The sequence below is a fragment of the Hyaena hyaena genome, unplaced genomic scaffold (assembly GCF_003009895.1).
Source record: "Hyaena hyaena isolate Hyena2069 unplaced genomic scaffold, ASM300989v1 scaffold_1138, whole genome shotgun sequence".
Taxonomy (NCBI): Eukaryota; Metazoa; Chordata; class Mammalia; order Carnivora; family Hyaenidae; genus Hyaena; species Hyaena hyaena.
The window spans coordinates 395,334-456,949 of NW_024081772.1; the positions used below are offsets into that span (position 1 = coordinate 395,334).

The window sequence follows — 61,616 nt, forward strand, 5'->3', positions numbered from 1 at the left end:
CTTCTTAATTTCAGAAGGAAGGTTGGAAGGAAGGAAGACAGCATCATGGTGCTGTGGGGGAAAGTGATGAGGACATAGCTGAAGACCTGAATTGGGATTCCCACCTCCACTTTTCCAACAGGAAGCTTATGGCAAGGCCCCACCACCCAGAATGAGAAGGGTCGGGGTCTTGACTTGAGACAATAACCTAATTCTACGTCTTGGCTTCTTCCATTTTATTATTTTTGTGTTTGTGGAAGATAAAAATAAAAGGAAACCCAGGCAGCCCACGTCATGTGCTAAAGACAAGATAGTCCATCAGGCAGCTGCAAAGGGAGATAATTTATGAATCATAGGTGCCAAGGTGAGGAATAAGGGAATGAAGGAAGTCTGTGAAAACCATATAATTCATAATTATATTTGTAGAAAAAAGAAACCGTAAGAGTGCTAGTAGTTGACCTTGATTTAATATAATGATTTTTGGTAACTTTTTTTTTTTTTTTTTTTTTTTAAGATTTAAACCTACTCCGAAAACCGCCAGCAGAGGGCTCTACCCTAGGTGCATTAGCTTTCCCTTAGCGTCTCCTACATTTAGCGACTAATACTCTCTCCGACTGAGGCTGAGAAAAGGAGGGCGTTATTAACTCTCCTCTACGCTGTTCCAAACGGAAATAATATAAGTCAAAGGGGAAAAAACGAATTTAACTATCTTGGATGTCTCCAGCAAGCTTTTACCTAGGCGAACGTGTGCGCGCCCTGGAAAACGAAATACAGGCATAAGGCAAGACGAAATGAAAAGTGAAATGATGAAAATGCATATTTTACTCACTTATCTCCCTCTCCAAACCAGTTTGTTTTCCTTTTACGTTTCCTTTGTTTTGCATTTATTAAGTCCTCGCGGAGATCTTTTCCTACATCATGTGACTGGAAGTTAAAGCGAAATGCAACAGAAGGTTAAGAGCAAGAAAAGCAGGCTCAAGTAAGGAAAATTGTCTCCGCGGCGATCGAGCTTTTATTTGCACATTTTTTGAGACGTTTGAACTTTTTAGATCCTGAAACAGTGGTTTCAGACATTAGTAGACATATTGAGAGGTGAACTTTAAAAATGCTTTAAGCGAGAACAGGTTTTCAAGAATGGAAAGAAATCGCTAGAAAAGAGAACGAGCGGCCGTGCAGGATTTGCTTGTACAAAATCCCGACAGAGGGCGCTGTTGCCCGTTTGATGACCTACGGAGGACTCCGAAGGAAAGATTTCCCTTGCAATTTCTAGGATTTTTTGAATAATGCCCATGTTGAAAAATTGACTCGGGTTTTAATTACCATAATGTATTTCTTTGCGTATCTCTTTATGTATGTGTATGTATTTTTAAATTTATGCGTCATTCTTAATAAAACCGGATTTATTCTTTGTTTCCGTTTTCCTAAAGAATTTGTATAAATTTTAACCAAATATTTCAAGATGTTTCTACTCTTAAAAATATCTAATATTAGCATAAGATAAAATTACATATGCAAATGTTGAAATCAGACATATATAAGGCTATAAAATAGTTATGCTAACATATATTTTTAATAGCTTTACATACAAAGTATCTTTCTTGGGGTTTTTTGCTTTGTTTTAAGCTATAGAGCTTATTTATTTTAGACTAACCAATGATACACCAAAAACGTATTTAAAAGGCTTTAGAGGAAAAATTTTAGATTTTTTTCCAAATGCTTCCTATTTGTGTTGGAATGATCTTTAGACTTAAACAGAGAATGGAGTTGTTCCCTTGAAAGGAAGAAGACGACAATTTTTGTCATTAATAAATTTGTGTCAGGAGCACCTGAATTTCCAAGTCTATAATATTTGTCTTGCAAAATATTGATCTGGGACTGAATGTAGTTCTGGAAAGGATGGGAAGGAATGGTAAAACCTGTTTCGAGTCCCGACCACACAATAAAATTAGAAAGAACGCCTTCCCATGTCCAAACCAGCTCCGGGGGCAAAGAAGAAAATCTTCGCTCGTACTCCCAGCGGGAAATCGGTATAGATTTTGTACGGTTTAAAGTGTTCCTATTGCAAGTAGAGGAAAAGAAGAAGGAAGGAAGGACAGAAGGCAGGATAACCGGATGGAAGGAAGAGAGGAGGGAGGGAGGGGAGGCAAGACATAAAAATTACAACTGGAAATGAAGGAAGGGTTTCTTTTCTGAGGTCCTTTCTGAAACACCTTTTTTATGTTCCCTTCATTTGACTTAGCGTCAAGAAATCAAACGTAGAGCCTGCAGAAGCGTTCGGTCCGCGATGCCAGGCTTCTCCCCGGTTTTTCCCGAGTCCGGCGCGGCTGTGCGGAGCCCTCTCCCGGGCGAGCGTGCGTCCCCGCGCGCGGCCGCGCTCCGCAGTCGTGAGAGTTACAGACAATTGCCCTTTGCAGATTCACTCCTATCAGGTTTAATACCTTCCACCCCAAATTGCCCCGGTCCCTCCTCATTCCCTCCTGTCATTTGTTTTCTGCCCCAGGGGCAGAGATCCTCCACTGGGTGTCCCTTCTGGCTGTGGGAATCCTTCCGTACCCTGAAAGAGGTAGAAAAACAGAGAGAGTGGGAAAAGGAGGAATGAGGGGAATATTCAGTTCGGATGAAATTCGTAAACCCTGTGCCTTTTTTTAGGACGCCCATTTTCAAGGTTTGCTTAACTTTATTATTGTTGTCGTTGACGTTTTCCTTTTGGAAAAAAAAAACAGTTTGCTTCACTAAGAAAAACAAAACACTCAAAACAAAAACAAACAAACAAAATCGATACATCCTAAAATACTTTTCACTATGTCTCTGAAGAACATTCTGCTTAAATCTTCCAAAGGTTCAGGTGGCCATGTCTTGACGGTCCATGATTAAAACCACTTAAAAGTTACAGACAACAGATGGAAATATAATGTCCTAGGTCTCTACAAAGAAGGCTCGAAATTAACATTGTGTGAACGTCTGCATGTGTTGTTCCCAACATCTGAAAAAAAAAAAAAAACAACCAACTTCATAATGTGAAGACTCTAGCCAAGAAGAGAAAGGCACATGGAATTCGTTGAAAATGCATGCAAACAACCCTTAAAATGACAAACAAGACGGACTGAGGTGTTCATACACTATTTACGTTTCCAAACGTGTAGGACAAAATGACCAAAAAATATTAGAAATGGTCACTGTGGTGAGCTGGCTTTTTTGGTTCTACTTTGACAGAGGTACAGTTTAAAAAAAAAAAAGTTTGTAGACATCAATACAGAGAGATTGCCCTAAAAAATCCCCAAATCCAGCTTTCAAGATACCCTCCTGCTGAACACACATGAATAGGAGCTTTTGTGTTTAAAAATCTCAGCAATTGTCTCCCTTTTAAAATCTACATAGAAAATGGGAGACTGTTGGCCCCTGGTTTCTCATTATGGATTGTCAAGACTGTAGTCAGTTGCTACAATGATTCATCATTTTCCATATAGAGGTTTTTAAATGTGTATATTTATATTAATCACGCTGCACAACTATCTCTCCTTTAAATGCATGTTTAGAGTCTGTAGACTATGCGTGACCTAGGGGTGCTTATATAACTCAATGTGGGTGTCTGGGTGTAAATACGTGTTTATGATTTTTATAATATATACGTCTGTGGGTTGCATCTAACTCCTGTGTGTGTAACAATGTTTTTCTCTCTGCTGAGGCTTACTTCTCCAGCCTATTGTTGGAGACAACAGATATAAGTTGCGATGGGAGAGGAGCGTCGGATTTGGTGTGTATCCCCCATTTCCAATTATAGATGGGTCATTACAGACAGCGGAGTCCTGAGAAGCCAGACATCTGCTCCTCACATGAATGCACTCACCTCCTAGAGACCAGGCTGCCATCATGCTCTGGAAGCTCGTGGAGAATGTCAAGTACGAAGATATCTATGAGGTGAGCCGACACCCCCAGATGCATCTTAGAGCTTTGCAGATAGAGAATTTGAGCTTCTGGACACCCCAACTGATACATATTTTTCAGCTATTTAGTCGTAGATTTCCGGCCGGTTTTCTCAGCTTTCTCTAACTTTTAGAAAAGCTGGCTGGGGCGGGGAGGAGACTTCCCTATTCGAAAAAAGGGACTTTAAGGTTGAAATCTGGCTACTTTAAGTTAGGAGATTTCTCTTTTCTTTTATTTTTTTTCCCTTTTATTTTTCTTTCCTTCTTCCTCGCGCCCCCCCCCACCCCCCTTAGGCTTTGATGGGGAACGTGGTGCTACTGACTGTGGGCAGAGAAAATTGAGACTGATCAAGGCAGAGGCTCTCCTGGGTTTGAGTGTGCGAGAGAATTAGATGTTCAAGCCTCATTCGTAACCGACTCGGGCTTTTAATTTTTATTTTCAATAATTTTTCTGAAGTCGGTAACAAACGGATCCAAGTAGAAGACGGAAAATTAGAAGGAGGGAGGTAGCTAGGCAGATAGACGGGTGTCGGTAGAGCAGAAGCTAAGGAACCCTGGCAGACCTTTTCTTTCTTTTTTTAAAAATCTTTTTCCTTGTGTTTGGCTTTTTTGAGGGTCGGTGCGTCGGGCACCCGGTTTGGGGGGTATTTTTGACGCAGGGCTCTGCCCTCGCTGAGCGAGCACGGCTCTGCAGCGCTGGGGTCGGCGCAGCTCCTCCCGGGCTGGAGGGGTTGCCCGGAGCGCGGCGGGGCCGGGGCCGCGCTCGCCGCTGCGCCCCTCGTCTCCGGCGGCGCCGACCGACGCGGCGGCGGGGCGGCTCCGGGGCGCGCGGGCGGGCGGGCGCGCGGCGCGGCGGCCCAGGCCCGCGAACTCGGCTCCGAGCGGCGCCGGGGGGAGAGAGGGCAGCGCCGACGCGAGGAGACGTCGAGGGAGGGAGGACGGCGAGCCGCGCCCGAGGAAAGGCGCGGCGGAGCCAGGGAAGCGGGAAGCCGGCGAGCCGGCCGCGGAGACCCGACCGCGGAAAAGTTGGAGAGAGCGGGGAGGACGGGAAGCCCAGTCCGGGGCGACCCGCGCCGGGTAGCGCTGGCTCGGCCGCGCCCTAAAGGTGGCGGTGGGACGCACAGGGGTGCCCCGGCCGGCGCGGGAGGAAAACGCGGCCCCTCCGCTGCGGGGAGACTCGGGGAAGCCGGGCCGGGAGCCGCCTGGCGGATGCCGGGAACGCGCGGCGCGCGGAAGCGGCGGGGAAGCGCCGACCGACGCCGCGGGCCCAGGCTCACCCCGCGGCCGCGGCGCCGAGGCCCCGCCGCCAGCCCAGGGCCCCCGCTCCGGCTGCGGCCGGCCCGGAACCCTAATTGTGTGGAGTGGGGGTGGGGGTGGGGTGTAAGGGAGAGACAGAGACACAGACAGAGACACAAAAAGAGACAGAGGAGATGCGTCCCTCTGAGGAACGATGATGAGGGTTTTCCTTTCCTCTTTGTGACCGTGTCTGGACTGTAACGAGGAGCCGCGCCTCCGCCTGGTGGGGCCTGTTTCGGGTTCGGCCTCCTTTGCTTTCTTTAGCAGGCGGGATAATGGTAAAGCCGAAGGCGCTAGAACTGTCCTAAAGAATGTGAGCGCCCGGAGTGGGCATGACACAGGCGGAGACGCGCGATGGTGTGTGTGAACCGCTCGGAATATACATAGAGGGATTGCAGTGGGTTCCCAAAAGTAAGCAGGATAAAACTTGTTCTTTGCTTATGAAAAGTAAACTGGCTACACGGGATAGGAGGGAGGGAGAGCAGAAAGAACAGAGGGAGAGAGGAAGAGGGAGGGGTGGAGTGGAAGCGGGGTAGAGACAGGAGACCAAAATGGGAGGGAGGGAGGGAGGGGGGGATCACAGAGAGAAGAGAGGGGGAATGAGAGAGAGGAGAGAGAATACCGTAGGTATCCCTATCTGCCTACATTTTCTGCTCAAAACTATAGGAGAACCCGCAGCCCTGTGGAAGGAACCTTTGTAAGTTGGGAGGAAGGTTGAACTTTAACAGAAATGGCAGTCAGGCCAGTTGAACGGGTTCCTGAAACATCCCGAAAGGTTTTCTGTTGCCCCTGGCTTTGCCTGGAAAGGATACGTTTAGTGTACTTGAAGATTGATTGCATATATTTTAAATTGAGGTAAAAATCACAGACTGAACAGTAAAAAGGGACCGGCTACACAAGGGATGGAAAGCCCCCATCTCGCCCCTGTCCTTTAATAAATCAGCATAATCTCCAATATTCGGGGCAAATCTGCAAACGTCACTTGTAAACAACCAGGCCCACCGGTTTACTTTCCTCTCCCCTCCAAATGATGAGGCAACGCCTTTCTATTTTGTTTTTTTAATCTGCACACAAAGCACCTAGGGCGATCAGTTCTTCCCATTAGGAAAGTCCCTCTCCAGGAACAAGGACACCTACATTCTGTACAAGCCCCCAGCGATGCTGTCCCTCACTGCCTTGTCCAAAGGAGCAGGGGCTGCTTTACGCGTGTCCCCGGCTCAGTTAATTGAAGTTCTGCCTCTTTCCTGCTAAACTTTTTCCCCAGTCTGCCTTTGCCAGCCCCCTCGTCTGATTACATCTAGTAATTCTCCACTGAATGAACGTCATTTACAATAGTAGGGAGCTCTGCGCTCGCTGCTGCTTCACGCTCCATTTGTCCTCCATTCTCCCTTTAAAGTACTCGTGTAATATTAATAGTCATGAATATCAATTATTATGAGGCGGTGTAGGCAAGCGGAGGGAGGAAGGGGCGCCGGAGCAGTCTGAGCCCAGTTTCGGGTGGAAGAGGACTGTATCTGGAGCCCCGAAGAGCGGCAGAAGAAAAGAGGCCAAAAAAGACAGCGAGACACCCGATGGACAGCTCTGTCTGTGTGTGACAGACATCGCCAATCTTGTTTGGGGGTGGGGGGGATTTTTTTTTTTTTTGATGGCTTGTCCTGGAAACCCCTCAAGCTCGGCTCCTGTGTCCAGCTCGTTTCTCTGCTGGACTCCTTGATTTTTTTTTTTTAATCACTGTTTGATTTTGAGCAGTAACCAGGCTTTTTTTTCCAGATGTTAGTCCACACCTATTCATCCATGGTGAGTTTGGATTCACGTTGTACCAGAATTGCATGCTCCCCCCCTCTCGCTGTCTCTCTGTCTCTCCGTCTCTGTGCGTGCGTCTCACTCTCTCTGTCTCTGTCTTCCTTTGAGCGCCTTTGGCTTGGTAATTTAGCACCATAATTGGACGAGGCTGCAGCTGCTTCTCTCTGCATTGTGTGTTCTCCGTCTGAGCTCCATGAGTCAGCTGGGGAGGGGGGAGGCCGCAGAGAAAAACTTTTTATTTGCCACTGCAGTTTGGAAATTTAGGTGACTATTTCTCCAAAAAGAACCATGGGGACTTTACCAAGGCATTTCCAGAGAGGAAGGGGAGAAACTTAAACACCCCTCTCTTGCGCACACACACACACACACACACACACCTCCCCCTTCTTCTTCCACTCAGTTTGCCACTCCAGACAGAACCAACAGTGAGTTGTCTGGGCTTTTTCTTGTTTTTCCCTCCCCAGGTCCTTCATTTTCACAGCCTGGAGTGTAATAGCATGAGATACAGAAAAGCAACCATAGAAATAACTCCTTCGAACCACAACTCAACTTAATGGAACGTGGGTTCAGGATGAGATTTCAGATGAGATCCATTTCAATCAAAGGCTACTTAAAGGATTTAATTCCTCTTGGGGAGGGGAGGGGTGACTGGGAACTCAGAGCAGGCAGGTTTCTCAGAGCCCCTGGAATGATCAGGTCGTGTGGGGAGCTCTTGGTCAGCTGGCTGGGTTGCCAGTGAAGGCAGAAGTTGCTTTGGAACAGGGGCAGCAGCAGAGCAAATAGTATGAAGTTTTATTTGTTATGCTTTGCACCTCTGGGAGAGTTAGAAAAGATAGTTCAAAACACCCAGAAGAGGAGGCACTGTATGGGAGGCTCCTATATTTTAAATTAAGGAATGTAGAAATTTCCCCCCTACATTCAGTTACTTGACCCTTTCCCTTTTGCCTGCTTTGCACTCCCAACAGAAGGCTCAGATGTTGGTTAAGTGAGTGGTGAGTCTCCCCCATCTTCCCCCTCAAAGCCTCGCGTTTGGAATTGCTGAAATCATGTGCCCTCTGAGTCAACCTGGGAGTATAAGTTTCAGACTCTTGCTTCCCCTGTCCTGGGAAGAACGTACAGAAGCGGGGCTTCTCCATTAGTCGCTTGTGTTCTCTCTCTCTCTCTCTCTCTCTCCCCCCCCCCTTCTCTCCGCTCCCAGGACCGTCACGATGGCGTCCCGAGCCACAGCTCCAGGCTCTCCCAGCTGGGCTCGGTGTCCCAAGGACCTTACTCCAGCGCGCCGCCGCTGTCCCACACCCCGTCGTCAGACTTCCAGCCGCCCTACTTCCCGCCTCCGTACCAGCCGCTCCCCTACCACCAGAGCCAAGACCCCTACTCCCACGTCAACGACCCCTACTCCCTGAACCCGCTGCACCAGCCCCAGCAGCATCCCTGGGGGCAACGGCAGCGGCAAGAAGTGGGTTCGGAAGCCGGCTCGCTCCTGCCCCAGCCTCGGGCCGCCTTGCCCCAGCTCTCGGGCCTCGACCCCCGGAGGGACTACCACTCGGTCCGCCGGCCGGACGTGCTGCTGCATTCGGCGCACCACGGCCTGGACGCGGGCATGGGTGACAGCCTCTCGCTGCACGGCCTCGGCCATCCCGGAATGGAGGACGTCCAGGTAACCACAAACAAACAAATGAGAAGGACAATAAATAAATAGTGAGTGCCCCGGGAGATGGGAGGGGTGGGGGAGGGGAACTCTGTCCTTGGGGGGTGGGGGAGATCGTTTCCATCTTTGAAACCGGACCAGCTGGACACGACTTCTGTAACTGTTTATGTGTTATACATGTAGTGGCGGTTTCTGGAGGTCCAGTTATGAGAGCTGGAACCACGAGAAATGAAATCATGAAGGAGAAAAATATGCATGCATGTGCTGATAGTTTAGGATCATCACAGTCAAGACTAGGTGGTGTTTTTTTTTTTTTGTCTTGTCTTAGCTACTTCCGTTTTCTCTTGTACTTTGTGCTTGCAGGCTGGGTACCCTCCCCAACCCAGCCCCCCATGCCTGTCCCCTAGTGGGCCTGGTGCCCTGACGAGGCAGGTGAAAGATTGGGCCGCTTAGACTCTGGGGCTTCAGCATAGAGGTGCAAGATCCTCCTGGAATCCAGAGGTTCCTGCTGGGTGTTAATCATGACAATGCACATGGGAAGAAAAACATGTACTATGATTGTCCAAACCAGGTCCTACTTTGAATGTCCCATAAACTGCTGAGTCCTTTTTCAACATAAATGAGTTCCAAAGTCATCTCTGGAGAAATGGAATAATTGGGGGGGGAGGAAAGGGGGGAGGCCCAGAAAGCCATAATTCTGCTTGGAAGTCCAAGAAGACACGTACCATTCTGGAGAATTGCTTTCACCTTTTGGTCCATCAAAAGACTGTGGAGCAATATTCTCCACATCCCTCCTCAGTTCTCCCCTCCATTAATACCCTCCTCTCCCCAAAGCCACTATCCCAGTTAAAGAGGCATCACGTGTTTGTTTCTTAAAACAAAAGGCTCAAAACACTCCCCCCACCCACTCCCTAACCCATCTGCAACCTACACAATGGAGCCTGATTTGGTTGAGAATACTTGGTTAAACTAAACAAAGAAACATCAAAGAAATGATTTCTAAAAACTGTCTGGGTGATTCTGAGCAGGTCTCCTTGTGCTCCCTAATTTAAATAGTCTGCAGAAAAGATAAATACGGTTGAAAGGTATTTGACACTTCGGTCTTGTTGGCACAGTTGTATATATTATGCATCATTTTAGACGTACCTCTAAAGCAAAGAAAACGAAATAAGAAAGAGAAAAGAATATCAAGTCCTTCTGTTTTACCTTACTGGGGAGAAAATATATATTTCGAACAGTTAAAATGTGATGACAGCATCAAATGCTGCCTGTGTGTAGTCTATGACGGTTTATTGTTTTAGAGGAAATTCAGTCATTTATTATTTTCCAAAATAATGGAATCACATGATTTGTGGCTGGATTTACCCATAGTAACAAGAATGATAGTTTTGTTGGTTTAATCAAGCTTGATTATCCCTGTTTGGAGATATTACTCATTTCAGAATACCATACAAGAAAGAAATACTTAATAGCTTTTTAAAAAATGTATTGGGGTAATATGTGTGTGTGGGGGGGGCAAGTTTTTAAATTAACCTTTCTGAGTACAGCTCAGAGTGCTAGATAATGAAAGTGGATCAACTCCTCACCACTGCTGTTGGCAATGCTAACACACTGGCCGTGTCACCACCACCCTGCGGGCCAGTGACCCAGCCAATCGAACCCAGGAATTCTCTCAAAAGAGGGAATAGATTTCTTTGGTCTCAGTTTAGTTTGGTTTTTGTTGTTGTTGTTGTTGTTGTTGTTGTTGTTGTTGTTGTTTTTAAGATAGAATTGTGAGGGGGTTTGAGTGTTTGGCCAAATGCAAAGGATAAGAGAACAAGCCCAGGTCAGTGTGTATTGGGGAGGACACCCGTGTCAAAGCGGGTCGCGCGGCAGGCTGAGTTGTTGCCTCGAAACAGTGACAGGGGAGGTGTAGAGCGCCCAGAGGAGAGAAGGTGCAGGCCCCGGCCCACGCATGCTCTCCGCCCATACCACCTCTACCCTGTTCCTCCCCCAGAAGCTTCCAAACCAGTCATCTGGCCAAGTGGGGTGGCTCTCGGGACTTTGTCTGGAAGACCTTGAGTGCAAGGGGTCACGGGGGATGCATCCCGCCCTTGTCCCAGGCTGCAGGGAGGATCTCTGCCCCCGCGGCGATGACAGGCCTTCTGAGGCCGGGAAGTGCTAGACACGAGCGGGGCAGGTGACAGAGCAGGGGAGAGATGTACCTAGGACCTGACCCCCAATGCAGGGTCCTCGCCTCAGCTGCTCCATCTCGGAGGATCTGCTCCGAGTTGGGGGGATGGGGGGAGGTGAGGTTTCCGGAGCCTGTGGGTATTTCACCGTTTCCTGCAGCTGCGGATTGGGTTAGCTGCGCCTGACAGGTCTTTAAAAAGGGACCAGAGGGTGCCTTGGCCTGGACCTCGGTCACTTGTACGAACTGGAGGACCTAGTGTGTGCTCCGGTCCCTCTCTCCGCCCCCCTCCCAGCTGCGGACCTGACAGATCCCCAGGGCGCCGCTGGGCCTGAGGGCCTCACAGTGAGGGGTACTCACCTGGCCGAGGGTTGGTACGTGGGTATGTTGTGTGACCCTGACACACACGCGGAGGGCCACCGCCCCGACCGACCGTGAGAGAAGGAGGGAAGCTAATTAACCAAATGCTTCTAATATTTTTTTAAATGAAACTATAAAACCCTGTCAATTTCTATTTCAATTTACTCACAGGGGCTATTAAACTAGCAAATCGCTGTTTGGGCTCTGGGTATGCTACATTTCACCCATTTGCGTGTATGTGTGTTGGGGGGTGTGCACTGTTAGCAACTCAGGGGGAAAAACGGCATCGGAGAGGAAGATGGAGTGAGATGACACCTACTTTGGAGTTCAGTTGTCGCGAACACCTCTTCTCTTCTTCCAGTCTTCGCTCTCTAACCTCGCGTCACCTCTACTACCCCTGAGTGTAAGCATAGAAGGATGTTGTCAAACCCCACCACACACGCGCGCGTGCGCGCGCGCACACACACACACTCAAAAACACACCCTAGTGTCTTAAAGCAACCCCTGGTATCACTTTTAACTAAAGAAGTCTAGTAATTACGAGTCTGAGTTGTTTTTCTGCGCTTCCGCATGCAGTCCTAATTAAATCTTTACGATCCTCCCTGTGACGATTAAGCGCCAGCATGCTGCGTGAATATCCTGTACAAAAACCCAGCAGGCGGCCGTAATTAGATAGAAAATCAGACAAGAGCCTTCTCATTAACTACCACAACTACCCGACGTCGCTGATGAGGCGTATATACATATTTACGTATCGGCGGCGTGAGGGTGAGGTGTGGGGGCGCCCCGGGTCCCGGCCCCGGAGATTCGGGCCTGCCCGCCCACAGCCGCCGGAGACTGTTTTGTCTTGAGTGGACACCTCGCACTGTAGACACGTGAGCATAGCAAGACGTGAATCGTGTGTGTGTGTGTGTGTGTGTGTGTGTGTGTGTGTGTAAGCGCGCGCGCGCCCGGGTGTGCGAGGTGGGGGACTCCTGAGGAGTTTCTAACAAGTTCTGTGAAGTATTTGTTAAAGAAATGCTTTACTGTTTCTTAATGTGGACGTGGCATGTTGCAACATGGAAAAACGGTTCTTAACGGAGAATAACAATTTTCCTCACCTTACCGACAACTGAAGAGTGACTATTAAAAATGTAAAGAAACAAATTAACATGCTCCCCTTCCCCCGCCCCTCGTGATTAGATCATCTCGTGTCTAATGTGCTGCTTGTTTGGGGTAGACAGTCTCTTCCTTGTGATGAACACACACCCTGTCTGGGGATGCGGTGTGAGTGGGTGGGAGGTTCTGGGAAAACACAACCTCACTCTCAATCTCTTTGCTTTTTACTTCTCTGTAGAGTAGGGGGCAGATTGGTCCAAACGTAGGTTTCTAAGAATCAAGGAAAGCAGCAGTACATTTCAGAAAGACCTAGCATTTATTTTTCATTTGGGTAGGGGGCATGGTGGGGAGAGGAAGGGATACAGTGCTTTTGGATACCCTGGGACACACAGCCAGAACTCTGTGTTTGTGCATCCTGACAGTAAGAACTCATTCCAACAGCCACTTCCCCTCAGAAGGGCTGCCAACACCCAGGGTAGAAACTTTCCTTCTTTAGGATAAGACTGTGGCACATGAGGTGAATGCTCTATGCCAGTAGCCAGGTGCTGACTGGGAGGATCTGGGTCTCTCTATCTGTGTGTCTGTAGTTACTGTCGCCCTAACAGGTGTGCTTCTTGCTGGGAAGTAGCAGCAGCAGGATTGGGAGGGGGAGCAACTTGTGCAGGATCCTCTGAGGGATTATCAGGCAGCAAGAAATTCATAGCACACAAGGACGTGTACAGACTGAAGTGGGCGTGCGCTCCTGCCAGCTTGCAAACGTGTTCCTATGTGTTGCTGTTTGCATTCCATTCCAAACTGCTCAGACTTTAATTAAAATCCCATAATGTAAACTATTATGTATTTGTAAAATGACTCTAGGGTTAAGATGTGCTGGGATAGAATTGAAAACAGGAATTATCCGTACTAATATTGGTGAAAATCTTTCAGCTGTTGCCAAATTTTCACAATTCATAAGAGCAAGTAATATGAAAGTTTATAGGTCTGTGTAACATCTATGCTTGATATGATAACTAAACCAATACTGCATCCCAGATGTCTCTCCCAGTTTCCTTTTTCCTCTTCTTCCACTGGAAGAATTTATAATTTGGGTGACTTTCATTTCTATGTTGATTTGGAGGTAATAATGGTAATAATAAAACCTCCCTTTGTGAATTAATATAAATGGAAATAACAGAAACTCCAGTTTGGAATGACATGATTTATGTGTGCAATTCTTTAATATCCAGTCAATTTGAATAGTGATGTTTTTATATTCACAGTCAGTTGAAGATGCCAATAACAGCGGCATGAATCTATTGGACCAGTCTGTCATAAAAAAAGGTATGGATTATTCCTCCTAAAAGTAAGCAAAGTTTTCCTGTGCAGTCATGTCTTTATGAGTTTTCACTTTGGGGGAATTACTTATTTTATAAGACAGAAGTGTTTGTTCACGATCTCAAGACAAGGGCTCTTGGTGTAAAAGGCATTTGGGAAGAAGGAAATGGGGAGGGGGCAGAAACCCAGATGAGACGGACAGGGGGACAGAGTCTACTGCCATTTTCTTATGGTACATTTGGTAGCAATCCTAGATACCTCTTAAGTAATTGAACTACCATCGTGTATGGTACTAATTAGGAAACACTGCTTTCAAAAATGTGCTATAATTATTTCATTTATAACTGGAGTTTGCTGAGCTAAACCCTAACCTAAGTCCTTGAGACAGTCCCTCTTCTTTTTTATATTTTTGTGTGTGTGTGGTAATTCTGTTCCCAGTTCTCTGTGTTTTTTGAGTTCTTTATTTAAAAAAAATCATGCCAAATGTGTTGCTAAATATGCACATCCTGAGAAGTTGAGACAGCCTATGCACATTTCTAAATCTTCCTACATATGCGTTCATGATTTAGTGTGACTGTGGAATCACCCCATACTGTTAAAGGGCATGTGATATTAACAAATGTTTGCAGTCTCTTGTACAGCTGTAAGCAAAATAATTAACTAATTAAACTAATTAAATGTAATTACAATAACTCATTTCGGGCGTATTGCAGCTGCTTAATTTTTCCCCCTCTCTTCTGACAGTCACTGAGAGACTGCCTGGCGATTAGTGTGGCTGCCGAAAGCCCCGAATGTCACTCACATGCCACCAATTTAGGAGCTTGAATGTGTAAACAGTGCAATCTTTAATTATCGCTAGAACTGGTATTTGGAGATACAATTTTAACTACTGTAACCCTTTCTTATTGATCCTGGAGAAGGCCCGTCCTTATATTTGATGTCAACAATTCCTAGCTTCCGTCATTTATGATTAATTTGAGCCACATGACAGTCACAAAAGCAATTAAAGAAAAGGTGCTTTGGAAAGGAATGCAAAGTCAAGCCTGGTACAGTAGAAGGGTTGTGAAGTAAGGATTCCAAACAGGGTGGGGTATTCTAAATTATCTTCCTTTACAAAGACAGGAAAAGTGGCTTTGAGACATGGAGGATGGGGGTAGGGGGACTGTACTTGGAATAATGCCATTTGGCTTCGGAATGTAATATCCTGAAGAAGAATAGTGAGATTTGGGGCAAAACTATTTATTTTAAGTGTTGCTTCAAACATCTCTCCCTCTCTTCTTTAGGTAGTATCATTTCACTTTTTAATGCCAGCTTTTAGGTTTGGTGGGACACCCAGGCTTGGTTCTTAGATTTGCAACTGTGCTGACAGTTCACTTTCACCATTTCCTCTAGGGTCTTTTCTTTTGGTTAATTACTAGTTGATGGGGGCAAGGAGGGGTGTGGAGGTACTTCTCCATTGGCTTTTCTGCTTCTTTTTTGTTTTAGCTCCCCCTCCCTCTTCACTGAAGGCTAGAACCCCTTATCTAGGGTTGTGTATCCTAGAAACAACATTTGGGGTGTCTGTGGGTCATGGCCAAGAGATGACCAATCAGAAATGTTATTAATAGGCAGGCCAATAAAAATATTTGGAACTTAGCTTAACAAAACAGAGCTGAAATTATTCTTACATGTAGGATGCTTTGGTTTCAGGGTTTGTGTATGTTTGTCAGCAAAATTAGAATATTTATGTATAAGGGTACCTCTAGTAATAAGGAGAATATTGACTAAAGTGGCTGGATCTGTTTTGAAAACATGCAATACTTTTTATGGCCTCTAAAACCTTTTTTTTTTTTTTTAATGTACAGCTTAAAACATCTAAGTGGCACCCCAGTCACTTTACTGATGTAGGGGGCATGGTATGAATATGAAATGTTAGGTCAACTCCTTTATTTAATATTTCAGAATTTCCTTTATTACCTTTATATACCTTTATTATCTTATGAAGAAAAGATCCAAATGTCATATATTTACCTTTAGAGAGTCGTGGGCAAAATAGGAATAAGTGGTTCATTTACTTTTCTAGATAACTGTGAACCACTTAAAATAAGGGTATGGATTTACTTTCTTCTTCCTGGCCCTCTGGTTTCTCATCTTTGTCCCCTCCCCAACCTTATGGGGGGTATCTTCCAGAGATTAATTTCATAAAAGAGGAGGTGAGGCAGGTTTTTTTGGAACTAAGTTTTCTAAATCTCAACGATGGGCAAGGGACTCGGTTGCTTAATTTATTTTCTAATGGGTTTTTAGAGAGATTTTTAATTTTAATTTTTTGTAGAGGGATTTTTAAAAGTCTACCTCATTATTAAAAGTGCAGCCACTGGCCCAGGTTCTGATGTCTCTGCTATTATGTACACCAAAGCCAGAAGACCTAGGCATAAAAGATAAAGGTCTCTATGTCTCTCACACTCTCTAAGTATGGGAAGACTCCCTCCTAAAAATTTAACCAATTTTTCACCCGTGTTGATATCACCCCATAGATTATAGGCTAGCTCTCTTGTTATGTTTGCTATCTGGGCTTAGCTGACATTTCTGAAGTAATTTAGTTAAGAGGAAATGAGTTGTTCCCAGTAGAGAGAGCAAACGAGTGGAGTGAAGGTAGCCAGCGTGATAAATGGCTCTTTCATTTGAAGATCTCCAGAGCTCGTTTACGGCTAATTTTCTGTATTGGCCCCCTTTGAGCTATTAATGCAATCGGCAGGGACCGTGGCCCCTCTCCTCTTAGCTGCCCCATTAGAGCTCCCATTAAGCTGCGAGTCTCAACTCCGTGGCAGGAGTGGAGGGAGTAATGAAAGGTGCTTTTTAAACTCTCCTAATCTAAACCGGCAGAGGGTGGTTAATACGATTTGAAGGGGGCTGGTCAATGAGCAATCAATAAAGTAATAATGAGAAGGATTCGGTACATTAACAGTCTAAAAATCCAACGAGACATTAAAAAATCATTCTTAACTCTCAGTTCCATTAAGATTAGGAATCTGGGCCGGGGAGGGGCTGCGTTGGTGCCCAGCTAATATAAATGATCCCTGCCACCATCCTATAGCCTAAATCAAAACAGGCTCACCTAGGCTTTAAGAAAAAGTTTTTGGTGTATTCAGAGGCCAATATGCGATCAGTATGACACCTTAGAGAGCAGAAAATATGCTGGGATTTCTTGGAAAGGCTACTGTGGCTGGAGTCCAAGGTTCAAATGTGACTGTGGGGCATTTTCATTGGTCTTGGGGATATCCTGTTTGGTTAGTTTCAGTTCAACCTCAGTTCTTTCCCACTTTCCCCCCATTAGTTCTGGCCCCCTCCCCATATAAACACTTTGATTAGTGTGGATTTTCTTTGGGGGGGAGGTAGGAAGAAATTGCCAATTTCAATTACAATGTTGGGATTCTTCTTTTGGACCTAGAAGGTAAAAAACACCGAGAGTTATGTCAGAGCCCCTGAAAAGGTTTGAGTTTCCCCTCAAAGGAAGAGGTTCACATTTCCAGAGCTGACTTGGATCCCAATAGGTATTTATTCAACTTGAGACTCTGAGATACATTCCAGCCACCCAGGGAGTAATCAGAGTTCACAGAATTTCAAAGTTGGAAAGCTCAGACACTCTTCTCCAACTCCCACACCCATCCCCAGTAGGGGGGGGAAAAACTGAGACAGAGAGAAGATAAATGACTTTCTCAAGGTCCCACACACCAAGTAACTGATGAGACCCATTCGGTTTATAGCCTCTTAGATTTTGCCCCTACAGGATGCTAATGCTGGATGTGTGTAGTTCTTTATATTCCAACGTTCTTTGTGAGAATCCTTTTTCTTTCCAAGATTTCAGAGCTCACATTTATAGATGTGCTATATATCCATGTGAAAAAATATTAGCCCTCAGGTAGATGAGATACAATGCAAGTATGAAGAAAGGGTTGCTCTGCTGTTTAGAAGTACTTATTTCAAGTAGTGTTCAACCTCTTGGTGGCTTCCTGGTGTAGCTTACATATTTACATCTGAGTACCTTTCTGAGGGACTTACCCTTGAATCCATTAGATGGGTTCTTTTCTTCCTTTATTCCCCACTAGTAGATCAGACCCACAAAGGTGTGTTTGCAGTCAAACACAAAGATATCAAAGCTACGGTTTCATACTTAAGTTTAAAGAATACAGATTAAGAGCTAGTCTATTAACACTTTGGTTCTTTCTGGTCCACTAATGAATAATATTTTCTCTAATCAGTTGTCCTTCCTTTCTCTTAAATAAAACTCCAGTCACTCTAATGAAATATTGATCGTTTTAAAACCTTTTTTCTTCTCCTTAATATAATGCAAAGAAAAAAGGAGGAGAGCAAGTTTTGTGGATGTTACATCCAGAAGTTGGCCATGGTATGCAACTGAGAACTGAATAGGAAAAAAAAAAATCCAACCAGTTTTAATGTATGCACAGAAAATTGTAAACATGTAAAGAACTGAAAGCTTCACGCTGAGTTTTGCTATGCTCCATTTCCTTACCATTTCCTGCTGTCGCTTTAAACCTATCTTAGTCATCTCTGGGTTGCATGAGTAGGAACAGTGTGCTCATAATTACTAACAAATCAACCGGGCCCTGTTGCTCTCTCGGTTTATTGATAAGCTGGTGGAAAGCAGAAGGGAAAAGACAAAGAGAATAAAATATGGGGTTAATCAGCTGAGCTAAGCAGGTGTGAAAGTGGAGGGGAAGGTAGATAATAGTGCTAGAGATTCAAAAAAAGTTAGGACAAGAAATGTGTAGGATCTAGTCTAAGATACCAAGATTAAGGGCAGAGGGGAGAGGGTTAGAACCTGAAGGTGAGAGAGTAGAGGGTAGGAACATGATTTTTACTTAAATTAGAAAATGGAAGGGCACCTGGGTAGTTCAGTCAGTTAAATGTCTGACTTCAGCTCAGGTCATGGTCTCACGGTTCCTGAGTTCAAGCCCCTTGTCGGGCTCTGTGCTGACAGCTCAGAGTCTGGAGCCTGCTTCGGATTCTGCGTCTCCCTCTCTCTCTGCCCCTCTCCTACCCATACTCTGTCTGTTTCTCTCTCAAAAATAAACATAAAAAATAAATTAGAAAATGGAAATAAAACCTGAAGCATGGATGCTCAAATAGTTTGCATCTTTTGGGGGCAGGGGAAACAACAAGAAAAGAGGACAATTGTATGCTGACTGAAGGTGACTGCGTTGGTGATATTTAGGTGATAGTGCATTTGCGGAAAGGTACAGCCCATGGAACAGAAGGGAACACTATACATTCTCCAAAGGAAATAGCTCTTGTCAGGTAAATCAGGCAATTAACAATAGTGAAATTAGAGGGCAGGTTATAAAGTGTCTCTAAAGGCCTGGCTTTTCAAGAGATTTGGCATCTGGGACTCTGAGAAGCAGGTAAAATTGCAATCCTAGGGGGATATTTGGTTGTTGAGTCTGGGAAATAGGAAATGAACTTACTATTTCCAGCTTAGTGAGGTTTTTTTTTTCCGTTAAAATATTCTATAGTGAGGGGTTTTTTTGTTCTTTTTTTTTTGCTGTTAAAATATTCTTTCCAAATAGTACTTAAATATTAAAATATTGCTGGGTGTCAAAGATGAGATTTTTTTTACAACTTATTTCTATAGTTCATACCATGTTAAAACTACAAAATTACATCTATATTTTGGGGAAAGGTTTCTTCAAGGTTATTTGAAGCTAATTCCCATGGTCATAAATTATTTGTTTATAGCTCCTGAATACAAATCTGAAATATGAAAATCAAGAGTGCTGTGAAGAATAAGACAGATGAAATTAGATGTGGATGTTGTGTGAGAGAATTAAATGACAGGGTATTCCCACCAAAATCAGTCTTTTAAATGACTTTAACTCCGTGTTTTACTCAAATTAATACTCACCCACCCTGTTACTTTTCATTGGTTCACTCTCAAAAGGAAATTTGAGGATGTGATGAGGGGAATCAGAAAGAAGAAAACATGTGCTGTAGGTCCCCACCACCACCAGCACAGTGCAGAAGATCCACTCTGTTACCTAACATCGCTCACCTGTTCTGAGACAGGGCCTTGAACTCCGTAGATCCAGAAATACTAAAACGTCTAAGGAGTGGCAAAAGGAAATGCTCCAGGACCTCTAGCCATTCTTCTAGGAAAATCCTTTTCCACACGGTGTTTGTACAGGGCCAAACCGCAATTCCTAATAAACAAGAGATTTTTGGGACTAACTTGGCTTTCAGGAGTCTCCAAACAATCATGGAAGTCTGAATGCTGGAATCTGCAGTAGAGAGTATAAGCTGTTACAAAAATACTCACTGTTGGTTAGTTAAGTCTATACAAGGGAAGCTATGCAACTTGTTTGACATGTAGAATTCTAGGCTCTAGATTGTGGAAAGAGCATATCTTCCCCTACCAGGAATGAGACAAGGTCTTTATTAAAGAGAAGGAATGGGAGCCTTCTTTTTCATGCCAGATGCATGTTTCAATAAATCCTCTGAATTGGTGATCAACAAATATTGTTTGAAGATTTGGGGGCTTCATATCCCATCGGAAGAAGCTAAGGTGTAAGGCAAGCCAGGGAAAGTCGCCTGCCCTGGGTCTTCTAGAGCCTGCAGAAAGAAAATGAGCTTCAGCAGTGTCGAAGTCCAAGGGAGCAAGACTGCCAGGGAATCGAGAGGTTGACCATTCATTGTTCCTCATTCCCAGCCTTCTGATTCTACTGAGCCCCTCCCTTCCTGAGGTGCAGATGACACTGAAACACAATTAAACAGAAATACAGGCTGGAGAGACTGAATGCGCCTGGGTAGCAGTGGCAACCAGCTGTCAGCTCTTATTAACTTCTGCATAAAACATACCTTGAGTGCGGTTTGTTATCAATTACTTGCCGAAATGAAACAACTGGGGCAAGGCAAGACCTCCGCTCACATGAATTAGAGTGATTGGTTGATTGATCAGGGCACCTGTTGTAAATCATAACTGCTCCAAACAATCACCAGCCGGTGCTTTAGTTAATTTGTAAACAAAATTCATGTCACTGTGGAATTGCTTTCAGTGGAGAGGAGCATTTGGGTTCATTTCTAAATGAATGTGTTGCTATGATGTAGGAAAGAATGAGATCCACTTTAGAGAAATGAGCAGCTCTTTGGAGCCCAAGCTTAACGGTATTACTTGGCTGCTCTTGAGCAGTGTCTGGAAGAGCCCACTCCCCAATGCTCTCCAGTCATGATCATAGATTTGAGTCCAATAGGGAAGGACGGAAGGGTTCTCATACAGAACATTGGTATTACCGTTTTATATCATTGATAATATAATCACTTTCAGGCTTCAGCACCAAATATGATTATTATCCTCAGGAGATGGACGGAGACTCTAAGATTCAGAGAGGTTCACTGAGATACCTAAGGTCACAACCTAGCACATGATAGAATAGGATTTGCCGGGTTTCACAGCATAATCCAAACTCTGAGCTGCCTGTTTTCTTAATCTTGTATAGTGAGCGGGACTGTGGCAAGGGACACTCATAGCTACACACATGGGGTAAGTTTCCAGAGGAGTGATGGCTTTTCCATTTGTTTGTACACAGTGCTCTGAACGCACCGCAGCCCCGCTGGAACAAACACTTCCTCCTCCAGCTTTCCACTTGGCGCCTGTCCTGTGGCCTCGCCCCCGCGCACGCACCGACACATTCTATCAGCCGGTCACCAGGATCGAAACCCGGTCACCTTTATGGCATTTTTTTCTCTCTCTCTAGTTCCGGTTCCTCCCAAATCTGTGACTTCTCTGATGATGAATAAAGATGGCTTCCTGGGAGGCATGTCCGTCAACACCGGCGAGGTATTTTGCTCGGTCCCGGGCCGTTTGTCTCTGCTCAGTTCAACTTCAAAGTACAAAGTAACTGTGGGGGAAGTTCAGAGACGGCTTTCGCCCCCCGAATGCCTCAATGCGTCTCTCCTCGGCGGCGTCCTCAGAAGGTAAAACCCTCAAACCGGTTATTAGGGGGTGAAGCAAGAGGGCTCTCCGGGAAAGCAACCTATAGCGTGACGCAGTTGCCTAGCAACCGGGCGTCCAGAGCACTCCCCCCCGCCCCCCACGTCCCCCGCTTTGCGCGTGCGGGGAGCGGCGGTCGCCACGTGCTGGGGCCGCGCGCGCAAACGCCGCGGCACTGGGACCCGCGCGCCGCCTCGCCCTCCTGCTGCTGCCGGTGGCGGGAGCCTCCCTCTTTCCCTGCCCGCAGCCTGACGCGGGGCTCCTGCCAGTCCCTGGGACACTTCGAGGGCGTTCTGTAGCCTGAGCGAAACTCAGAACCGACACACACTTCTCTAAAACAGACGTTTCATGGAATAACCCACTTTGTACCAGTAACGTGCTGTGATAATTCTGTTTTATTTTAAAGTATGTTTGGCCGCCGACTGAATTGGTCGCTAGCCACCAAAGCACTGTTCCCTACAGCTTGAAAAATTCTGCGCTAGACGTGTGACCGCTTGTCTTCAGTAGGAACACCACCCATAACAACAATGGGATATTAACAGTTACTCCGTCGGGGGGCGTTCACATGGTTCTCAATACTGGAGGAAGACATTTCATGGACTCGTGAAAAATGGGAGAAGAGGTGGCTTTTATTTTAAGATTTTAAAGCCTCTCCCCAGATTCCCTGCCAGTGCCTGGACAAAAGACACTTTGGTACTGCCTCTGATAGGAAGATGATGCTGTAGGAGATGAACTTTTCAAGCTGGCCTATTTGGGGAGTTAAAAGTCCCCTTCTTTCCTAAAAGTGGCTGTGTGTACTGTACTACAGGAGAGGTCAGAGTAACTGGGTTTTTTTCTTGTTATTTCTGCCAAGACTTTAGCACACACAGAGAGAGTTTAGGAGGGAAGTAAGGAGGTGACTCATGGATTTTTCTCACTTTGAATCCTTTTGCTGTGCTCTCCAAGTGAGTCCTTTGAGCCCCGGAGTGTGGAAGTTTCTTTCATTCACCCCCTGGGCATTGAGTGTGTGTGTATAAAACTTGCTATGAGATTAAGTGAGATAATCAATATACAGTGCTTATCGCATAACTAAACTCCCTAAAGTGTTAGTTTAACTGCTATTGCGATTGCCATCATCATGTTGGTTTCATGTTTCAGTCTTTCTTCCCCTTTTAACCCAACTCCATCTTATAGCAATTCTTGACCCCTTCCTTCCTCGAAAAGCCCACCTGTTTCAGCTAGTGCCTTTTCTCTGAACCACCCAGTTCTTTCCTTCTTTTCGGCAAGGTTGTGCCTGCCCAGTTTCTGCTCACCAAACTGACTCCAGTACAAGGAAAGAGCTTGTGTGTTTGCATGTGCAACTTCTACCTTTTCTGGACCCACAACCTACACTCTAATGATTCCCATCTGGTATCATTTTTTTTCCTCACGAGATTAAAAAAAAAAGACTCAATTTTTTTATGCTCTGTATTGCAGAAATTAAGCAAACCTCAGCAAACTATCAGCAAATAACCACAAGGAAAAGGGGAAAATGTGCTAACCTCAAGTTAAAACCTCTTCAAGCTCCACTGGGCTTTAGATTGCTAAGTCTAAACTTTGTTTCAGGAACACTCTGAGGTTAATCAGAATGTTAATTCTTGCAATTTCAGAGCCAAATCGAAAAATGGGGGGAGATCTTTGCGAGAAAGGCTAGAAAAAATCGGTTTGAATTTACCCGCGGGCAGGCGCAAAGCAGCAAATGTCACGTTACTCACCTCCCTGGTGGAAGGTAAGCAAGATGTGTGGCCATTTCACGAAGTGGCTGAGTTTAACTGTTGGCTGAAGGCTGACATTTTACACGTTTCATGATTAACTGGAAATCACTGCAATTGTTGTGCCCTTATGAGTCGAATGTCAAGAGCCTGCCTGAGAGAAGTTCAAAGGTCCTTTTACTTAGAGGGAGCTGGCAATTGTAGAGAGGCCAAAGGACATGTGTGAGACTCCCTAAGCTCTGAAGAGTGCTTAGGTCCAGACTCTAAGGCAGTGCAGGGGTCACTTCTGCCACAATATGCAGGAGACAGTGTGTGAAACTCCCTCTGTATGAATTCTTGCAAGAGTAACTCTGGAAGCTGCAATCCATTTTATATCCCTCTCCTTCCCAGATTCTACCTCTGAATCCTCAGTAGTAGAAAGCACATTGTCAATTTATGAAACTGTTATTGCACTCATGACCCCTAATAGTTATTTTAAAACTCATGCCACTCCCAGGGTCCTATCTCCTGCTGATTACCTGGGACTTATTATTATTATTATTATTATTATTGAAATATGGCTTAATAAGGCAATGAAGCCTAGGAGAAAACTGAGTGCAGTGTGGTGCTGAGGAAACATGGAGGAAGTCACGTGTGATCTTCTGTGTAGATGCATCAATTGTGAATTAAAGGGCTATAATTATGACAAGCACATTCTAATTGGCTCATCATTTTGGGGTTGGGGGTGATATTTATGGTATGTAATAAACAGGAACTTCTACACAGTTGAGAACAAGAGAATCTGCAGTTAATTTGTGGGATGGGGAAGGAATAGGAAATACAGCCAGATGGTCCTAATGAAGGAAGTTATAGAATTTTCTCTAGAGTCTAACATGTTGGTCTTGGTTTTTTCTTCTATTTTTATGGATGTGATATTATGACACTCCTGTGGGGAATTGGTTTTTGGAGGAGATCTTAGAATATGTAAGCAGCAACCATAAAGTCATCACATTTACAGGCATTGCACTTTGCCATCTTTAAGGCAGAGTCGCCTGGCCCAAACTTACCCTCTGGGGCAGCAGTCACCAAATTTCCAGATCACACTTATTAGCAGTTGATTCTCAGCCTGGGAGTTTACCTTTTGCCCTTCAGGGATCTGTTAGTATCACAATCCTCATTTTAAAAAGCAGTCAAGGTTATCTCTGCCTAAGACATGAATTTGGGTGGAGAAGGAAGGAAACTGGGAACCTACTGAAGTTACAATATTTACCTGGTAGTTTTCAGTTTTATGGATCTGGATTGTTGTAAGCGCCATGCCTGAAGTCTTTTGTTGTTACTATGATAATGATTAAAAGTAAGTCATGTTCCTTAAAAATCACATAGCTATGAGATAATTCACCATATCTCTTTGTTGTGTTCGGAATCTTCCTCTGAACACCTAACGCTGTGCGTGAAGGGCTAATAGTACTTTATTTGAAAGGTCTTCCACATAAGCTGAGGACTCAGGTGTCCAGGTTTTCTATAGTTGCTGTGTCATCTTAGTGCAGTAGAAAGTCTTAAGTAGGAGGATGATGACAGGAACCTCTGAGGAGAGACCTGAAACCTATCAAGGAACTGACGAAGAATACATATTTCAATTACGGGACAGAAACAGTCATTCCTTATATGTTTTACATATATTCTTTAATATACATGGACATATTCACACATGGAATTGTTTGTATACATTTGTTTTTTTAAAAATATTTTTATTTATTTCTAGGAGAGAGAGAGAGAGACAGCGTGAGCAGGGGAGGGTCAGAGAGAGAGAGGGAGTCACAGACTGAAACAGGCTCCAGGCTCCGAGCTGGCAGTCAGCACAGAGCCTGACGTGGGGCTCGAACCCACGAACCGCGAGATCATGACCTAAGCGAAAGTCGGACGCTTAACCGACTAAGCCACCCAGGTGCCCCTATACATTTGTTATTAATAAGATATTTTTACCTAACGCAGTGATAGGAAATACAAAAGATAACACAAAAGATAAGAATACTTTTAAATTTTATTTAAAGCAGGTATAACAGGTGCTTTATAAAAAAGGGGGTGGGGTGGGGAATCTGGCTTGAAGGTCTAGCCAGCTGTCTAGGTGCAATTGTAACGTGGCTCCTGAATGTATCTGCCCTAAGAGAAAGCATGTAGGAGACCCAGGCTATTCAGGGGATGTCTAGCTAGAACTTGGCTAAAAGGATCATCAGAGAGAGGATGGAAAGAGCAGCAGGAGCAGAGTTTATTCCATCAACTTTATGGCTTGAGAATCCTTTTTATCTGGCCATCAGTCTCACCTTTGCACTTGGCCCCAACAGCTGGCCTCTTCTGTAAATAACAACAGTTGACCAGGGACAGTCTTCTGTCCTGAGATGATTAGGGACTAGGTGCTGATTATTACCTCTGCTGCTGCCTTTTCAGGAGAAGCTGTTCACTTAGCTCGGGATTTTGGGTATATTTGCGAAACAGAGTTTCCTGCTAAAGCTGTTTCTGAGTATTTGAACCGGCAGCACACAGACCCCAGTGACCTGCACTCCCGAAAGAATATGCTGCTGGCTACCAAGTGAGTATCCCAAACCCTAAACCCTCCTCTCTGACTCCCACGCTGCTGCAGCCCTCGCTTGGGAGGAGTTGCTGCAGACCTCATTTGTGGGGCTGGGAAGCAGCTCAGTGGTCCAAGCAGCTTTTGCAGCCTGTGGGTTGCTGGCTAGGAAGCCCTCCCAGCTCCACCCTTCTCTCTCTCCCCCCCACCCCCAAGTTGATTATGGGCTGTGGGTTTGTCTTGGTCTCCTCTATTTCCAAGTTTCTGGGGAGAATGGCTTTATTGATATGAATGCAGGCTTTTTACAGCTCTTATCCCCAACCCTGGGGATCCCAGGCAGACCTTTTCTGGGTCTTCCCTGGATCCACATCTTCCCTGGATCCCTAGGTGCACATTTCTTCCTGGTTTCACATCTCCCTGTCATAAGCACACTCAGGGTGTCTATATGTCACCCACGTGTACCCATCTCCACTCGCAGCTCTAATTATTCTCTTTCCAGTGTTGCTGTTTGGCATCTTCCACAGACGTAAAATTTACTACAACTCCAGAGGGGAAAATAGTAAATCTCGGGCTAAATTTAGGTCTAGAGCTCATTTGAACTTTTACAGTAGGTTTTCTATTTATTTGATTTACTCCTGTCTTTGGCTTCGGTGTCATATTGTTGGTGTTTTATGGCCGGCTCAGGCCTGCAGTGGGCGGCGCTGCGCACGCCCGCACGTTTCTCTCGAAGGCTCGGCCCAAACAGCGGCGCTCATTTATTTAGTGCTGCAGGACGCGGTTTGTTCCGTTGACAGCGTAATTTAAAGAAATATATGGAAGGCTGAAAAATCATTTGCTCAAATTTGTCCAGATGTTTTTGAGACGTGATTGGAATTTGATTGCCCCTTTCCGCAGGGTCAAAAAATATTAATGTCCCAGAACTTTAATTGCTTACAGACCCTGCTTTGGGCTTTGAAGATTTAGAATGTTTGACTCTAAGCATTTGTTCCCCCCAGTTCAGAATTTCTTTTTTGGCACTTTGGTAATGAGTACAAACTTAAGGAAAGACTTTAACCATCTCTTCCAACGATCAAAACTTGGCTCTTGTCCTGTTTTTGAAAGGTTTTCTTCTGATGTACCAACTAGCAGTATAATAGATCTATTGCCTTCCTACTCCTTGCTCTGCTGGCTGGCGGTGGGGGACCTGTTGGTGCTTTATAAAAGAGTACTTTGGGGGGAAATAAAACTAAAGTGTAGAAATTAGGTAATAGGATTCCAGCCACCTCTATCATTTCCCTAAGGAATCCTTGTAACTTCCTCCACCCAATCTCCCCTTGAAGCCCTGTGGCTTCACTTAGGACACTATTTTGTAACCTGGGGTGAGTATCAATATCATCTGGGGAGCTTTTCAAAGGTATTTAATTGTAGACCTAGCCCCAGGCCCCATTTTGGAATCAAGAGCGTAGAGGCATGGATACATACATCTGAGCCCCACAGGTGATTTCTGAGGTGCCTAAGAACCTATTTCTTCCTGGTTGTGAGGATGTATGTGTGCATTTTGAGTGGAGAAACCAGCAGGGAGAGGGTAGGGAGATGCCCATTAGTATTGTCTGACCACCAGCTTTAAAACCAAAATCTTTTCACCTGCAGCAGGTGGGGGTGGGGGAGGTAGTCTCTGTCATGTTTAGCCATTACTCTTCCTGGGAGTAATCCCCCTGGCAAAGGATGCCCCACGGTCACTCATATGGGCCTCTGGGTTGTTTACCTGTTGGTCAGACCACACGTTGCCAAGCGTCAGGCCACCCTGGAGGTGGGGCCGGGGCTGGTACTGGACTTGTGTAGTTTTTCTTTTCTCACCAACCCATGGACCGGTGGAAGCAGGTTGACAGGAGAAGTTTGTCAGTCTGTGAAAGGCTGTGGCCTTCGGGATGCCATTCCTCTGACTGATAGCAGAGCCAAGCCATTGGACCTTCTGGGCTAAAACCATCCTCTATTAACCCTCTTGTCCACCTCTGATATTAAAAATTTCTCAAATAAGCTCAATTCGTAGGCACACAGGATTTCTAAGGGAGAGAGATTCCACTAAATTGTAGTTGCCCTGAGGAAATGAAAACCTTCAACAAATAAAAACTTACCCTCCCCGGTGTCTTACCCATCTACCTGTAGGTTTTATTTAAACAATGTAGGAATCCTTTTATATTGACAACAGTCCTGTTGTACAAAGATTTTCAGTAGCCTGCACTTAAAAGAAAGGGGAAAGGGGGGGAAAATACCTTCCTTCCCAAATGCTGCATTTGGGATTCTTGCTTTGAATGGAATCAGCATTCTGTCCTGGAATAAACAGTTGTTTGCCCTGGGCCACTCAAGGCTCCAGCAATCTGCTTCTGTGCCGGGGATGGGCTTGTGTCTTAGGGGCCTAAATGTTTCAGGGCTTTTTGAGCCTGATCACCAAGAGGTTAGAGAGGCAGAGGAGAGAAAGGGGAAAGGGCTTAAAAACAAAACAAAACAAAACAAAACTCTGCCAGGTAAGAGCCAAAAATTGCTGAATATTAAAGATCAAACGCTAAAGCCTAGCGAATATCCCAAGCAGAGTTTATGCGATTCTGGAATGAAGAGGGGAAAGACTGGATGTGGGGAGAAAGGCAAGGCTTTGGGCTGGAAGGAGCCCCTAACTCCCCCTCTCCCCCTTCCTTCTAGTCCCAGCTGCTCTAGAAGGAGAGCGCTGGGAAGGGAAACAGAGCGGAATCGTCCGCATTAGCCTCGCTCTCCGGCTCTATGGTGACCGGGCGCCCCTGGGCTTGTGCGCGCCACTCCTTTCTAATGCCAATGACAACGACACCGAGGGTGATTTTTTATTCCTCTCCCACCTCTTTGCAGGCAACTTTGTAAAGAATTTACGGATCTGCTGGCGCAGGACCGGACGCCAATCGGGAACAGCAGACCTAGCCCCATCCTGGAGCCGGGGATCCAGAGCTGCCTCACGCACTTCAGCCTCATCACGCACGGCTTCGGCGCCCCGGCCATTTGCGCCGCACTCACGGCCCTGCAGAACTATCTCACCGAGGCGCTCAAAGGCATGGACAAGATGTTCTTGAACAACACCACCACTAACAGGCACACGTCTGGGGAAGGCCCAGGTAGTAAAACTGGCGACAAGGAGGAGAAACACAGGAAATGAAAATTAAAAAAAAAAAAAAAAAAGAAAAAGAAAAATGTTTTAAATACAAAAGGAAAACAAAAAAAATTTAATTTTAGCTTTAAAATGTTGGATTGGCTTTGGAAGAATTATATTAGGTAGAATACACATACAATCAAATTTAAAAAAAAAGAGCTAAATAACTTTAAAAAAACAGAGGCTTACAACGGAGCAACAATATCGGTTCTCAGTGTCTATTTCAAGATACACTTGGAGACAAACGTCCGGATTTTCCACTTCGGTTCTTTCGAGCTTAGTAATACTGATAATAAAAGAAAACCATGATTTTCCCCCTTTGGAAAAACAAACATAAGACTAAACGTGAGAAAACGCTAACTTATTGGAAGAAAATCGGAGAAACATTGTTGGTGTCAGTGCTTTGAGAGTTGGTTGACTGAGACGCACGAACTTTTTAATTTTTAATATTTTTTTAGGAAATCCTCTCGCAGTGCCCGCCCTTCCACCTCACCTCACCCTTCTCCCAACCACCCTTTTCTACGTTGCCCTCCCTCCCTCAAGCTGTCACGGGAATTTTCCAGGATGAAAATGGGTGTGGTTAGCACCTTTGCGTTTGTTTCAGTCTCCCTCGGTTACCGCCCCCCCCCCCGCCCCCGCCCCCGCCCCCGCCCGGCCCTGCGCCTTCCCTGCGTTCTTAACTCACCGGCGCCCTGCTCCGGGGGCGGGCCGTTGGCACCCTTCAGGGAGGGCGAGGGCGGGCGGGCGGACGGGGCGGGAGGCCCGCGGTGGTGCGGGGCGGTGGCTGCCGCTAGTGCCAGCCGGCTGAGCAGAGGCTCGTGCGGCTGAGGAAAATCCGGATCAATAACTTGATTAAGACTCATCATCAGTTCCTTTCAGAAATGTTACTAATTTCCCAGCCTTGCCGGCATCTGCATACAGAGAATCTTGCATTTGTTATATTTGTGTCATCTACCAATTTTAAGAACAATAGTAAAAAAAAAACACAATATGAATACGTTGATTAGTATGTAATTCCTTCGGAGGGGTATGTACCATTTCATTCTCTTCTGTTTTCCAAAGCTTTGCCCGCATGGTTTATGAGCTTCTTCAAAGAGGACTTGGGCTTCCTACACAATCTATAAGGTACAGAGAAAAAAAAAATCCGATCCTTTTTTAATCAAAGCCTGTGTGTCAGAATTCTGCAGGTGCACTTCTTTAAAGAAGCTCAAAGGGAATAATTTAGAAAGTGGCCAATAAGAAATTGAAGCAGCTTTCAGTCTAGTTGCTAACAGATACCTCAACATGGAATTCCAGGGGAGGAGGGAGCTGAAAATGAATTTTAGGGGAGAAGAGTAAGGGTTCATGGAGTCCAATATTTTAGCAATATTGCCCTGCCTTTGAAATAGATTCCATTTCCTTGGGCCCTTTGGTGATTGCTGTTTTAGCGGGTAAAGAAGCAGCTTTTCGAGTGGTCCTGGGGAAGAGGGTGGTGCAAGCTTCCGTGTTTCAGCAACAATTGTTTTCTACAAGATGCTTTATGAATGAGGCATCACCCCCCTCCCAGACATGCACTCGGTTTGGCATATGATGGCAAAATAATGAATGCAAAGTGAAAGGAGATGTATTTCAGCTTTGAATCTTACCGTCTGTATACACTGGGACTATTATTCCCAGGGGGTAAAGTTTCACTCATTTACTGTCTCTCATTCTGGCAGCCCAGCTTCTTTCTTGGGCTTCATCTGAGCATTATCATGAAATAAATTCTGGAACCTACTGTCCCCAGTCTCCCAAAAGCAGTGGGGGAAATCCACCCCCAGTGATCTCTAAATTTAGTGTTGATACACGCACCTCTTTATACAAAGTAGACCTTAGGACCTTTGCAACATCCCTGGGAGTTAAAGATCCAGATGTCTGTTCTGCAGGATTTACAGCTAGAATCCACTGGGACTCTCAGTTGTGCCGCCCCAAAGGGCTTTGGCCTTGGGGGGAGGTTGGAGGATTGGGCCCAAGGCACCTGCTGAGAGCTTTGCGCCGACACTTTTACGGGGTAGGGAGTTAGGCAGCAGGTGTAAGGTCACCAGGAAGGTCCGAGCAACGGTTACGGTTACTCCCCAGCCTAACTACCGCTAGCTCCTTTGAGGGTCTCTGGGTGTGCAGGGCTCAGCCCTAGACCAGGTGAAATACAAAGGCCAGGAACTAAACCTCGTGGAGAATGTAGACACTCCATCTCTCCCCAGCTCAGAAGCCTGCGCCTTTGTCCGAGGGCCTGGACACTTGCGTTATATGTATTCTGGTTGCAAAAGGCCAGGAGAAACCACACTGAAAACCATCGTCTCCTTTCCTTGCAGGGCAACGCGCCCCACGCGTGTGACGGTCGAGAGACGCGATGGACGCGCCTTGCTCTTACTGTGCAGGCCCTGAGAGCGTGTGGGCCCCTGGCGCCCAGTCGTGTTGAGGACATAGAATCAGCCGCTGCAGGGGCCGCGGGCCGCGCGGGCCCTTTCCGCTCTCGGTCTCACCCTAAGGGCTAAGGCGACCGAGAAAGCCCCATTCTCCAGTAGGTAACGGGGCGGCGCCACGCGGGCAGCAGGCGGGGAGGGGTCTCAGCGCTGCCTGTGCCTTTTGCAACCGGCGGCCGCTCCGGGCGCCTCCTCCCCGGAGGCAAGTGGCCTAGAAATGTCCGGGGAATCGGAAGCTTCCCCTGCCTTTGCCAGGATGGAAACTCTCCCCCTCCTCACGCTCCTAAAGGCGGGTGATGGGATGGGAATTGTCCGATTTGGCTATGCAGGCTTCCTTCATCGCTCTTCGCCGTCATGCGTGTGCTCCTCCGCGCCCCCGCTAAGTAGAGCCCCTTGCGCGCCTCCCCTGCGCCCACCCACGCCACCCCCGCTTGGAGAGAGCTCACTGCCCTCTCTCCCTCCTTCCCTTCTCGTTTTTAGGTACGACCCGCACCCACCCCTTTGCTTTCGTTAGCCAGGCCCGCTACGTTTATCTGATAATTGAGTTATTAAAAGATTTGGTTTCCTTGGGCCCATAAATCAATAAACAGAAGGATTAACGCAAGAGTTTGCCTTTTAAGTCAAGGGAAACGTTTAAAACAAGCCCTTTTGAGCTTTGTTTTCAAACCAAACAGGTGAGTTGCGGCTCTTGCTCCACTCCTGCACTCTTTAGACATTTTAATCCTTGCCTCGTGCCCCCTCCCAAACGCTCAGTCCCAAACCGACATAGCTAAAGAGAGAAAAAAGGAGTCAGGATGTGGCAGCGCTGCATTCACACTTTCCACTCTGCAAGTTCCTTTGGAGGCTCCAGAGGTCTCCTGACCATTCTCTGTCCAACCCAGCCTCCCCTTACAGGTATTACGGGTCTCAGGGGAGGAAAAAAAAAAAGGGGGGGGGGCAGGCGAGCTATCCAGGAGAGTATACTCCATCAAAACGATCTTTAATTCCCCCCCAAACTGGGAAAGTGACTTTCTCTCACCATCCCTCACCCCCCAAATTATCTTCCATTTTCTTTCCATCTCTCTGGCTCAACATCCTTAGCTTTCTCCACCCCCACATAAAGAACCGAAGAGGCTTTCAAAGACCTGGCTGTTTTATTTTCTTTGGCCAAGGAAACCACTTTCTCTCAAGCAATTATTTCATATCCTATGAAAACTTTGGTTGAATGGAAAACCTGAAGCCTCGGACTTATCAACACACTGTTCCTCTGGTACAAAGCCTTACTTAAAAGGCAACTCCTTCCTACTTAGAGTGTTTATAGAGAATTTGTAATCACATCTGATATCCTGTATGCGTAATACATTATGTGGAAAGGAAATAATAACCTTAAACCATCTGATGTTGCCTCAAGAGCCCAGTGTTTCCCCTCCTGTGCCAATATATGTTAAGTTATTGGGGTAAAAAAGAAAGAAAGGAAGGAAGAAAGAAAGAAGAGTAAGAAGAAATATCAAAATTCGTTTTTGTTTTCTGTCAAAGAGTGGAATGAACACTATTCCTTAAATGCCAAAATTGACTCCACTGTTGAGTTGGTCTATAATTCACTAACATTGTTTTTGCCACACAATCGAGAAATATCAATCTATTGGCTCTTCAGAATATGATCTCTGGAGGGTATCCATGTTAAGTTTGTATATATTTATTTATGCTTAATTTAATGGGAATGTGTAAATATGGCAAGTAGTTTGGGATTATTTATCTGTGAATCTATACCTCTGTGAATGGGTGGTTAAAAAAAAACAAAAAAAAACACCAAAAAAAAAAAAAAAAAAGCTTGACCCTAGGTAGAATCCTATCTGAATTTTTCTGTTCTTTATAGACAAGCTGTTATGGTAATGGGTAGAAATTGGTTTATTGTCCAGTGTTGATCTGATTTACACAAATAAAAAGACTGTTGTGTTTTTGTTGTGTTTTAATCTTCAGTTTCTTGAATATGGACATTGTTTAATTCTACAGACAGAAAAAAAGTATAGCCAAGAATTTTTTTTTTTCTTTTTGTCCCCTCTCACTGAAACACAGGCAATGTTTTCATTATGGCATAAATACAATAAATTTTGCTTCTTAGAAAAACTGACACTTTGTTTTCACTAGGAGGTGTTTTTTATTTTCTTAATTCCGAGTTGACACTCTTCTCTCTTATTTCGAACTAGATTTGCAATAAAAGCTCATATTAACTGCATCTCTTGGTTTATTTTGCCCTTTAAAAAATGAGAAGTCAAACTTACTTCCCAGGTAACTAAAACAGTCTGTGTCTCAGTAACTAAAGGGCTCTGGGCCCAAGTCAAAGATGATGCTCCCCTCCCGCTGCTAATGGGATAGCATTCTGGCTTGGTGTTCCTTGGAGGAAATGGTGCAGGAGATACCCACAGGGCCAGGTACGGACTTCTATATCCTACACCTTGGGATTTGGAGGAGTTAACTGGCTTGTTTCAGGATTGAACCCAGCTCTGACCTCACCAGCTGTGCAAAGCCCTCCATAAACAAATGAGGAACAGCTCCTTTGACCCAGAGGAGGAAAAAGGCATAGTTGTCTTAGGAAGCTGGTTCTTACCTTAGGCTCATAGGCTGCCTAGAAAAGCCAGAGCTTTTCTCATTTGGGTTAATGGGCTGCAGCCCAGCCCTAATGGGCTGCAGTGATCAAACATCTTTTCAATCTGTATTTCATCCCAAGGCTAGGGTGTCTTCCCTAAGGCGAGGAACGTAAAGTCATCCAAGATGTTACACAGTCTGGACAAGTCACTGTTTCCCTTAGGAACTCAAGGTCTTTATCTGAAAAATGTGGGCCTCCTAGGGTCCTTTCCAACATCAATATTGCCTAGTTTAATTACAAAAAGCAGAAACAGTAATGTGTATATCATTTAAGGATAATCAGCAAAGTCAAAGCTTTGCTCCAGATCATAAGAGTACTTAGCGTATAGTTGGTGCTCAGTTAATTAATAATATGCCTCCCATATCAATTTTCTGTTTTTCAGGTGAATCATTCCCAGTTGGACTTCCCTATAGGGAAAGACAGAAGGGACAATGGATCTGCTTTATGTGAGATTTTCCACTTCTTGGCTTCCTTATTAACTAAAGAAAAGTGGGGAGGGCATCATGGCTAGAATTATAAATGACTAAATCAAAGACCCTTCTCCCCACAAAAGGAAGGGAAGGAGAAGAAAGGAAAGAATTGCAAGGGAAATGTGATTAAGAGGGCATGCAATCCATTTATCTATAATGAAAATAGGTGTATGTATTTTTCTCTGGCTCAGCTATATTACAGAGTTTTCTTTTCATTTGGTTTTTGGAGAGTGAGGGCTTGGTTACCACTGGGATTATACAAAGTGGGTGGTGGATAATTTACATTTCCTATGGCAAATTTTCCTACAGAAGTGTTACCTCCATCTCTGGAGAAACAGGCCTGCCTGCCATCTATTATCCTATAGGTAAATTCCAGACCACACCCCCACCCCTCTCACCACCATTTGACAAGGAGAGTATATATCCCTGACAATCATCTTTACTAGGTATAACCCAGGATCTTGAATGTCCCAAATGTGAGAAAAGAACTAGAAGACATGGACTGAAGAACTGGAAAGAGAAGGAAAGGACTAGGAAGCCTGAGACAGCCTTGCCTAACAAAATGGCCTGTCACAGCTCCCCACTCCCTTTGTTACAGTTTCACCAAGCTGCAGAGGGAGTATGGAAAGCCACAGCTGGAACCGCTAGGCCCTGGATCCTGACCACAAGCCTAGCACAGGGACCCTAGGTAACTTGGAGGAAGTGTCGATGCCTGCCCCACCCCTCCCTGCCTGCCAGGAGGCAGCCAGCCCGTCTGAGCGGCTTAGAGTGCCCCAGAAGCCCACCTGCCCGCCGGTATTAGAGGCTTAAGGGCCCTGATTAAAAATAATGCTAGGAGGAAGACTCGATTATTTTTTTATAAGGCTACATTCTTTTCCTTCGTTTGCAAATAACAGCCCCGTGGGGTCCCTCCCCTGGGACCCAGGGGAAGCCAGAGCTTAGAGCCGCTAGAGAGATGCTGGCCCGAAGGGATGTGTTCCTTCCCGGGGGCACTCACGGCTCCCAGTCGCAAGCTGCCTTCTATGCTTGGACTTCGAGGGCGGTTGTCTGTCATGTAGAAGCCTCAGAAATTAAACGCACAGCTCACAAGTCCATTAATTTTAGCTTCCCATTAATCTATTTATAAGTGAGCCAGCGCTGGCTCTATAAATACAGTCCTATAAAATTGAACTCCTTCCCATAAATCTTCCAAGTTGTTTATTTACATGTATTCCCTCGCCATCTAACGAGCCTCGTTTAAACTTGGGGAAGATTCGGGCTGACTTGACTTGCGATGGGGTGAGCTCCTCCTCCCACCCCAGCTTCCTCGCTGGATTGCGGGCTCCTGGGGGAACGAAGGAACTGCAGGGCGGTAGAGGGGGTGGGGTGGAAAAGGGAGGCGAAAACTCATTTTTCCTTCTTGACTTTGTTTCCTTGTTTCTACCCCAAATTCACGCTCTCCATATTTCCCATCACGAGCTCCACGTTGATTTATATCGTCATAAACAGCATTCTTGAGCCTATAGCTTCTTTTATAGCTTGGGGTGAGCTCCTTTTTCACTTCCCTAGCAGCCACTACTTCTAAATCAGGGCTCATAAATAACCCGGTCGCTTCTTTAGGATGAGGTCAGTGAAACGTCTCCTCGAGTCCACTTTCTTGCCTGGATCCCTCCTCGCCCTCCCTCAGCTCACTAGCTGGCACACTCCCACCGCCTTTAAGGCACGTTTCCAGAACGCAGCAGCGAACGTGAAGGCCGGGCGCCAGCGCGGGGATACGGACGCCCCAGCAAGGTGTCCGCGTAAGCGTGTAGCACGCGTGCGCCGCCCCCGCCTCCGCGGAGCCCACGCACGCAGAGCGGCTGCCCGAGTCAGGGCACGCTCTCCCGGTTGCAGGGCAGCGCGTCAAGAAACGCGCACGCGCGGGCGCACGCGCACGCGCCGCGGCGACCCGGGGTGCGACTCCAGCCCCAGCTACTTACTGCCCAGGGCAAGGCACAAGCTTGCAAGAGGTTTTGCTGTGCGGCTTTGGAACCAAGGCGCCGGGTTTGCAAACACGGCTGCAGTGCGGCAGCTGTGTGTGTGTTTATGTTCATTTTGAGGGAGCAGTTTTGTCACACAAGTTCAGTACGCTCCTCGTTGGTCACAGGCTATCAAGGTCAGGCCCACCTGTTCGAAAACTGTTGGTTCTCCCCACCCTGCTTCTTTTCGCTTTTTCTCTTCTCTCCGAAGGGGCTGCATCCTTCTGGAACTGACTGAGGCGAGAGGCGTCCAGACCCAAGTAGGGGTCACACCTGCTGCTGGGAGAAGCATGCATAAAAATGCTCTTTAAAAATTTTAAAAAGCAGTACAATAGCCAATGGACTTAGCAAAGCGTGACTTGCCCAGACCGCACGGAGGGCAGCTCTGGCAGTCATCTGTGACTCGCCAACCAGCTAGCGTTCAGGACGTGCCTGTTAGTGGAGATATTAGCCAACATTTCTAGGATGTGGCTGTCCGATGTCATTAGCCCACGCACGTAGCTGAAAGGGGAGCGTGCCCTCTACCCCCACCCCCCCGTATATGTGTAGAAAATTTTGGGGAGATCAGAGTCTGCCCTCTGTAACAGTCAAATGTCGCTTCCTGTACGGAAATGTATCAAATGACCGGGGAAGAGAAGCTGGCACAAAAACAGTGGGGTACAGAGACATGGGAAGGGGAGATTCTTTGGGAAGGAGACTGGGCCTAAGAGTCTTTCTGGGGGGGGTGGAAACTTGAAACTTGACCGAGGTCAGACCTGTATACTACGGAGACTGAAGTGAAGGAGGATCAAATCAACCTAATGAGTTCTAGCGCTGGCCATGTGAAACCGTTGAGTCCTGAGCGCTAGAACCCTGCATCCAGATGCGCAATTAGAGCCTGGGCAGCTCAGTAACACCTGATTACAGAAGGGCTGGTGGCTGTTCAAGTGGGAAAAGCAAGTGCGACCTCAATTTGAATTTCCAAGGAAATAGGATTTTAGAGAGCTTCTGCACAGCAGTGGTTCTTACTGTTGCAATGTCGTTCTAGGTTTGGAGAGCGGCCAGGAGGGGTTAAACAAAATGGCTGGGAAGATCAGTCAAGACAGAAAACAAGTCTAAAACTCAACCAAACTTCAGTGTTCTATCAGCACCACCGCCCCTGCCCCACCCCCAAAGGAAGGAGGGGGAGAGGGTGGGGGGAAGGACAAGAAGAATCAGCAGTAGCCAGCGCTCACTTTGAGATCAAAGTATTAATCTTGGACCAGGATAGATTTTGTGTAGATGTTAGCTAACTTTATAAGTGATTCTACGAGGAAACTAGGTGAGAGACTTTCTTGGGGGGGGGGGGGGGGGGGAGTGGGTTATAGCTAAGGCTGTTTATAGACACACACAATATCACAATATGGGAATTCCCCAGGAATTGGACTAAACAAAAAACAGCTGCAATGAAACAGTTACCAATGTGAATTTTCTTTGCCGTGAGAGTCCCACGTGTTGGGAAGATTTTATTTCATGTCTTAGGTTTTAGGGATGTTGTATTCTAGATAGAATTCTTTTGGCCAGAGATTCCTAAAGATAGGACACTTGTAAGAGTTGAGGCAGAAGCACAATTTACTCTTTTCAATGTTTTGTTTCACACACTTACGCCTTTGCTGTCTTTAAGAAGCATGGGGCACAGGCCCAAGCCCCATCAACAAAATGGGCCCATTGAATGATTCATTTACTTTGATGTTCAATCTAAATATTATTTTCTTTTTCAAAAAATAAGGCCCTGGGTGGCTCAGTTGGTTGAGTCTCTGACTTTGGCTCAGGTCATGATCTGATGGTTCATAGGTTTGAGCCCTGCGCTGGGCTCTCTGCTGCCTGAACAGAGCTGCTTCTGATCCTCTGTCCCCCTATCTCTGTACTCATCTCCTGCTTGTGATCTCTCTCTCAAAAAAAAAAAAAAAATTTAAAAAAAAACATAAAAAAACAAGGGCCCTTCAAGACAATGGGGCTAATTAATCCAAAGAAGGATCAAGCTGATCTAGGTCTCTGTGACCTTTTACCCTTCTTTTAATTCTTAATAGTGAACATCTGTGTTTGGCAGCCAATGTCTTAAAGTAATAAAGACAATTAGAGCATTTTATTTTTCTTGGGGGAGAGGAGTATGGTTGTCAGTGTGGAGAGGTAAAAACCTTGTGTATGACACTGTTTTGCAGGATGAAACAAGGGGGACTATCAACCACTAGGCCTTGCTGCTTGATAGGCCCTGAGGAATTAAACATAGTAGTTACTTAAACTGAAGTTATAGGTAACTCATATTGCTCCTTTATCAGTCTATGGGCAATTTATTTTTTATTTTTTTAAAAAACGTTTATTTATTTATTTTGAGAGAGACAGAGATAGTGTGAGTCAGGGAAGGGCAGAGAGAGAGGAGAGAGAGAGAATCTCAAGTAGGCTCCACACTGCTAATGCAGAGCCGGATGCGGGGCTTGAACCCACGAACCATGAGATCATGACCTGAGCCAAAACCAAGAGTTGGATGCTTAACCAACTGAGCCACCCAGGTGCCCCTGTGGGTAATTTTTAAAAATAATCCTATCGTTTGTCAACCCGACCATGAAAAGAAAATAATGTCCACCTCTCTCCAGCCTTGTTCTGAGTTTACTTCCAGTTGTGAGCACTATTCACTTAGGTTCCTGAATACATACATGCTTCCTGTCCCACCACTTTGGTGAAGGCTCTTCTCTCTCTCCACCTAAGAACGAACTAGCATCAAGCCAAACCCAAACAGCTTGACAAAACACAAACACTCACCGCATGTTAATTAGTTGAAAAGCATTTTAACTTTCGGTGTGTAAAACTGTGAAATCCACCAATCTTGAGGCCATTTGAGAGGTCAGAGTTCTGAAAGAATAAGATATTCTAGAGATAATCAGTTAGAGAAATTTATCTCCCAAACAGATGTCAGCAGTGACAGCAGGTGTTTTGTTTTCTTTGTATGTGTTGTCCAAGTGGCCTCTGCTGTGGGCTTTTGAGGATCCAAAAGTTGTTTCTTATGAAAGACGTACATCTCATCTTGAAGGAGCAAACCTGATACATCCATGCATGAAACTACATCAGAATCTAAAACTCTTGGGTGAAGTTAAAAAAAAGTAAAAATAAAAATCCTCTTGGGTGAAGTTAAAGCTGAAAAGTGACTATATTATAGACTATATTATATATAGACTATTATATATTGTATATACTATACATAACTCCTGGAATCTCAGTTGCAGTGAAACTGTTTTTAAATGGAGGTCATTTGGAAATGCTTTAAATGTTCTAAAATTTTTAGAAGGTTGTGTGTTTAAGAACCAGAACCTGAAACTTTAAAGTGAGGGTAGAGTTTTCCTGTCCACTGGACATTGGATGGCTTCTCGGCATGTCATCACTCTGTTGTATACACAGAAACATGAGTTTGTGGTTGAATTGTTCTACATTTAATCACATATGTGCATAGGCACACACAGAAGACTGTTTTCATTCACCATTTCTCCTTGATGTAAAACATGTGTTGGGAATTTTGGAACTCTGACTTCTCCAGATCGTATTTGTGACTTTGTTCTTACACATGCAGTTTAGAAATCTACAAGGTGATAACTAGGTTATTCTTCCTCTCTCTCTTTTTTTGCTGTTAATAACTCCGTCCTTCTTCCTTTTCTCTCCCCCACTGGTTTCACCCCTCCCCAGCATTCTGTCAAGCAATAGGCTGTAAAATAGTTATCCAGACCAGCAGCCAGGCAAGTGCCGTTTGAGAGTAATTTCTGCCCCAAGCATTTAGCCCAGGGCAAAGCAAGCGTGCTCTCTAACTGATCAACCTGGATATTTCATTATTCATTAATTTACTGTTTAACCAAATCCCACTCATTATCAGAGGCAACGCTTGGCAGAGCCCAGCGAACAGTAGCAGTTGGTGTCAGGCGTGGAGAATTGGCCCATTTGATCCTGGGCTGTTTTATTATTCAACACCACTGACTGAGAAAAAGGTCCATGAATAATAAAGAGCCAAAGCGTGTTTGAACTGAGAAGCATGACACAGCCTTACAAAACAGCAGTTAGAAAATTAAAGGCAAGGTGGCCCAGACTTTGCATTTTTTATCTTGGCTGTGGGCACAGACATTTATATCCCTACATTGTTTTCAGTGATTTTTTTTTTTAAGTCCTTAAGACAGAGGCATTTGTTTCAGTCAGTCTCACCCTTTCAAAACAGACCATTGAAGAACTCAGGAGCAAACTTACACAGCAAGAAACAAACATGCCTCCAGATGGGGACTTGAAAATATAATTTCTAACCTTACAATCAGTTAGGTCCTTTGTGGCCCTTCCCAGCTACGGGGAAGATTTGGGTGATTTTAATTCTCCTTTGGACCTGCCATGATTCATACCCTGGGTTAGTTTAATAATATAATTCATGATGCTGATCAAACACATATTGAATTCCGTTTCTGTCCAACTGGCTCCTTGACAAGACTTTGGTTCCATGAGCACCTGGACACAAAAGGTCACATAGCAAGGGCTTTAGGGATCCTGTAGGTGATATCTAAAATTTTGTTAATATGGGAGAAGGGCCTATGAAATATACAGGGATGAAAGGAAGAGTTTATGCTCCCTCAGAATCACTTTTTTTGAGTTTACAGAGGCAGTACTGGTCATGAATTCTTTCAAGCTCTGTTAGGTCTGTAAATGCACAATTGAATCGAATGTACTTGTTGGATCCATTGGTGATGGCTTAAAATATGACTGCCTTTCTCACCACCTATCTGGTCATTCCACTCATGTATCCTTTTTATTCATTGATTTATAGTCTTTGAAAAAGCATGATGAGATCTAAAACAGTAATGATTATAGTAACTTTTGTATGTTGCCTTCTACTGCCTAGTAGCCCCTTCACTTTATCCACACACACCATAGTTATGCAGAGAAATAGAGCGCAGGGGGTGTGGCTCTTCTATTTAGATGAGCAATAGCTGTGTAGGAAAAAGTTTCTTGGGACCAGTAAAGCCCATGGTGCTAAGATCCTTAGATGACACATAAAAGACTCTATCCAAAGATGTTGATGGTGAGTCAAACTTCAAGTGATTTTCTGTGTGTGTGTGTGTTAGAATCAGTAAACAAAGATTGAAAACACTAGTGGAACGCTTGGCTTTTTCTTTCCTCAGGGTATTTTCTTACCTGCCTGGGATGCATTTGGGAACTGTTAATATGTTGAATTGAAAGTAGGACAGGATGTTAGCATGGAAAAAGTTCTTTTAACATCATCAACGTGAAAACTTCATTTTACAGATGTTTAGGTCATCCAATCTTATGCATATAGCTCCTGGTGGAACTACAATTAGTTCCAAAGTGCTTTTTCCTGTATAGAAGGTCTTAGGACTTTGGTTTCTATCTAGATAAGATTGTTGAATTTTCTACACGTGTTCTAGTAGTTTTGAAGAAGAGGCTTTAAAAAACAAATTCTGATCCCATACAACTGAAAGTTAGTATTTTGAAAAACACATCTCTTACAATGGTTGTTCTTTTGGTATTGCAAATTTTGCCATTATTTATAAGAAGAGAGTGAAAATTATTCTTCCAACTAGTTGGGTTTGGAGGGTCAGCATAATACAATAAAGAACTTCATTGTTTTCCTTCCTAATGTGATCGACCAGGTTGTTCACTTTTAAATGAAAGCGACATAAGTTTGAACATGACTGAAACTTATGACAAAATTAATGCCTTGACTTCTCAGATTGTACCAGCCCTCATTAAATCATAAAACCACACACACTTGAGTATGACCACATATAAAGGACTCCCAAAGTGAAGAAATTAGGCAATATCAGGCAATTCATCCACTTGAGAATTACAAGTTTCCTGTTCTCCCTTTTCTTTCAGCCTTGTTCCAGACTAAGATATTGTATCTTACTTTCTAGTGAATAGTATTTAGGACACTTAATACTCACTGATTCCCCTTTAGGTCTTGGCATTTAGGACTTCAGAGGGTCTGGAAAAACAGTGTATGGGAGGAGCTGGTATTCACAGTCTCTGGAGAGGAGACACTGTTGGAACTTTGGAAGCAGAAGAAATCTTAGCATTTTTCTGGGCTCAATGGATCATAGGGATAAACAGGCCTGTATAAATATCACCTTATCTGAGGAAAGTTTCTTTCCTAACTCTTTTACCTCCTGTTATACTCTTTAACTTCTCTTAAACCTGGTTCTTAACCTTGGCTGCACATTTATGTCACCTAGAGAGGGTTTTTAAAAATACTGATGTCAGGCTCCATCCTCTGATGTATTTGATCTGAGACACTGGTATTACTTCAAAAGATCCCCCGGTGATTCCAATGTTCAAGTAGGATAAGCAATCAATACTTTATGTTCTCAGAGAACTTTCCTCAAAATATGGTACCTACCCCATTGTCGTATTATAAAAGTCTCTCTCTGCACCTTATATTATAGATTTTCAGTGTAAAGACCATGTAATCAACTTACATAAGACATGGTATACAGTACTTACTAAATCATCCGATAGATTCTTATTAGGCAGTTATTAAGTTGTAGGATTTAGGGATAAATCAGTAATAAGATAGATCTGGTCTTTTACTTTGTGAAATTTACAGTCTTTTGTTCTTGAAGGCAAGTACATTGATTACACATTTGGGAATCTCTCTAGGGTTAGCTGATAGCTGGCCAGGAGACATCTTAGTACAGCTGGACCCTGTTGAGTGCCTCCTCTGTGCTAGCCATTACACTAGGTCCTGGCTATATTACAGTAGATGAGCCAGGCTGCAGAGCCTTAGTTTGGGTCCACTGTTGTATCTGCTCTTTAGATTGGCCCATCTTGTGTGTCCTAAATTCAGTAAACCTGTAAGATTTTCCCTTACCTACATAATGAATCTCAGATTTTTAAAATCTAAAAGATTTCTACAAATTGCTAAAAAAAAAAAAAAAAACCCTACGTCTTTAATCTCTAATGCTGCACTGTAGGTGGTAAATAGAATGAGTAGGTGTTTGCTTCAATTTCCTTTACTGTAGTTTTGCTCTAAGTCAGGACATAGTATATTTTTCAGATAATAATGAATTTGAAATTTATATCTTGATGTCTTAATATGATGTGCCTCATCAACATTTCCTTCTAAATCAAAGATAAGTATCATTACGTAGATGGAATATTTATATTTGCATTTATGCAAATACTTCATTTATGAAGTATTTTCATTACTTTAGGTAACAATATTTAATTTGTGTTTGCAACGACTTTGAGATGTAAGATAGGTACTAAAGCACCTCTCTTGGTTTTACAGGTAGGAAACCTACGCTCAGGTTGAGAAACCAAGTTCACCTTGCAGGAAAGTGGGAGAGCATAAGTTTCATGCTCTTTGTATCATTCCATAGTGCCATACTTAATGTAAGTATGTATCCATACATGCAACAGAAATGCACAAATACTTTTTGTATAGTACTTAAAATGAAAAAACAATAAAGCTAGCATATTAATGTATAATAACATGATATATATTTTAATACCTTACTAATTTACATCAACTGGACAAAGATGTGCATACATTTGTAAGAAGTTTGAACTGCAGAATATTTTAAAGGGATGCAGCATTACCTCTTTCAAGTAGATAAAAGTGGACCTGCAATAATTAAATCTTCCTTTTAGAAGTCCTTGGAGTGCTAACTTTGATTAATACGTAAGATTGCTTTGTAATTAAACTCTCAATTATTTGTATGTAAATAGGTGCTCCCCAAGTGCTTGAGGATACTGAAAACAGTGTATTTTCTTAAACAGTTTATATACTCTCCCTGTAATCTTTATTTACACTAGCAATTTGTTCAGCAAGTCTTTTCTCCATTGATATGGTAAAGACAAACTTCACTCAGTCAAATCTTTGCTAGATCAGAAATTCTGATTTAAGTGAGTCTGAGTTAATGAGGTTTCACTTTATTTGCAATGTAATAGGTTTTCTACCACATATCTGCCTTTAAATACACATATAACATTATTAATAGATGTTTTTATACATTTAAAAATATTTGGCAGAGTTAATGACTTGATTTATCAATGAAGCTGAGATGTTGCAAATTATTTTATAGCTTCTTAGTGTAGATTTGCCTTAGTCCATCTGTAGTAGTGGAGGAAAAATTCTGTTTCCTTAAGTCCTTTTATGAGGGTGCCAAAAGGTATAAAAATATGAAGCCATTTAATAGCCAGGCTCTTTGAAAGTACCAAGCACACACAGTGTGCATGCTAAGTTTAATCACACTGATGGATTTACATGTAATGTCTCAATTCCAGACTCCCTCATTAGTGCAGTCAATCTTGAAGTTCTTCCCGGTGAGTGAGGGGTGAAGGTGACTTCAACACCCTGTGAGAGGATGGCGGGATATTGCCAACACCCAGAAACAGACAGTGGGAAAAAGCTCTACCATATGAGGCTATAATCCTAGCTGTGGTCAATGTGTTGAAAGCTTTATATTTCCTGACCACAGGATCTTTCTATAAAATGAACAGGGAGGAGGGATATTCCCAGGATTAGCCAGCTGGGTATTTCTATATGCTTATTAAAATTTCTGGAAGAAGTGGTGGGGCCTTTTAACCCTTTTAAAATCTATCTGCTTAGGAAATCATAAGCTTCTCCCTCACCCAAACTATTTAGCACAAGAGAGTTGGATAAAATAGTTTCAAACTTAAATTTTGCAGCAGAAGAGAGTGGGAATATAGAAAATGTTGGTAAAAACAGCAGTAGTAGCAGAAGCAGGGAGAGAATCCAGATGTCACCTTCATAGGAAATCTTTTTCTCCTCTAAGGCCCCGCAGGTCAGGCTTTTTAATTTTGGACAAAACACAGTTTCATTCTGTCCCACGCAGGGTACTGGGGTAGCCTCATTTTTAGAGGCTGCTTTCGGAACCTGCTGCCTCTTTGTATTCAATATCCACATGCTATTCCCCTAGCTTGCTGAGCGAATCCCTGCACAATAGTAGCATTAAGAAAAGCAAAGCACAGGCAGTACATTTGGCTCTTTCTTTGGGGAAGAAAAACAAGCAACTTAATGCTTAACATTCATTAAAAGACACTGGGTCATCATGTATACTACTGAAGTAGCTGTAGAGTTGAGTCCAGAGTCTAAGAAGTCCTCAGGGTTTTTAGTCAGAACTGTGTGACCAAGGGATATTCTATATTATAGTTCTCATTCTTCCTCTTTCTCTTCCTCTTGCTCCTCTTTTCACCCTCTTCTCCTTCTTCTTTGAGAGAAACTTAGTAAATGAAGCCAAAATGTGCTCTCTCTCTTTTTTTCCCTTCCTCCCTTACTTTATGTATAGATATACATATAAATGAAGATATACACATAGATACAGATGTATCAAATGTTCTTCTCCACTTCATTCTTCCTTTTCTCCTTTAAATAGGATCAGTGAGTTAACCAAATCTTCATTTTCAGTTGTAGGGCTCCCAGGATATACATAGAGGAAATCCAATGTACTCTTAGTATCTTGAAATTTTATTATTCCAACTGAGACACTACATCTTTTTCTTCTATCCTTCAGAACCAGTGCATAACCATGGCTATTAGATTGGGCTCTAAGCAAACTCAAAGAAAAATCTTCTGTTGAAAAGTATAATGTAGGGGCACCTGGATGGCTCAGTCTGTTGGGTATCCAACTTCGGCTCAGGTCATGATCTCGTGGTTCGTGGGTTCCAGACCCACACTGGGCTCTGCGCTGACAGCCAGCTCAAAGCCTGGAGCCTGTTTCAGATTCTGTGTCTCCCTCTCTCTCTGACCCTCCACTGCTCACGCTGTCTCTCTCTGCCTCTCAGAACTAAATAAAACATTTAAAAAAAATTTAAAAAGCATAGTGAAAACAATAGTTTATGTTTGTTTATTTATCTTTTTTACACTTTATAGTGTGCCTTCACATATTCTGTTTTACTCACTCTCCTCCAACTTCTCTGAAATTTTATGGAACTCATAGAATTGGTAGAGTAAAGGGAGGTTGGAAAGTTAAGTGAAGAGATTTTCAGCTTCTTTGCAGGTCTTCTAACTGGCAACAGACCTCTTGCTACACTAGAGTCCTCTAAATTGTAACAGAAAATACACACATCAGTTTGACTCTAACAATTTAGGTGAATAGTGAAATAATGAATTAGATGACTTGTAAGTGTGTGTGTGTGTGTTTCCAATTTTCTAGTTCCTAAGGGCAGCGTTGTATGTCAGGTCAAGAGTAGAAGTAAAGGAGAAAGAGAGGCACTGAATTTTGAGAAATATCTTTGCTTTTTGGCATCTAACCATTACAAGTTTGGAGCACAGAAGACAAAGAGTAGGTTAAATGATTATCCAGGGAAGGTGTGAACGATGGGAATACAGGGGTAGAAAGGAAAGCAAGATAGAAAGACAGAAAGAAGAAATAAAGAATGGATTAAGGAATAGGCAAGTGAAATGGCTTCTAATGCCATTGTTCTTTTTCATTGAAAGCCTGATTATTAAGACCCTAAAATATTATGTGTACATTAGAGTTAGTCAGACATTTAATAAGACTGACATGAGAGGCTTCCTTCCTCCTAAATATAATCTTCTACTTGATTTTTGATGCCAGAAATTTTCTTAACAACGTTTTTCAATTCTCTCTTATAAATTAAAGATTTTAAAACAAATACACAGGTAAAACAATTCATAGCATGAATGATTTTTAATCAAAGTATAAAGGATGATTTCAACTTATTTACTGTTTGGATATAGGAGTGTTCGTTTTCTAATGTTTATTTATTTTGGGGAGAGAGAGAGTGTGTGAGCAGGGGAGGGTCAGAGAGAGAGAGAGAGAGAGGGAGGGAGGGAGACAGAGGATCCGAAGCAGCTCTATGCTGAGAGTCCAGAGCCTGATGTAGGGCTCAAACTCAGGAACCACGAGATCACGACTTGAGCTGAAGTCAGACACTTAACCTACTGAGACACCCAGGTGCCCCTAGGAGAAGTATTGTTAATAATGTATTCTTTGTGCCTTGGACAATGGGATGGAGTTGTTGAGCTGAAAATAAATGGAGAAAGTCAGTGTAGACTCTTCAGATATCAGTGGAGAAACCTGGAGAAACCTTAAAGATAGTGGTTTAAACACTATCTTAAACCAGTGCCATGTGCCTTCTGATGTGATACACTTAGAAATGTCACTTACATTGTCACTATGCCTTTTGTCCTGCCAAAAAAAAAAGTGCATAATCTGAATTTGTAACAAGGGAATATCATATAAATCCAAATATAGGGGTCATATATATAACAAGTGGTATGTGCTCTTCAAAAGGATCCGTGTCATGAAAGATAAAGAATGGCCAAGGAACTCTTTCAGATTGGAGAAGACTAAAGATACCTGCAACTAAATGCAAATATGACACCATATTAGGATGTGGATCAAAGAAAAATTTGCTACAGGAATCTATTGAGGAAATTGATGAAATTTAAATATGGTTACTGTATTATAAAATAGCATCACATCAATGTTAAGTCTTGTGACTTTGTAATTGTACTATGAGACCTTGGTGTGGTATGTGCAACTCATCCTCAAATAGTTCAAGAGGGAAAGAGCGAGCGGGGAAGGTAACAAATGCAGTAAAACTGAATCTAGGTGAATACAGAAGTTCTTCTATTTTTGCAATACTTGTGTAAGTTTGATAATGTTTCTACATGAAAAATTTTTAAAAAGTAGAGAAGACATTTTCTTTTCAGAGAAGATTCCTTCTGCTGGAGAGGAAATTTAATTTTGTATTTGGGCTGTGTTTCTACAACTAATAACTTAGCAGCTCTCACTGGTGAATAAGAGCAACAGTCTTAGATAATGTTGTATTTCTGGGGGTATAGCTCAGTGGTACAGCATTTGACTGCAGCTAATGTAATATTTATTCACATTAAATTCAAATAGTCAATTTTGAAGATTCAGGTAGGTCAGACAACATAACAACTCACATATTTGTAATATGTTAACTAGTAGTATATCCTCTGCATAAAGTTATAAGATATATTCACGCAGAGCTAGACCTAGATCAGACATCATTTTGTTTAACATGGTTACCTGGATATAAAGACCTTTATTGAAAACCTAATCTGGGACATTTTAGTAGAGTTTACTCTCTTTAAAATGATGCAATGTTTATAGCAACAGTATCTACAGTAGCCAAATTATGGAAAAAGCCCAAATCTCCATCAACTGACAGATGAATAAAGAAGATGTGGTATATATATTCAATGGAATATTACTCAGCAATCAAAAAGAATGAAATCTTGCTGTTTGCAACAACATGGATGGAACTAGAGTATATTACGCGGAGCCGAATAAGTCAGTCAGAGAAAGATAAATATGTGATTTCACTCCTATGTGGAATTTAAGAAACAAAACAGATGAACATAGGGGAAGGGAAGGAAAAAAAAAAAGATAAACACAGAGAGAGAGGCAAACCGTAAGAGTCATAAGAAACTCTTAAATACAGAGAACAAACTGAGGGTTGCTGGAGGGGAGTTGGGTTGGGGGGCTAGTGATCAAGTGGAGTTATTTAAAGTATTTATTTATTTATTTTAATTTTTTTATGTTTTCTTTTTTATATTTGAAAGAGAGAGACAGAGAGTGAGCAGGGAGGGGCAGAGAGACAGAGACAGAATCTGAAGCAGGCTCCAGACTTCAAGCTGTCAGCACAGAGCCTGACATGGGGTTCAGCCTCATGAGCAGTGAGATCATCACCTGAGCTGAAGTTGGACACTTAACCAACTAAGCCACACAGGTGCCCCTATTTAAAGTACTTATAAATATTTTTATAAAGATCATAATAATTAAGACAATTCAATGCTCATAATAGAATGAAATAGATGTGCTTTCTAAGTCATGAATATAAATACAGCCTATAGATAAAACAAACTCTTAAGTTATATTTGAAAATATGATATTGTACTTTTGTGTTCTCTCTCAATTTCTTCTCACCAAATTCATGAGTAGCAGCAGACATGGCTAGGAAAACATCTCTGCCTCGGTTCAGGTGCAGCCATTAGGTTTTTTGTTTTTGTTTTTGTGTTTTGCTTTGTTTTGTTTTTAATCACCTGGTGTCCCATTGATCCATGGTGATGCATCCTACTTTATAGTGGCTAATATAGACACAATATACATGTGTCAGGTCTGATATACAAAGTTTGGAAAATTCTTAGTCTCTCAATCTTCCATGGAAAAGTTTTGTATTAGTATTTGTTTTAGCATTTGAAGTACAAACTCCTTATGTATTGATTTTCATGACTTTCGCTATCTACTTCCTGTCTCTTACTATATGGATTCATGTTAATGCTGGAAATGTGATTAGCTTCTGGTCTGGTACTTGTTTAGATGTTCCATAGCTGCCTGGATAAAAAATATCTTTCCTTTGTTGTAGCAATGAAGAGGTTTTGAGTGGTGGGAAATAGAACAAACTTCAGGATGAGCACTAGTTAAAAAATCGTCTCTGCCACCACTCAGAAGTCATTTACTTTATTGTTGCTTCCTGTGTTTTGCTATCAACAACCCCCCCATGACTTCAGCAGCCTTTGGTTAAAAGCTGTTCACTGGCTGCCTCGACAGACTTTTGCTGTTTAACTGTTTCATGGCTACTTAAGTATGTCATATATACATGCTTCCTAGTGATTTCAGTGGGTTTCCCATGACATGGGTCCTCAGTCCAGATTAAAATCCATAAAGACATGGCTGTTTTTAAAACTAGCAGGTTTTGAGTTGAGGTATAGGGAAAAAAAAAAGTAGCAAATGCACAGAATCTGTGGGACTCTCACAGTAAATCCTTTACCGTCAAATATCCATCATAACATGGGACACAGCTGGATAGTACAATGACAGTGGGGATTCGGGGGCTGGGAAGGGGGAAATAGGGGTATTTCTGCTTCTGTATAACCATTCCAATCCCTGCTTTGTTCCTGGGGAATTAAAGGCTGTACAACTATCCAAGCCTCTACCCAAGAGTGATTTTCTCGGTATCTGAGTCAGCTCTGTACCAGCATCAGTCAGAACACAGCCATTAGCAGGAGCTGTCACAAATGTGGAGGCAGCAACATAGTAAGAGAGATTCTCCCTTTAGCAGTAGCAGTTCCTTGGGGTCTCTACAAACATAACCTCCTATCAGGTTGGCTTACAGATTGCTGTAGTGTTTACAGATTGTCCTGAAAATGAGATGTCATGTGAGGGGGTCCCGGGGTGCAGCTCTTGAAATGAATTCAATATGAAAAATTAAAGTGATGTGGGATCTTAGTACGAGTCAAAAAACCTATGCAGAATTGTAGATGAAAGGAAGTTAGTACGGTAAATTATGTTATCATGGATGGGGAACATTTATATCAATCATCAGGGCTGGAGGATGAATTTATATAGGGGTAATTGATGAGTCACATTAAAAAAGAGCTAATGTAGATAATAAGTGAGTAGAGAATAATACCCCTGGTGTTTGGCCCTGAAGCTGTCCTCTGGGTCACAGTAGCTAACAGTCAAATTATTTTTAACTGTATATATAAGAAAATGCTGAGTACCTTTTCCTTTATACATCCCTGAACATCCTAAGTCATTACAGGTGTGAGAGCCACGTAAGGATTTTAAAGCACTACTTCCAGATTCCACAAGAGAAGTCCTGTGTGGTCTGTTTTACTGCAAGCACAGTAAAAATTAGTGGGCCCTATTTATTCATTCCTAATCTGGTGGCAGAGATGTCTCTTAATTCCTCAAGTGCTTTACATGCTGCTGTTATTGTTTGTTGGGAAATTTTCCCTTTTTTTTCCTATTAAATGTTCATTCCAGGAGTTGTGTTTATTTGGCACTAAGTTAAAAGGAGAGGATGTTGTTAAAGGAAGGGACCACTTTACTGTTCCTATTAACACAGCATCTCACTCCCTACTGCTACTAAAATCCAATTGATTCAGTCTCTGAAGTCTATCATCAAAGGGTAATTTGCAAACTATTAGAATTCACAGGTATCATTTTTTATTTAATATTTATCATGGTAAAATGGTTGAAAATCTGTACAACATATTTTTTCTAGGTTTTGGTAAGATGATATTAGCCATATCATATTTTATTTTATTATTTTTCTATGGTATTCATAGAATACTTTAGACTTTCTGTCCTAGCGTACAAATGCATTAAAACAAGAGAGAAAGAAAAAATTTTATTGATAAAGAGTTCTATCTACACTGACATGTACAAGTAAGAGTATTTCACATTGGAGCAGATGATGAGTAACATCTGAAGTCTCACAAGATTAAAGTAGCTAATAGGATGTATCTGGGCATGTTTTAAAATGGAAGTAAAAACCATGGACAAAAATTTAATGAAATCCAAAGAGATACTAAATAGTACATTTTCTTCCCAAAGAGTGATAATTTACTTCCTGAGATACCCCTTTCAAAGAACTTAAGTGACTCCTTAGGTTATGTTCATTTGTAGTACTTTAAATTTCATATGACATAGGCATAAATGAGGGAATTCTCCCCCCCAAATTCATATGTTGAAACATGCCCTGCCTCCCTAGATGATATTATCAGGAGGTGGACTGTTTGGGAGGTAATTACGATTCAAGGCAGTTGTGAGAGTGGAGCCCTTATGAACTGGGGGACTAGCACCTTGTGAGAATTATGAGAGAGTTTACTTTCCCTTTCTGCTCTCTGCCATGTGAGGATATAAGGAAAAGTCAGCAGTCTGCATCCTGAATGACAGTCTCCCCAGATCCTGACTGTGAGGCCGTCATGATCTTGGATTTCCAGTCTCCAGAACTGTGAGAAATGAATTCTGTTCTTTGTAAGCCATGAAGTCCATGCTATTTATGTTATGCAGGCTGACCTAAGACACTCCCCGAGATAACCCTTTGTACATTTAAACCCGGAGTGCAAATTGATGTTTCCTTTTTCCACTACAGGCAAATTTATACCTAGGACATTGAATCTCACCAGTCCCTATCTAACTCTTCTGCTCAGATAAGGGGCTCAGAAAGACCACTTCTAGTACTGGCCTATTTTGATCTCCACCTGAGTTTCATCTGAAACTATAATAATCATGTAACTATATAAACTATATAAAAATATAAACTATTATAACTATATAACTAGTTTCAACTGGTACTATTTTTGAAAATTCTTGACAGATTCCAGTGACTACTGTGGTTGGTTGGCTTCTCCCTCTTGTCACAGGCCTTCTGGAGGGAGGGAGCACTGGCCACTCAATGGGAAACTCAGAGTAGGGAGCCATTTTATGTTCATCTAGGGTAAAAGTTATTTTTGACTGATGTTGGGGTACAATACACACCGATTTGCTGCCGCCCTTTCCTTTTCCTTGCAAAGGCTTTCAATGATAGTACAAAACAGCATAACTTGTCCCAGTTAGTAGTTTTTCTTTCGTTTAACCATCTTCATTTTGTTTTTTTTTCCTAGTTCATCTTAGATGGGCTCCCCAAATTGGGCTGCTCTGAGGCTTAACATAGAGGCTGCTGAACTCTCCTGGCTACTCCAAAGACTTTCATGGCACTGTGTCTGCCCCATCCTGTCTATTCTGATGTTCATACATTCAAGAGATGTTCAGACATTCTTGAATATAAGTCTTTTTTTTTTTTTGTTACTTAGCAAGGAAGTCTTGTATCAGAATTCAATTTATTTTAATAGGAAAGGAATGCCTGTTACAGGTCAAGGATTATGCACAAAAATGAAGACATGATAAAAGGAAACATACTGCATCCATGAGATAATCGGAGAGCAATATGAAGCAATGAAAACTAGTGCTGTTATGGTCCAACATGTAGTTTCATTTCCTTAATGTGTCAGTTTGGGAGAGAACATAGACTAAGCCTTATGATTATGGTGCCAGCATTTCCTCATCAAGAAAATGGGACAGTTGTCCCATCACTTCCTGGCAGTGATGACCTACTCAGGAGAATATCCTTCTCACAGAGGACCTCCTTCACCTCCTTCCAGAAAGGGAGAAGAGGAAACACAGGAAATGCTTAGTGCCTAATACCAATTCCTACTTCAAAGATGTGGAATGCCCACAATGCCATAAAATCACCACTCTCTACAGCCACGCACAAGGAGCAGTTTTGTGTGTTTGCTGCTCTACCATCCTCCGCCAACCTACAGAAAGGAAAGCAAGATGTAGAGAAGGGCGCTCCTTCTAGAAACAGCACTAAAAGCCTCCCATATGAAGATGAATGGGAAACCATCCCAATAAATGCTTTTAGGATAAAAAAGAAAAAAGGGAATGGAACCACACACTTACATTTTAGTGACATTATAGTTGTTTCAGTGGCTATCTGGAAGAACAATGATATGTGATCAACAGGCATAACTAAGCTCTTGAGAAAAAAATAATTCACTATGTTAAATTTATAAACTATGAGAATAATGGAAGAGCATATTATAGATTACTTTTATCAGTGTGAGAAGGAACCTAGATCAGTGGTCAAGATACTTGAGCACCAGTGCTGGCTCTGTCCCTATGTAGCTACATGACCTGTACAGCTCTCCTAACCTCCTTGGGCCTTAGTTTCATCACAAGTAAAAGGAGAGAGCTAAGATGGGCCAACTGGACTTTATAGGCCCTTTTAGCAATGTGACTCCATGCCTTACAAAGGCATTTTAAGAAATAATCATTTGGGCCTCTTTCTTTTATTTTTTTATTCTCCTGTTGGGGTATGTACCCAGGTGACAGCTGGGGGCTCTGTTCAGTCAACTTATTAATGAAAATATTACTGAGTTTGTTCAGGAGATCTACAGATATGCTAATTGGCAGCTGCTCCAATCTTCTCAGGGAGCGATTCCAAGTGAAATATTTGGAATTGGGTTTGAAATACTTCTCCCTTATTCCTGCCTGGGGGATTTATGTAAAAGAATAAAAAATTTACCCTAAGTCAGAAGATTCTCTGGTCTGATCCACCTCTTCTAGGACTTTATGAGCAGGAGGGAAGGTTATGGCAGTTTTTCATTTTCTATGAGAATGTCAGAGCTTGGAACAATAATGGAGTCTGGAATTGCTCTTCATAAAAGTGTATGAAATTATCAGCAGAATGGAAGGGAAATGCGGCAAGTGAGATCAGAGATATAAAAATAATTTTCTTATTACAAAGTAGTTTTCTTTCTTTAAATGGCATGCAGGGCTAATCCACCCTGATATCCATGCTGGGTATTTATCTGGTAATATATTTCTTTGCAAATAACTTCATGCTGTATTATTATTGTGATAAATTCTCTTCTATCTGGAGTTTTCCCAAATGGTGTAACACCCTAAGCAAAGTTGCTTCTGTCAATGAGGCAGGTAACTGTGTACACTCTAGAACTCCAGAGCAAGAATGAGATACTCTACTCTGTGAAACACAACATCCAAAAGGCTAATAAAAATCATGAACTTTGAACGTTTTGACTAAGTTTGCAAGAGGATTGGGGATAAGGCAACTCCAGTATCCCAGGACAAGCCAACCGCAGTGTCCAAGAGGAACTGGCATTCATGTAACCCTAAGAATGTAAATCGAATAATAATTTTGTAGACTTTAAAGCCACAGAAGATGCCTGGGGGTCAATATTAAATGCAGAAAAAAAAAAGATTCTGTGCTTAAAATTCTGTTATAGAAACTTGAAGACTTTGTGAGATTTTCAAGGTTTTCTCTATATGGAAAAAACATTCTATTGAGCACATGCATGATACATTATACATGCAGACATTCTAGGGGTTTGTGGGTGGTGGTAGAGGGAGCAATTATGGACTACTGTTCAGAAAAAAGGAAAGGGGAAAGACAGAACTGCATTTTAATGTCACGAATATTTCAAAGACAAGCTGAGGCATTTTTAGAAAGGGAAGAAGCTGAGCAGGAAGATGCAGAGCTGTCTCCAAAGAGATTTTCTGAGTGGAGAGCCCTCCAGATCATTCTCTGGAGAGTGGTCTTATAGCAAAAAAGAATCACTGAAGACCTTGGGCTTAAATTTAATTCCCTGCTCAGTCTCTGTGTGGAAATGATGTGTTTCTTTTTGTGTTTGCTTTCTCTCTCTCTCTCTTCGTTTTTTTTTTTTTTTCTTTTTTAGGAAACATACCAGCCCTGTTTATTGTTTTCTCTTAAAAGAGTTTAATTTATAAAACTAAAAGTTTAATTCCAAATTCTTTGTATTCAAAAATTGGTAAATCAGGACTATTCCAATCAATTTCTTTGTAATTCAATTCAATTCAGAAGCACAGCTACATTTCTAAATGTAGGTGTCAATGTCAGAACATAGAATTGTTCTTGGTACCTAGCTAGTTAACCTAGCTAGTTAGCGAGCTAGCTAGCTGCCATATATTAACACTTCTGGCATTCTTGCAGAGAAAACACTTTACTTCACCATGGATGAAAATTGTGAGGCAGTTGAGAAGTTCAGCAATTATTTGCCCCAATGCAAACAAAAAGAAAGATGAGCAGCCTTGTGCAGTGAAAACGAATTGCAGCTCTGGAGCTAGACAAGCCTATGTCTGGCTGTTTGGCTCTATGCCTTACAAATTTCTTGGTCTTGGTAAAAGTTGCTTAAGACCTAAGCTTCAGCTTTTGCATCTGCAAAATGGGTTTATAATATTTATAGCAATATTCTGAATGGTTAGATGATTAGGGAGTATAAATCAGTTAGCACAGTGCTTGGCAAATTACAGAATTCAAGTCAATATTTGTTTAGGAAATCCCCCCTACTCTAATCCCTCCCAATAAAAACTGCACTCACATTAGAGGAGATGTGTTCCAGGACTTATGTGCTCAGCAATGGTTGAGTCGAGGAATGTATTAGGAATGCACTGTATTGGGCTCCAATTTGTGGCATTTCTATCTTGGTGGGTAGAATTCCAAACATTTTCCAACTTTTTGTTTCTTATTAGCATCTTCCCCTTCTAGTTTTCTTCCTCAGGCCACAGATCTCTGTCCTGAGGAGTGTAAACTAATTCAACTCCTGTTGGTTATGGCTTATAAATAAATATGGACTACTTTTCCAAGGGGCCTTCAGTTAGTGGTTCAGAGGTAACATAGAACCCACTGTCTGCTAACCCATATCTTTCTATGTATTTAAACTTCAACGTTACTAGTTCACTCTGTTGTTTAACTCAAAAATTTTATTAGTCTTTTATACGATTTTGATATTAATTATAACAAAATAAAACTATACGCAAACTGTAATCTCTGTAGAGTCTATTGGTATCAGTTTTTTTCCAGTTATGTGTCTTGTTTACTCCATTTACATATAGGCCCCTGGGTAGCGATTTGGTTTGATAATAGGTGGGAAAGATGACCCCTCACTGAGGCCAAACTAATGCCACTTATAAGACTTTTTACTTTGGTCGACAGATTACTCCTAACATAACTGAAAACTGGAGGCCTTCAGTATAAATCTGGCTTATGTAACTCAATTATAAAATGGAACAGTTTGAGTATGGCACCAATGATGTGCTGGACATGTTAGTGTGATTTTTGCTATACATGGCATCTTGCTATATATTTTAAAAGAATTGTGACACTTGTGGGCCTGGTCACTTTAGGGCTCCATCCAACTGTCTAACAGGCCAACCCTCTGGGACAGTCTGAGGCCAAGACCTGTGTTTGTGGCAGTCTACTCTGCCAACAGGCATTTTCCTAGTCTAGATTCCCCCATAAAGAGGCTGGGAAAAGGGCTTGGTGTGGGTCATTTATCTTGGGAAGCCAACCCAAGGAAAAGAAATGAGGAACTGCAGGTGTGAAACTGGGAAGGAGGGAAGGCCGATGCAAAGGTGCCTTAATGGAATCGATCACAACGTGTGCACAACGGAGACTAACGGAGTGAGTGTGCTACTCCTGCTCCGGACCCCACAGGTGTGAGCCGCTATCGACAAGTCCCTCCAGGTGTGGTGTGCGTGGGTGTGGCTGCGTGCTTCCCGGGTGCCCTGGGCCCCTTTACTATTAGCCCTATTCCTTGTAAGCCACCGGGTGGAAAGGGAACAGAGCACATGATGCCTAAAGTGGCTCTTTTGGTCGCCTGGGGCCCGTCGGGAGGTCACAAGATGACCCCTAAGGTATAGGAATTATCAACTCCAGAAGTACTCTTTCCTTTGCAGCCGGTGGAAGAGGGACCTAGTTTCCTCGGGAACCTGTCGGCTTTGGTAAGAAACTGGAAACTTTTTACTTCACTCTGTAGTTAGGCTCCACAGTCTTTAACCACCGTAGGGCACTGTCTTAGTTCCCCTGAGAAGAGCCAGTGACAGAGTCGGGATGGAGGTAGTTTTGGGAGGGGTTTTATCTCAGGGAGCCGGAATTTAGGAAAAGGGTTGATACAGGGAACGGGGACAGCCAAAGATGCAATGGGATGCAGTATTGTTTGGCCACGCTGGGGGTGACTGGGACTTGGTCCTGCCTGGCCTTTTGAGGAGCTTCATGAAATGCGTGAAATTTGTCTGTTTCATCGTCCCCTAGGCTTAGGGAAGTTAAGTACATCTCCTTTGATCACAGGGCTAATAAATGGCAAAAGATGGATTTTCAGCCATGTCCGTGTGATCCCCAAGGCCTTCTACTGAACTACCAGGCTATAATGTTTGCTGACATTGCATATTTTCCTTTTGATAATCTTATGCCTATTCAAAACCACCAAACTAGAAGACAAAAGAAGGTAGGTGAAAGCAAAATTATCATAGGCTCTTGGTTGTCAGACATAGGTTTGATCTCCAGTGGAACCTTTTGTAAACATTATCATATCACTGTCTGTTCAGTTCTATCAGTCATTAGACTGTTACCAGAATTTAAGATGATAAGAAATAGATTTCCTGCCACTGGTCATTCTAGGAGTAGTAGACATCCAATTTAACAGTTAAGGCCTTTTGAAGAAAGCGTTACTTGTTATGCACATTGTCATTGTTTTCGTCTGTTTACTTTGAAAGCAACTAGTGAATCTATTCCTTAGGGATATATGTGTCACTATAATAATTTACCAGCGTATGAGATATTATACACCTTTATGGTTTTTTGGTAATAAGAATGAATACAGCGTCAAAATAGTATTTTGGTCAGTCATAACTTTGCTGACATTTTTGAGCTTGCTCGAATGTTTCTGTGGCTTCGTTGTTTATGTTGTAGGCAAGCTTAATCATCTGTAGATGGTATTTTTTTATATTCATGGGGAAGTTGTTTATCTGTCTCTATGATTGTTTATGACCCTCCTAACCAAAATTACAAAGGAGCAATGTGTGTCTTTAATGTCTTAAGCTTCTTTTTGGGTGCTGGTTTTCCCTTTCTCCACACACTGAGACATCAAGTTCATCTCTTCTATCAAGAAAGGCTTTGCGGGGGCACCTGGATGGCTCAGTCAGTTAAGCGTCTGACTTCGGCTCAGATCATGATCTCACAGTTCGTTGGTTCGAGCCCCACACCATCAGGCTCTGTGCTGACAGCTCAGAGCCTGGAGCCTGCTTCAAATTCTGTGTCTCCCTCTCTCTCTGACTCTCCCCTGCTTTCTCTCTCTCTCTCTATCTCTCTCTCAGAAATAAATAAAACATTAAAAAATTTTAAGAAAAAGAAAGGCTTTGCAATTCCATTATAGGTATAGTTCGGTATGGACTTAAATCCACATGTTGGTGGTTCTCTTTGTCTTCTGTGTCTCCTTATTCTCCAACAACCACGAGTTATCTATAGTAGCCTAAACACTGCATGCTGGCTTTGCTTTTTGCTTTACTTACAAGGCCCCCTTTGTAAGGCTGTCCTTCTTTTTTGCTGGATTGTCTTCTGCTTTGAGATTAAATTTAGGGATAACCACTTTAAGAAGTCACCCCTGACATTTTTGTCCTTTCCAGAAGCTTAAGAAATCCTCTTTTCTGGTCCTATAATGTTCCTTATAGAACTCTATTGCTATACTTCTCACATTGTTTCATAGCTGTTGTTTCCATTACATAGTGAGCATCTTGAGGGCAGTAACTGCGTTTTATTCATATTTGTCAACTCAGCACCTGGTAAGTAGTAGGCACTTCATGTATGTTTGCTAAATTGAATTTGAACTAAATTTAATATTTTGGGGGGCAGGAGTTCTGTCCCTCAAAATGATAAAATTAAAAGATTTCTTCCACTTTCCCTGGTGGAATATCAAGATTTCCATTCTATAACATCCTGTATTCAGGATTTATAATTTGGTAAAAAGTTAAACTTGATCTACCTAAAATTAAAATTTGATTAAATTTTTACATAATAGTGTGTGGGGGGAGGGTAGAATGAGGTTGGCATAGAGTAGCAAATGTGTTTCTGAATTTTAACTGACACAAGAAACCAATTTTCAAACTAAAAGCATATCCTTTGGTTTTAGTGATGGTGTATGCCAATTCTGAGTCACTGCATAGCTAACCAGAACCTTTAGACTATTTAAAAAAAGAAACATGCTGTGTAGATGGTGGAATGTCCAGAGCATTATAACCTTGAACTTGTCTATGCAACTGCTTCTTTCCCTGCTCCTTGCAATTCTTTCATATATAGGATGATTACCATATATATGTAATCGTTTATATTTGAATGTTCGAATCTAGTGCTTAGGCAACCTACATAATTCTAAATTTTAAAGACTGCATAAATACATGCTCATGGATATTAAGGGATTTTCAATTCCCATTTCATACATAATCATGTGCTGCATTCTAAAAGCACAGTGTTGGGGGAAAATCACAAATCAAAGTCATTTATATCTAATACCATTAGTGAGAAAACTTTAATATTAAAATGGTAAACATCAATTACTGCTCTCACTCTGACAGTGTGGAAGAGTGAACTAAAAAATTGGGAACCTAGACAGATACATGTTTTGTAGCATTTTAATTATTTGGAGCTCTGTTCAGGTATATATGTGGATATACATATAGTAGTACACTGTTTACTTGTCCTGTCACTGTTTCCAAAATATTTTTCTCATTTTGTTTTGTACTGTTATCACTACCAGTCTACACTCGAAATTCACTCGATGACGTTATTTCAAAATTTTTTCATTCCCCAAGTCCATGACATATAGTGGCTTATTTTTACTCCCCCCCCATTCAGAATTTGTCTGTCTACTTTTCCTGTGTACTTTTCGATACATTGTCACAGTTTTAATGTTTTGGGCTTATTCATTGGTATTAACTAGGCATCTGAATGTGAATTGATCTATATGTGTGGGTATGTTCTACATGATCTAGTTTGAAAAACAAGAAATGGTTCTTTCTACTTTGTGAATTGGTCTGGTTCAACCAGAGAAGTAGAATTTATAGGATGGATAGATGTGTGTAAGTGTATAAAACAAAGAATTGGCTGACATGACTGTGAGGGGTTGGCTTAAGCAAGTTCAAAATCTGCAGGGCAGGCAGTCAGGAAGGCAGGCTAGACCTCTCTCTCCTGGGCACAGGCCAAGGTGATTGTCAGAATCTCTCTCAATCTCTCTCCGAATCTTCAGTTCTTCTTTTAAAGCCTACCAGCTGACTTAACTCAGGATCATCTCGATGATCCAGAACACTTTCCTTTACCTAAACTCAGTTGATGAAGGCCTCCAAATTCATCTGCAGAATCCCTTTACATCAACTCCTAGATGAGCATGCATTGAGTAACTGCAGACTGTAGCCTAGTGAAACTGACACATCAAAAAAGCAATCACACTACTTTTAGACTTTTGGGGTGGGGTAGATAAGGCAAGCATTAATGAGACGACTGAGCCAGAGAATTCCCAACTTGCAAGTGCTGTTGGAATTCAGAGGATTTGAAAGTTTATTGTTTACTGTGGTTAATCTGGGACTGTTTCAAGCTAGGTCTTGAGCTAGATTTGATATCTTAGTTGATCTGGAAAAGAAACTATGGATAATGTTTCACATTGAGAAGGGTAAGTACAGCTAGATAGTAAGGGACAGGAATGAGATTGGGCATCTTGGCAGAAGCTGTGAATCCAAATGTCTGAGCCAGGTGGGTGATGTATTTGAATGAAGTAGGCGGGAATGGAAGGAGTGGTGGTACTGACCTGAAGAGTCGTATCCAGTTTAAAGTTATTCATTTTATTATTTATTTATTTTTTAAATGTTTTTTAATTCTGAAAGAGAGAGAGACCGAGAGAGAGAGAGACACTGAGAGAGAGAGAGAG

General features: G+C 43.0%; 1 protein-coding gene across 2 annotated transcripts; it reads left to right on the top strand.

Annotated features, from left to right (window-relative positions):
* The first annotated feature begins 3,816 nt into the window (after nucleotides 1-3,816).
* TFAP2B (transcription factor AP-2 beta) lies at nucleotides 3,817-29,004 on the top strand. Of its 2 annotated transcripts, none has more exons than XM_039222488.1 (7): nucleotides 3,817-3,897; nucleotides 8,200-8,658; nucleotides 13,537-13,597; nucleotides 21,337-21,556; nucleotides 23,201-23,319; nucleotides 25,727-25,868; nucleotides 28,704-29,004. In XM_039222488.1, the coding sequence occupies exons 1-7, from the start codon at nucleotides 3,817-3,819 to the stop codon at nucleotides 29,002-29,004; spliced, it is 1,383 nt and encodes a 460-aa protein (XP_039078419.1). The 2 variants fall into 2 exon arrangements, with proteins under 2 accessions (XP_039078419.1, XP_039078420.1); XM_039222489.1 differs by lacking the exon at nucleotides 3,817-3,897 and adding an exon at nucleotides 6,969-6,995.
* Nucleotides 29,005-61,616: the final 32,612 nt, after the last annotated feature.

Coding starts and splice junctions, on each gene's coding strand:
- TFAP2B (XM_039222488.1), top strand. CDS start 3,817: ATGCACTCACCTCCTAGAGACCAGGCTGCCATCATGCTCTGGAAGCTC. Junction 13,598..21,336: donor CCAGTCTGTCATAAAAAAAG/GTATGGATTATT, acceptor CTCTCTCTCTAG/TTCCGGTTCCTCCCAAATCT. Junction 21,557..23,200: donor CTCGGCGGCGTCCTCAGAAG/GTAAAACCCTCA, acceptor TTGCAATTTCAG/AGCCAAATCGAAAAATGGGG.